Genomic DNA, 72,089 nt, shown 5'->3' with positions numbered 1-72,089 from the left:
ATCCTAAGCCAACCATCTTAAGCTCATATATATAACTGCTCATCTGGAGGGAGTACCTTTCAAAAGGGTCTTGATGGTTAGGGGAACGAATGTTAATGTGCTCCCAATCAAGCAAATGAAGATGTTGTGTAAAAGTAAGGAAAATCTTATTCCTACTGATCTAATAGTTTCTAGTTTCTCTGGAGCCATCACTAGAACTTATGGGATATTGCTTTTAGAAGTTGACTTAGGGTCCAAGCAAATTATGTTGGCATTCTTTGTGGTGGATAACAGCTTTACTTATGGAGCATTGCTAGGTAGAGATTGGATTCACCAAAGTCTGTCTATGTCATCCACTTTACATCAACAAGTTGTTGTCTACCACGAGTCTAGAGCCGAAGAACTAGGATTTTGGGAGATTGTGGAAGCCGAGTTATAGCTATTTCTCCCCACTGCCAATGTTGTAAAATCAAACTTCTACAATCCCAGTATTGGAATCTTGCAGTGTTTAGGAGTTGATGAGAACGGTTGCCCAACTAAGGTGACGACCTAAAAGCTTCTAGAACAAGGACTGTCTTTCACTAGGGAGGAATGTGACAGGCCTCACATTGTCCTAACCCACTAACACCAATGATGTCAGAACAAATAAGGAAGGACCAAGTAATTGTAGTCAAGTCCTTAATTAAGAAACTGTTGGTGTATGGAAGAGAGAGAAAAGAAGTGAGAGACAGCTCAGTCAAGGATGAAGCATAGTTGGAGGAAGAAATTTCAAGTACCAATAGCTGAAAAGAAGAAGAGTTTTTGGGAGAAGAGTAGAGGCAACCATTCATATGGCTGAGTGTATATATAACTTGGACTAGCCAGATGATGTGCCTGATAGTCCAAAGTCGATTGAATTTTTGTGTATAGAGCCTGACAAGCTAACACCAAAAGTACAAGACCTCTTGGAAACCATTAATTTGGGGACTAAGAAGGATCTAAGGCCAATACAACTCAGTGACTTGTTAAAAACTAGCGATCGAGCAGAGATAGTAGACCTTCTGCATGAATTTAAAGACTGCTTTGCACAAAGATTCGGGATTAGACCCTAGTTTAGTAGAGCCCAAATTGCCTATCATGGAGGCATACAAACCTATGAAGCAAGCTCCAAGGAAAATGTCGAACAAGATAAAAGAAAAGGTCAAAGAAGAGATCGAAAGGCTGGTAAAGGTAGGATTTATTAAGCTTGCCAAATATATCGAGTGGTTGGCCAACATTGTGCCTGTATTAAAACCTGTAACTAATGTTATCAGATGTTGAGTTGACTATTGAAATATTAATGAAGCCACATCTAAAGATGAGTACCCCTGCCAATGGCTGATCTATTCATAGATGCAGTTGCAAACCATAAAGTTCTATCTTTTATGGATGGTAATGTTGGATATAACCAAATAAAAATGGCTAAAGAAGATATTCATAAGACAATCTTTAGGCGCCCAGGACATATTAGAGCATATGAATACATTGTCATGCCATATAGGCTCAAGAATGCTGTTGCAACCTATCAAAGGGCAATGAATGCCATTTTTCACGATTTAATTGGGTGTAGCATGGAGGTGTACATTGATGAAATTATGGTTAACTCTAAAACTAAAGAGCAACATTTAGAAGACCTCAGACAAGCCTTAACCAGAATGAGGACCCATAAGTTGAAAATGAATCCAAAGAAATATGCTTTTGGAGTTAGATCGAGTAACTTTTTAGGATTCCTTGTTTATTAAAGAGGAGTGGAGGTAGACAAAAACAAGGCTCGAGTTATAATGGAGTCACTTTCTTTCGCCAACAAAGTACAGTTGCAAATGCTACTGGAAAGATCAACTTCTTGAGGAGATTTATTGCTAACTTGGAGGGCAAGATCCAGCCGTTGGCTCCTCTGTTAAGACTGAAGAATCAAGAAGAGTTTGAATGGGGCCGACTGCACCAAGAGGCTTTTGACAACGTAAAGGCTTACCTAACCTCTCCATCGCCACCTTAGAAAGGGAAACCTTTAAAGCTCTATATCTTTGCCTCTGAAAAGGTCAATAGAAAGCTTGCTAGCTCAGAACAATGAAGGGGGAAAAGCAAGCAATATATTACCTCAGTAGAATCCTTACTGAGGTAGACAAGATATTCCCTAGTTGAGAAGCTATGTTTGGCTTTGTACTTCACTGCCTGCAAGCTAAAGCATTGCATGTTGCCTTGCCATATCTATATCATTGCCAAGACCGATGTGATCAAGTATATCTTGTCAAAACCAATGCTAACTGGAAGGATTGGGAAATAGATCCTAGCACTTTCAGAGTTTAGTCTTCAATATGTGCCTCAGAGAGCTATAAAGGGGTAGGCAATTGCAGACTTCTTGGTCGAGCACCAAGAATCACAGGATGAAATTGTTAATATCCCATGAGCTTTGGAGGTAGCCAATCTTTGGATTCCACCAAGTAGAGATCACTCGGGCAAAGAGGAATGAATTCAGCAAAAGATGAAGAGAATAGCCAGCCTATGGATCACTCATTGGAGGTTGTATTTTATGGATCCTGCACTCAACATGCTGTTGGAGCTGGGATTATCATCATTAATCCCAAAAGAATTCACCATTACTATTCATTTCTCCTAGATTATCAAGATACTACTAACAATCGAGCAGAGTATGAGGCACTAATCATTGGCCTGGAAATCTTGATGGAGTTGGGAGCAACTAAAATGGAGGTATTTGGTGATTCAGAGTTGATGATTAATCAGTTAAATGGGTTTACAAGTGCAAACACATTACTATGGCTGGTTATTACTTAACAGCTACTCAACTGTTGAGTTATTGGGGTACTGAGATTTCAGTCAATCATATTCCTAGAGAAGCAAATTTAATTGCTAATGAGATGACACAGTTAGCTTCTGGAGTACATATCCAAGAAAAAAAGTTCGAGGTGGATGTGGAAGTACAAAGGAGAAATCTCCTTTCTATCTTTGAAAGAGGGTTCAGCTTAGAGGTAATGACCAAGGAACCTGAGATAGAAGATTGGAGAACACCTATCATCCAGTACTTAAATGACCCTTCTTTCCTCATAAGTAAGAAGATTAGGCAGCAAGCAACTAAGATTGTCATATGGGACAAAACTCTACTAAGAAAGACTCCAAATGGACTTCTATTGAAATGCTTGGGCCTGGAAGAATCAATGAGAGTGATGGTTGAAGTACATAGAGCATATGTGGAGCACATCAAGCTGAAACTAAGATTAGGTGGTTGTTGAAGAGGTAAAGCTACTTTTGGCCCAACATCGAAAAAGATTGTAAGGTCTATGCCAGAGGTTGTGAAGAATGCCAAAGACATGGACCTCTCCAACATGTGTCTTCAGTACCCTTAAATTCTATGGTGAAGCTTTGGCCTTTTAGAGTATGGGCAATGGATTTCATCAGGCAAATTTATCCAGCTTCCAACAAGGGCAATACCTTCATAATTGTGGTTATAAACTATTTCACCAAATGGGTGGAAGCTTCAGCTGTGAAGACTATCATTTCAACTGCTATGAAGAAGTTCATTGAAACCAAGATCTTACACAGATATGGAGTGCCTGAGACAATTGTCACAGATAGATGGCCATATTTTATCTTGAGAAAAGTAGAGGAGTTTGCAGACAAGTTCTAAATAAAGATGATCCAGTCTAGCCCCTACTATCCCTAATCAAATGGCTAAACAGAAGCTAGCAATAAGATCTTGGTGAATATCATTAAGAGAATGGTGGCAGATTGTCCAGAGAAGTGGCATGAGAAGTTGGGAAATACTCTGTGGGTTTACAGAACCTTAAAGAGGGCAGGAACTGGGACTACCCCTTATGCTTTAACCTTCGAACAAAATGCTATACTCCCTATGAAAATCAATGTAACATCTGTGAGGCTTCAAAACCAATTTTGTCTACATAGTGAGGAATATATTCAAGCCATGCGTTAAGGAGTTGAAGATTTAGATGTAGCTCGAATTGAAGCCTTAGGGAAAAAGGCTGTTGTCCGAGCTTATAACAAGAAAGTGAAGTTGAAAACCTTCAAGGAATGAGAGTTAGTGTGGAGGGCAATTCTACCCTTGGGAGCTTAATTTAGAGGCTTTGGGAAGTGAAGTCCTACTTGGGAGGGTCATTTCATTATCAACCAAGTGTTAGAGATGAGGTTATTACTTAGCCGATTTAGAAGGAAACTTGCAAAGACATCCCGTCAATGCTAAGTTTTTTGAAGGAATATCACCCAACTCCGTGGGATATTATAGATTGTTATATTGATGAAGCTTAAACATAAAGTAAAGTATTGAAGTCTGCTTATTTTTTAAGCAGTTAAATGAGTGTACGACAAGCTGCAAATCAAAAGTAAGTGGCTTTTTATTTCATAAAGAGAGGAAGTTACAAAGTATTTAGCTCAACAGTTTTACATCTTTTGCCAAGGCAGTTATTCTAAAGCGATAAGTTTGCATAATTGTAAAAATCATGCCAGGCTTTTCTAAGTACATGTTGTTGTTGGCTAGTTGGGCTTCGGAATCTTCCACTTCTTGGTTAACCTTCTTCACTTCTTCAATCTTATGGTAGAGCTTGCTCGAGAGGCACATCTGCTCGGCCTTCAGTGCAGATAACTACTCCTCCAACTTCTGAATCTTATAAGTCACCTCCACGATCATGGCTTCCATGGCCGAGCCTTCCTTCACCAATCAAAGCAAAGAGAATGAAGCTTTGGAATCTTCTATTTGTAACAGTTCACTCGGTTCGATTGCTTATCTACCCGAAGATGTAGGTCCCTTAGTGCCCTCAGGTTCTCAAAAAATGAGATAAAGGACTCGAACTGGACCTTTGACATTTGTTGCGCTTGGTACAGCTCAGTAAGTGCTTTCTCTGCATCTTGGAGAGCCTTAAGGCTAAAGAAGGCAGTGAAATCCATCTGCATTTACTCCTTAAAGATCTAACACTAATTTTAGAGATGTTAAGGCTCAGAAGGGCGCCTTGGCGACCTCACCTTGGTTCTGATTTGCCTGAACTCTCTTACAAGTTCGGGCAAGGACGTCGTGCCTAGAAGGGATGCAAGGGGTGGGGGCATTACTCCAGCACCCCCGGAGGCAGCAACAGAATAAGGAAATTCAGGTGGGAGTGAGGGAGAAAGCCCAGAAAGTGGCAGAAGTAAAGGCTGAACTCTGCAAGACTTGGGAAGTTGATGCCCTAACCTTTGCCTAGAAAATGATGAGAGATGTTGGTTATCCCTTAAATTGGAGTCATCACAAACTTAACCAACATTAAGAAATGAATATACCTATGAGGGCTTGGCCTGACGAGGGGAAAGTTGCGCTACTCGGGCTGGAGGAGATGAAGGCTCGGGCTGGGTGGTCTATTCACCTTTAATATCCTATTTCAAGAAAACTAGTCAAGAATTAGCACGAATATTAAGGAAAGTGCACTCCAAGAATAATTTAGTGCTTGAATTCTACCTTCAACTCCTTGATGATTGTGTCAAGGATTGCCTTATCCTCTAGCTAGACTTTTCCGCTTAACTGCCCTTTTTTGGTAGTGAGGACAGGTTTATTGGTTGTTGAGGCCCTGGTCATAAGAAAAGAAAATGGTTATTAGTTCATGCCTCAAGAAGAATGAAAATTGAAACTGAGAAAAAAAGACTAAGGTTAGAAGTACTTACTGAAGGATTTTTGCTTCTTTCTACCCACGTTAGCTGGATGGGCAGATGAGGACTTTAAAGATTGAGATGTCTGGGACCTAGTCCTTTTCCTTGTAGAAGTTGCCCTCAGACCAGGTAGAGCAAGGTGAGGCTGAGGTCATTCTTTGTGCTCGGACTCGAAGAACTCTACCACTGTCACTATTACCCGCTGAGATGCTCGAGTCTTCACTTCAGGCCCAGCCTCGTCCTCTGAGTCCCCCAAATAGCTCGAAGATGTCCCCATTATCTCCGACAACTTGGCTGGACCCTGCCTCTTGCCTCACAGCCTCAATTGTGACCTATTGAAGAACCAATGCATCTGCAACCTTTTCTTTTAGCCCAACATCTACCTCTTCAATGTTGCCTTGGGCTGCAAAACTAAAATAAGAATTAGTAAATGACAAGTTATGAAGGCAACCCAAAGAGAAATAAAACAGAAAAGATAAGACAATGAAATGTACCTATAAGAAAAAGCTGGTTCTTTTGGTGGATCGTCTTATTCCAGTTTTCAAGTTCATCCTTCTTGGGATAAGGCTTGAAGAAAAGTTGCCCGAATAAGTGGTTATGGGCCTCTTTAATGTCCTCTTCATACTTCCTCGACCACTTGGCCTCCCACCAAATGGTGAAGGAAGGAGTGCACTTAAAGTTAAGAGCCACGGGCTTATATGCGATGCGGCTCATCACTTTTAGGCTGCGCCAAGCTACCCGAAAAGTCACGTCGACGGGGGAGCGAAGATGGAAGGAAGTTCCACCGTGCATAAAGTTGAAAAATAGCACTGGGATGGCTGGCCTAAAACCTAGCTCCCTAACATAGAAATTTGGGTGGTAGACCTCTAGCTCGCGCTTGTAGCTTGTGCGGTCACTTTGCACTCCCCACGCCAGATCCCGCTGTTGGATGCAGTTCACGAACTTCCCCTTGCAGAGGCTGTTGACGTCTTCCCTAAAGGCTTCTTGGAAGATATGGTCTGAGAACCATAGGTACCTCCTGAGCACAGAGGCACCCCACTCTAAGCTTACCCAAGTTCTACAGACTCTGAAGAAGTATAGGCAAGCAAGGGTTTAGTTGTTGGTAAGAGACACTACGGCCATGATGCGGGCTGGAGCCACTCCTTTAGGGAATTCCATGTTGGGTGCCAGGAACTCGGGGAAATACCATTATAGCCACAATTGGACCATCCAGGTTGGCCCGTTGAGGTTAGTCTCAAAGGGCTTACCTCTGGTCATCTCGAACAACAAATGGTAGAGGTGTGCAAGGAGGAAAAGCCTTGTGGCCACATCATCAAATGAATGAAGGGCCTCCACCAAAGGAATCCACTCCAATTTCACTCCCTTGGATTTGTTGAGGAAAACGTGCTTGTTCAGTCAGTACAAAAGGAAATACATGTGCTTCTAATCCTTATTTGCAGTGGCTGAAGGTAGGCTGAATATCTTCTTCATGAATAGGATGAAGCCCGCGAAGGACGTCTTATACTCTTAAAGGTTGTGAGGGTGTACTCCAGCCGAGTAATAGGATCAGAAGCGCCCAAGCTCTCAGCAATTGGCCAAGAAGGCAAAGACCAGTTTTGGGTGATATCCACACACCTGCCCGAGGGCCTTAGCCCGAAGACTTGAGCCATGTCAAGGACAGTAGGAGACTTTGGACCCATTCTAAAATCGAGAGTGTTGGTCCCATTGTTCTAGAAGAGGAGAGCCGTGGTTAAGAGCTCATGCTTGGTAATGACGGTGACCTTAGAGAGCACAGTGAGCTTGTAAATGCCATTGTCCATCCACTTCTTGTTCCAAATAGGCTTGAGCTCATTCACCCACCACGTCCAAGCTTCATCTTTCATCAATGGGAAGCCCATTCGATGATTTGACCATTTGGAGGTCGAGATGCCAGCCTTGGCGGAGTAGGGGTTTGAGGTGAACCAATTGGTCGTAGGCATGTTGGTCTCCACCGCAATTAGGACTCGGGTAGTCCAGGCTGGCCCCAAGGAATGCACTTCTATTTCCTCAAAGAAAATTGAAGAGTTTAGGATGGGTTTTAAGTGTCATAGTTAATTCTGGAAAATGAAGTAAAGAGAATTGAAGGCAGAAAACAAGAAAAAATTGCGAAGGCAAGAGAATTCTAGAAAATCTAGGAAGTTTGGAAGCTCAGAAAATAGGATTACTTGAAGCGTTTGGTCAAGAGATTTAAATGGAGGTTATATAGTGGGTAGTTAGTTACGTTGGAAATTGTGGGTTAGTGCAAAAGTTTATTCAAAAAACGACTGTTTAAATGGTGCAAGTCCCAAGTAAAAGCATGCGGCTGGTATTTAATTATTATTAAGGTCTCAGTTTGCAGACTTAACATTGATTAAAAGGGGGCACTGTTTGGGTTAATATTTAACAATGGGGTTTATGAAATGAGGCCCAAGGGTGTCACAGCGAAATAGGGACTTGCCTGGAGCCCAGCAATGAAGCCTGATGAAAAAAAGGCCTTTTCAGCCAAGGCATAGGCCATGTGCCTAGGGATGAAGTGACAGATGACAAAGACCAACTCACCACCAGCCAAAAGCACTTTCTAGTGGCATTATAAGTAAATAGATGATGACTCATTACCATCCTAGAGCTCTTGACCAAGAGTAATGTTAAAGCAGTCAGGCCAAATTATCTTTAAAAGGGGAAAGAGACATCTGAGACAAGGACACTTAAACAACCAATCAATCAACACACAAACTTTGTTCTTAAGCCAGTTCGTACCCAGAAAAGTTGAAACTTGCCCACATTCAGTCCTTTTAGCTATAGTTCCCTTAGAAAAACTATCTTTTGTCTAGTGTAAAAGCTCTACTAATATCCATTAGTATTGTAGTATTGATTCCTTCATGTAAAACTTGTTTACCATCTATCCATTTTAGCTTACAACCTAAGTAAAATCAAAGAGAAGTGGCTACAAAGAGTTCAACCTTTCCTGACAAGGTGAAATCTTGCCCGAGTCACTTTGTTTGTACTTTCATTTAGTAGATATGTCACTTAATGTACTTTTCAACATGTATTCAAGTTATTTCCAATTATTTCTTATCTAAAAGTCCCATTTGCATTCGAATGTGGTTAACTTAATGAACCTATTTTTTCTAAGTCCAAACTGTGGTTCGAGGAAATGGTTAAAAGGACCCTGAACTCCCTTCATTTTGAACTTACAAGATTATGAACTAAAAGTCCTTGTTTACAAGGCAAGAAAAAGAATTTAATGCAGACTTAACCCATTTGTGACAATCTTTTGATAACAAGAAGCTTAAGTAACTTGGGGTGCAAGTAATCAACTTAAACCACACTTGTTCAAACATCTGTTATACTGAGATAACATTGGCACACCTAACACTTTGTTAGTTTTGATTGTGAGCCTCAAGGCATATACCTAAGGCCCCACAAAGGCACCTTTCAAATTAACTACAAAACTCTCATTGTAGCACATCAAGCAGTGAGAGCACGCCCCACAACACGCCAAGTGCCAAACCCCCAGGGAGTTGTGCTAGGGAAATCTTGCCCCAAACAACTACTACTGCCTCCTCCTCCAAGCGAAGCAAAACGCACACCTGAGCACTGCTTATCTCAAAATTCTTGTGAATGTTTTCCACATATATGTATGTGTCTACAAGAAAATTGCAACCCCGATGACAACTCCAAGTATCAGAAGAATACTTGTAAAAGCATTGCTGTAGAAGTCGTAGGAAGAAGAATCCACACTAGTCGAATTCAAAGATGGAGCCATGATGTCCCATGTTGCCATTCTTGCCAAGAGTGCACCATGCACAATTGGGACTCAGGTAGTCTAGGCTAGCCCCAAAGAATGCACTTCTATTTCCTCGAAGAAAATTGAAGAGTTCGGGATGGGTTTTAGGTGCCATAGTTAATTCTTGAAAGGAAGTAAAGATAATTGAAGGCAGAAAACAAGAAAGAACTGTGAAGGCAAGAGAATTCTGGAAATTCTAGGAAGTTTGGAAGCTCAGAAAATAGGATTACTTGAAGTGTTTGACCGAGAGATTTAAATGGAGGTTATATAGTGGGTAGTTAGTTACGTTGGAAATCGTGGGTTAGTGCAAAGATTTATTCGAAAACGGCTGTTTAAATGGTGCAAGTCCTTAGTAAAAGCATGCGACTGGTATTTAATTATTATTAAGGTCTAGGTTTTGCAGAGTTAACAATGATTAAAAGGAGGACCTGTTTTGGTTAATATTTAACAATGGGCTTTATGAAATGAGGCCCAAGGGTGTCACAGCGAAATAGGGACTTGCCCGGAGCCCACCAATGAAGCCTAATGCAAAAGAAGGCCTTTTCAGCCAAGGCATAGGCCATGTGCCTAGGGATGAAGTGACAGATGACAGAGACCAACTCACCACCAGGCAAAAAGCACTTTCTAGTGGCATTATAAGTAAATAGATGATGACTCGCTATCATCCGAGAGATCTCGACCAAGAGTAAAGCTAAACCAGTCAGGCCAAATTATCTATAAAAGGAGAAAGAGACACTAGAGACAAGGACACTCAAACAACCAATCAATCAACATACAAACTCTGCTCTCAAGCCAGTTCGTACCCAGAAAAGTTGAAACTTACCCACATTTAGTCCTTTTAGCTATGGTTCCCTCAGAAAAGCTATCTTTTGTTTAGTGTAAAAGTTTTGCTACTATCCATTAGTGTTGTAGCATTGATTCCCTCATGTAAAACTTGTTTACCATCCATCCCTTTTAGCTTACAACCTCAGTAAAATCAAAGAGAAGTGGCTGCAAAGAGTTCAATCGTGCCTGACAAGGTGAAATCGTGCCCCAATCTCTTTGTTTGTACTTTCATTTAGTAGATATGTCACTTAATGTACTTTTCAACATGTATTCAAGTTATTTCCAATTATTTCTTATCTCAAAGTCCCATTTGCATTCGAATATGGTTAACTTAATGAACCTATTTTTGCTAAGTCCAAACTGTGGTTCGAGGAAATGGTTAAAAGGACCCTAAACTCCCTTCGTTTTGAACTTACAAGATTATGAACTAAAAGTCCTTGTTTACAAGGCAAGAAAAAGAACTTAATGCAAACTTAACCCATTTGTGACAATCCTTTGATAACAAGAAGTTTAAGTAACTTGGGGTGCAAGTAATCAACTTAAATCACACTTGTTCAAACATTTGTTATATTGAGATAACAGTGGCATGCCTAACACTTTGTTAGTTTTGATTGTGAGCCTCAAGGCCTATACCTAAGGCCCCACAATGGCACCTTTCAAACTAACTACAAAACTCTCATTGTTGCACATCAAGCAGTGAGAGCAAGCCCCACAACACGCCAAGTGCCAAACCCCCGGGGAGCTGTGCCAAGGAAATCTTGCCCCAAACAACTACTACTACCTCCTCCTCCAAGCGAAGCAAAACGTACACCTGAGCACTGTTTATCTCAAAATTCTTCTGAATGTTTTGCACATATATGTATCTGTCTACAAGAAAACTGCAACCCCGATGACAACTCCAAGTATCAGAAGAAGGCTTGTAAAAGCGTTGCTATAGAAGTCGTAGGAAGAAGAATCCACTCTAGTCGAATTCAAAGATGGAGCCATGATGCCCCATGCACCATGCACAAAAGAGTAACAATGTTGCATCTATACAGTTGAGGTATTACTTGGATCTGTTGTAGTGATTGTAGCCACTCCATTGAAGTCGCATGATGCCAAAGTCATCCCCATCTGATGATAGTAACAGTCAAATTGCATGTGCAGTCACGTCGTCAGGCTCGTAGCATGGTTCTCCCTGTAATAAAGCTGAGCAACCCACCTTGCCAATTAGGTGCAGACTGCAGTGGCATTAGATTGGCCAATTCCAAGGATCTGCTCATCCGGGACAGTTATTATAACTTTAATTTCTGTAGTTGCAAGTGCAACAAGCATGGCACAGTCAGTGTCATATAACCGGACATGTCGAATTCGCCGAGCTTTTAGGAGGGCTACAGCTTGCGTTGGGCATGGCATGTCTGAGAGGTGTGTCCCTATATTCGCACCAATAAACACATCTGCACAAATGAATTCGGTCATTGTAATTATTTACGCATATGATACATAAAACTATATTGCAAGTTTCAAACAATAACACATAAATGGAAGGAAATGAAAGCAACCATCTAGCAGAACACTTAATTTTTTTTCACTTTTAAACATTAATTGAATTTCAATACAGAAACCTGTTATTTCATGCGCTTAGTGTTAGTACTACTGAGAACTATATATGCAAAAATATTTAATTAGATCGTTGGTTCGTGGGTTGGTTTGTGACGATAATCTTCGAAAACTAGACAACTGAGGAGCTTGACTAAGCTGGAAAGAAAATTAGCCAACTTCAGGTTCCATCACGTGAAGATTAATCAAGACAATATATACTGCATCCGAATAAAAGCATAATACCGAAGTGGAGAAATGAAATTCGAAAGAATAAGTGAATCATTGTGGCCAATTGTTTCTCATGCTCTATGTCAAATGGAACCGTTTCTTGCAGTCCACCGGATCGCTTCTCATGCTCAATTCAATACTGTTCTAATTGAATGATTATATATTGACTGCTTCGATGAAGTATATGCAATTTGTTCAGTAGTAAAACATCATGCTCACCAAAGTGGACTAATTGAGGCATTTTGTTTGATCTGTTTCTAAAAGTTCAAGAATCCTATCCCTCTACACGATCATTGGGTGCTTCATTGAATAGAATCAAATAGAACATCATAACATGAACACTCATATGGACCAAGAAAACCTTGACATGGATCATGATGATAGGTCACCTATTATGATGATAGCACCATTGAATCAAATACAACACTTTGTTTCCGCTTGATGGTAATTGTCAACAGAGTAAAAGACAATTCACATTTAAAATTTAAGTTCAGTGTAGAAATAAATTTGAACTTTTCTTTTTTTGAATATTCTAATATAACCTTGTCTGCGTGCTTTTGTTTTTGAACATGATTGCCTACTTAAGGATAAAGATGAACTTTTACTCAAAACTCTTCATGTTCAAATTACAGAAGTTTATTTATGATTAGAACCGTTCATATTATAAATCGCTATTATAAATCGCTCAGTAAAGATCATCTCAGTAAAATATGAATTAAAACTAAAGTTGTTTAGTTAATCTATTGTAGCAAATACATAAACGGTTCGTAATAATTTTACCAATTCCATCCATCTGTTTTTATACAATTCGATGATTAAACGACTTGAGTTCTAATTGATTTTTATTTTTTTATTTTTTTGCAAAGGTAGCCTTTATAGAATGATTTATAATATGAACGATTATGATTATAAATACAAAATTATATAGATCGGCAATAAACAATTTTAAGTAGGATTCTTATACATCCTTTGAATAACTAAGTACTATTCTTTGTTTTTATTTTTTTATTTTTTTGGCAAAACGAAAACGAAGATGCTTTTCCTAACACAAACTGTGGTGGCGGGATAAGGCTGACGTCATATTGAATGTCCACTGGATATGAACTGTCTTTTTGTTGTTGTTGAAAATACTGGATATGCATCGTTGAATTGAGTCATTCCGTTTCGTTTCTCTGCAATTGCTTTGCGGTGGCTTTCGTTAACCGACCGGCGCAACCACCTCAAAGTCTCTGAATTCTCTCTCTTTCTCTTTTCTTCTATTTCTCTCGCCCTTTCTCTCTCTCTCTCTCTCTCTCTCTCACGGAACACAGCTGGGCTGAAAGCCTGAAAGCAGCAGCTCCACCTCCAGGCTTCCAATGGCTTCCATCAACCCCTATTGCTCCTCAAAGGCTCTTTCCCCTTATCCGTAAGCCTCTCTCTCTCTCTCTCTCTCTTCGTAATTTGATTTGAATAATTACAGTGATCTGAAATGTGAATCCTGAAATTGATGAAGATTATGGAGGTTTTTCGTGTTTCAGAATCGGGGCATTGTATGTAATGTCTGTTTAATGTTCAAATCTTCATATGGGAGAGATGAATTGACATTACACTGATTCAGGTAGTTAATCGAAATTGGAAATTCATTGTTTAGTTCAGAAATTCTTAGTTTTGTAACCCTAAATTGGGATTAAGAATTTAGGGAATTATTAAAACCCCACTATTATGAACATTTTTTTCTCCATGCACCCCCTAAAATTTTCCATTTATCTTTCGGTCCCAGATTTGAAATCTGGGCACTCAATTGTTGATTAGCGGCCTAATAAAATGCATATGTACGTAGAGAAGGTCGCGTGAAATAACTTTTGTAATTGGGCCAACTGGTTAACTTGAGTCGAAACGCTGAAAAACTCGTTGTCAGTGAAGATTTCTAGAGTGTAAATAGAATGGAAAGTATGATAATGAAGGTAAACTATAAAAAAGACAAGTGTCTGAGTAGGGGGTGGATAAGAAAGATCTATTTTCTAGAGGGTAGAAGAATAGAAATATATGAAAGTGAGGGCAAACTATACCTGACCCCTCAACAATTTTGCTTAAGAACTATGGGTTTTATGACCTAATTAATAAATTTATATGTGATTTAAGGTTAGCAGGTAAACACGGTTTATCAAAAATGCTGTTTGCACAATTGAGAAACTCTTCTCCTATGCTAGTTTCGTTCTGAAATTGTAGTCCCTTCCCCCTATGTTTATGTATACATGTCTAATTAGTTTTATATTCAGAGGGTACACTATTCTATATCCTGGGACTTCACTTGCAGCAAATGGGCAATTATCCGGTTTTTTCACACCGAGTGTATCATGGAAATTGTGCTTTCATTCCAAGGGATCAATTAAGGCAAGAGCTTTGCTGGGAGAAGATGGTCTCCTGTCTTACCCAAATGGCAACCCAACTGGGAGTGAAATACAACCTGATGCATTAGGTTTTGGAACACTTTCAGCAGAAACAACCCCAACGTTTAGTGGGTTCTCTTCTGAAAATGATGAAGGTGATCTAGATCACCCTATACACGGATTTTCTTCCATTCCAGAGGCCATTGAAGATATACGTCAAGGCAAGGTTGGTCATTTTCTCAATTATTTCTGTTGGAAAATTAAGGAATATATATATATATATATATATATATATTTTTTTTTTTTTCTTTTCTTGTGCTTAATTTTTCTGGAGGTGGATAATATAGCAGATCATTAATTCAAGAAAATATTGCAGATGGTTATCGTTGTAGATGATGAAGATAGAGAAAATGAGGGAGATCTTATAATGGCAGCTTCCTTGGCAACACCAGAAGCTATGGCATTTATTGTCAAGCACGGAACTGGGATTGTTTGTGTGAGCATGAAAGGAGAAGACTTGGAGAGGTTGCAACTTCCACTTATGGTGACACAGAATGAAGAAAAACTTTGTACAGCATTCACTGTCTCAGTGGTATGTATTTAAACTTTCCATTAAATTAAACCCAATTATACATATTGAGATGTGCGATTAGGAGAGGAACAATGACCTTATCAGGATCACAGGTTTCTTGTTCCATGTATTTTACAATTCTGGTCAGTAACTGCATCCGAGTTTGTTGGATCTCTCAATGGCTAGGGAAAGAGTGAAAAGGATATTGTATATACGTAGCTGGATTTTGACTCAATATTTTCTAGGGACAGTGGAGCTGACTAGAATTGGTATTGCCAACCTTGTCCTTGTCTTAGGGATGGGTAGTAATAGTGTAATCTATTACTTTATTGATTATATACCTGTTTTGTGAATTATAATAACTCTTATGTGGATGACCTCAATTGTATTGGACTCCATAGGATGCAAAACGTGGTACAACAACTGGTGTTTCTGCTCGTGATAGAGCTGCAACAGTCTTGGCTCTTGCATCAAGAGATTCAACACCTGAAGATTTCAACCGCCCAGGACATATCTTTCCCCTAAAGTACAGAGAGGGAGGAGTTCTAAAAAGAGCCGGTCACACCGAAGCTTCAGTTGATCTTGCTATGTTGGCTGGGCTGGATCCAGTAGCAGTTTTATGTGAAATTGTGGATGATGACGGTTCTATGGCTAGGTTACCAAAGCTTCTCGAATTTGCAAGGGCAGAAAACTTGAAAATTGTTTCCATCGCTGATTTGATAAGGTACTCTGAATGATTGTGTCTGGACATTATGTGTTCAAAGTGTACTAGCTGTAGTTACCAAATAAATCCTTAATGCTTGACTAGTTCACAGATGACTACACAACTGTTTCATTAACTGAATAAAGGTTATTACATATTTTTTTGGGTCATTCTGCAATCCTCGAGTTAGCATCTACGAGTGAGTGAAGAATGTTTATTTGACAGCTTATATATACTTTAAATAATTATAACCTCTATTTCTTTCATTCAGCTAAGAATGGTTTAAGGGCTGTCCAAAAACCTTGCCCTCTTTTCTTTCCTTTTCTTCAAGAGACTAACGTTTTTGTGAAGTAATGAATTAATGTTATTGTTACTTCTTGGTATACTTCTGTTAGGACAAGTAAATTTAAATGTTGATTTTTGTCATGTTCTTCAGATTTAGTGGAAGAAATTCAAATTACGATGTCTGTGAATTGTAACTTTCAGATATAGAAGGAAAAGAGATAAGTTGGTGGAGAGGGCCGGAGTTGCACAAATACCCACAATGTGGGGGCCATTTGAAGCCTACTGTTATAAATCATTGCTCGATGGGATTGAGCACATTGCTATGGTTAAAGTAAGTAAATCATTGACATAGAGTATTCTCCCCTTAAAACTATCTAACCTTCATTATCCGACACCCATCATAAATAGCCGTTGGTTGGAATTCTTCCCTTAGTACTCAATTGTCAATTCGTGAATTGTTTTGCTATCTTTGTGCTGTAGAATTCTCTTGGTGTTAGCATTCTACAATGTCAGTGTTTGGTTGCTTAGTTACCAGCGATTGTTTTTGTAGATATTATTTTTGCTCACTTCTTAGAGTTAATTTTTTGAGTACATATACCAGATGTTGTGTGCCTGATTTCTTAGGATGAATTTATGGAATCACTTATTTGGGAATCCTCAGATGTGAGTCTATCGAGACTACTTCAGAAAAATGACAAGAGATGACATGAAAGGCCCTTGAGATGATATATCGATTTTCGACAAGTGACTCTAGGATAATACCCCTAAACGTGAAAGGTTTATATCAATTAATCACAAGGCTTGCACCTCATGCTTTTAAGTCTTTGCTTCATATTATTGGCAGCGTCTTGTCATGAACAGTCATCCGTTGTGAGCAAATGAACTTGAGATATTACGACTGTTCAATGGTCAAATTTTTTGATGCTACAAGGAGTCATTTGGTGTCATGTAATTATCTTTATTGAACTAGCTCATAGACACCTGTTATAGTTTTCTTTATTGGCAGCTCCTAGAAACCTTCAGGGATATTATCTTTATCCAATGAAGGATCTGCCAGAAGGGTTGAAACTTGAAAGCTAAGTAAGAGGAAGGTAATCTTAGGTTATATTTTTCTATGGGAGATTGCCCTTACGTCTTCCTTCTCAAGACTCCACAGTTTTCTAGCTGGATGTGCAATTGTCTATCCTCCACCATCTACCAGCTAATTATGTTTAGCTTGTTTCTGTATCCTAAGTTTCTTATCGGACTCTATTTGATGATGGATTTAAGAATATAGTTTTTATTTATTGAGGGATAAGGAAGAGCTTTGAAATTATGTTTATATTTTAAGGAAAACTAACAAAAAGTCCAAAAAAACTTCTCTTTTAATGAAAAGCCCTTTTTAAAGGTATAGTGAATAGTACCAGAGAAAGGTATGAATGTGGTTTTTCGTTAAAAGTGAACAGTACTGGGAGTGTTTTGTTAGACCTCCCTTTATTTTATTGAATGTTTATTTCGTGGAATTAGAATTGTGGGTAGCTGTTATCTACCTGTTTTTCTAATAGTTTAGGGTTTTATTTATCATGTTGTCTCAATACTTTATGAGGACGTCTAAGGTACTTTGTTTTCATGGGATTGCCTTCACTGAAAGGCCTCATTGTAATAGGTTTTCAGACTTTGGCAGATTGGTGTGATAATAAAGAAACAGGTTGTCATACCCCCTAATTGCCTCTCATTATCCTTCTGTTCAACATCTTTCCCATCTTCTTTTCTCTCCTTTCTACTGCATCAATTTCTCTCCCTGCCTACATAAATTCATATCACAACAATTTTTGTCCTACTATCTTTCCATAGCATGGTTGTATTCTGTATCATACTTTCATATAACTAGTTGGGAGATACACTAAATTGTGAGGGTTGGATGAAAAGTAAAACAATATTCTGTGGTTGATCAATGTTTATTCATGTAAGTAACTATTTGCAGGATTTTAAAATGTACAGGGTGAAATTGCTGACGGGCAAGAAATACTTGTGAGGGTACACTCTGAGTGCCTCACTGGTGACATATTTGGGTCAGCCAGATGTGACTGTGGAAACCAGCTTGCACTTGCAATGAAGCAAATTGAAGCAGCTGGTAGGGGTGTTTTGGTGTATCTCCGTGGACATGAAGGTAGAGGAATTGGTTTGGGTCACAAGCTCCGAGCTTATACACTGCAGGATGCTGGGCGTGACACTGTTGAAGCCAATGAGGAGCTGGGATTACCTGTTGATTCTCGCGAGTATGGCATAGGTGCACAGGTACTGGTTTCTTAGCAGTAAATCATATCATCTGTGTCATCATTTTCAGCATTGCGTATCTTTTCTCGTAGATATTGTTAAAATTGTTGCTTACATGAGCCTTTCATTCACTAGAAAATTGTACCTTTCTTGGCTGACTGGACTGCAGAATTGATTCGATCCCATTTTAATAAATTCCGCTAGTTGTTGGGGATTACAAAGGATCGGGATTCATTATGGACAATGGATTTAATGGCCTTATACAGTATCTAGAACATTAAATCTATAATTACTTTGATTTAGATGTGAATCCATAAAATACCGTGTAGTTTTTTCATCACATTCTAGTTCCTTTCTCATCACCATGGTGGAAATGTTTTGGCGTTGGGGCTGGGAATCTTCTGCTTCAGGTCTTTTGAGTTGGTTACTGTTATCAAATTGTTATTTGAATTACTTTCTTGTGACTATATGTTGATATTTATAATTGTTACACTAATGCTTTTAAGGCAGATTTGCATATAGATTTTCCTAGGCTTGTTTCTTGAAACAATCTCCCATATCGTAAGGTGGATTGTCTTGATATCTAAATTCATGACTAAATTCTTTCGCAGATACTACGAGATCTAGGTGTTCGAACAATGAAGCTGATGACGAACAATCCTGCAAAATATATTGGTCTCAAGGGTTATGGTTTGGCCATTGCTGGCAGAGTCCCATTGTTGGCACCGATAACTATGGAGAACCAGAAATACTTGGAGACTAAACGGGCAAAAATGGGGCACATCTACGGTTCAAAATCTAATGGTCATGTAAACGGCACAATCGATGAAAGTAGTTCGAAAATTGACAACCAATCTAATGGTGTGTCCGAGACATGAAAAAATGTCGGTATCAGCTCCTCAACCGGAGATTCAGGTGGGTAGCTGATTCTCTGATGCTGAGATTATATTCATGGCTATCACATTCTTTCCTTCATTGTTATTTCTCTCGTCAAGATCACGGGAGAAACTTACATGCATTCTGTTGTATGCGGCATCTCTCGCATTTGTAACATCAACGTGAGTGGATTTTTTATTGTTGACATGTTGCAACTTTCGTCGTTGCCACACCTTATTAATGTGTCTTTATTTCCAAATACAAATAGAAACATTAAGTTGAATGTTTGTTATTAAAGTTTTGTGGGACTTGATCGTATATTAAATGTTTGTTATTCACCCCTTGAATGGTCACACACACAGTTTTTAATAATTTCCTAGTAACTGCTAATGGCGGGTAGTGCTTTCTTCTTTAATTCATTGTGTCCCGAGTTCAAACTCTCTGTTCTCCATATAGTTTAGATGAATTTACGTTTGCCAAAATTGATCATCATCTCTTAATCTTATCGCTTTGCTACATCTAGCATAGCATGATTCTCAATTGACGTAACATCCCAAATCAAAGTTTCGGTGCAATAATCGTACTACAAATTCAGCCGAAGGAATCGGTTTGACTGAAGAGCCTCATTTCACTACGAACCATTTTCAAAGTGGTTCGTTCTAGTTTCTTTTCATTTCAACCTTCTAGTTTAATCTTGTAATTTATGCTTTTTTCGCAATAAACCGACTAAAATAAGCTTTTGTGCGATTTTTTTCTTATTTATTTAGCATAAAAATGAATTACGACGTCGTCGAATGACGCAATCTTTTGATTATATATTAGATTAGCAATAAGAAATAACGTTGGATCAAACCAGGCTTTCATTGTACGGAATTTCTGTCCGGTCTTATCCCAAGCAGGCACGGAGAGACTTTTTTGTTTTATTCTAAGGGAATCAATTTTACACCTTTGTGAGGATTCTTGAGATCCTCAAATTATGTATGTTCATAGTATATCAATTAGTTTTTATCAGGTATTATTCATATTTAATTTTAAATAAAGTATTTAAAATAACTTATAACTACATAATGTACGATGAACAGACATAATTTAAAGATTCAGATGAACCTCATTCGTTTTCTTGCGCATCAAAAAGTGCATGCGCAAGCTTTTGAATGAGATAAAGACTGTGGTCTGCAACTTACGTGGCATTTGGCGTCTAGGAGGAGTAGGCCTGCTGAAAAAGATGAAACTGTCAACAAAATTGGGGACAGATCAAGGGCTAGTTTGGTAAACAAAAATGCTAAAAAGTACTTTTAGAAAGGAAAAAAAACATATATATGGAACACAGTGTTTAGTAAACTTTCATATAAAATCTCTGCAACTATAAAATTTGAAACCTGTTATTGCTTTTAAGAATTTGATAAAGAAAAATTTTATTTGACCCTATATTTTGTATCTTTATATCCAACTTACTTTTTAAACTCACCTTCTAAACTACCTGCATTTATAAAATTAGAACTCTCTTGAATCCTATAGGTTACTCCCAATTCAATACTACTCTATCTAGATATGGAAATTGTGTGGATCCAATTAAGATAGAAGTAGTATTGAACTGGGAGTAACATATAGGATTCAGGGGATTATATATACATATTTAAATGACAAAGGGTTGACAACTGATGTATACATAAGCAAGATTTTGTTGAACTCTTCTTGAACATTATATTGATGCTTATGGTCACATGGATTAAGTGATTATTTTGGAGATAAATTTCTTTTTGTGCATCGATATACAGTGATGAATTTAAGAGTTTTTATTATTTTTGTACACCCTGTAATGTTTTTGGAGTTAGTTTTATAAGAGAAGTTTGTTTTTCGTTTTATTTTTATTTTTACCCGTGCGTGGGGTTATTTTTTTGGCCAACCTCAGGTTCGGGGCGTGACAAAATGGTATCAAAGCATAGGTATAAAACAACCTTGGACAAAGTTGTGGTGTCATTTGGATAAGTTGGTACAAAGGAACTAGAACTGGGGTACTTAGGCCATCTCCAACCAAAGGGGCTATGTTTAGCCCGTGTCCAGAATATAACCCTGCAATAAATTATTTTTTAATGAATAGTATCAGACCATATTTATATACCATTTCCAACCGAATGGGCTCTTTTTTAGCCCCTCAATAATTTATTTTTTATGTTTTTTCTTTAATTTAATTGGTTAATTGAATTAAACTACCATATTAAAATAAGGTTTCTGAACATATTTTAAGTGCCTCATGTCACTAAATGAATAAGCCTCCGGATTTCTTATCTTTATATAATCTCAATAATTTTTCATATATGATTTCGAGTGACTAGGGTGGAGATTGTGTTGTTATTTGTTAAGTGTTGTTTTAAGTTTCATGTTGTTTAAGTTTAATGTTATTGAATGCTTTAATTTTAATACAACTTCATTGAAATACAACACCTTAAATATTAAAGTACAACAACTTAATGATGTGAGAAATGGTGTAGGAATGATGGAAGAGGTAAGATAGTATGGAAGGGTGAAAATGATATGAGAAATGGTGTAGAAAATACTTCGGTATTTATAAAAATAAAAAAAGTAAATAGAATTTTTTTTTAAAAAAAAATTCTTCCTTAAAAAAATTAATAAAATTTCAAAATCCAACGGTTACATGACGTTAGCTAACGTCATGTGACAGTTGGTTGCAGCAAACTAGGCCCTTAAAACAGGCTGGCTGGATTTGTCCAGCCCGATGGCCATCAGGCTTCTCTTTGGCCCAGTGGGTCCCTTTCTCCGTTAGCCCAACCCTCCATTAGAGATGGGTTTTTTTTCTTCTCATTTCAGGCTATAGCATTCACTATAACCCTATGACCTAATCCATTGGAGATGGCCTTAGAACTTTGTACTTTAGTGGTTGTTGATACTTAACTTGTATCAGTTTGAGTTCATTAGAGTGAGAGTATTTGGTTAATGTGTAGTAATATGGGTAGCTAGAAAGTACTGTATTTCATTTCAATCGTTTACGTTAAAAATGAATAAGCATGTTGGTAAAACGGTTTTATGTACATGTTATTTTATACAAATTACACAATATGTTTACGATATACAAAACTATTTTGTATAGTATTATAGTTCAACTCAATTGATATTTGATTTGAGTGATGGTATATTAGTAACCCAAGTACTTTGATTAGTTAGAGTCCATGTCTTGCATATAGTGATTTGCTTATACTTGTGAATAGGATTTTATCAAGGTGGTGAACTCTTGTAATAAAGAGTTGGAGCAATGCTTTGGAGTTCAAGTAGGAGCAATATGGCAGACTTTTACGGAGATTGATTATATTAAATTTCATAGAATTCTATTTTATTTTTTTATCTTATTGATTGATTACTCTTGTTGAGTGTTACTTGGATATGCGTACATCATTGTTTTGTTGGATGTCTATTTGTTATTGACTATGGAATTACTCTTGGTTGAGAATATATTTTGGAACACATGAATGATAAAATGAAAGTATTTGTGAATCATTCATGATGTGTCTTGTGGTTGGAGATTCGAATTTGTGAAAGGAATTGTGGTAAGAGGGTAATGGAAATGATCTTTTGTGTAGTTGAGCCCAGTGTTCCAAAAGTCGGCCTAGGTGGCTGCTTAGGCGCTAAACAGTGAAGGCCAATCCGATTTAGGCCAAATTGTTGATGAAAATCGAGGAGGGTTCAGGTGGCTGCCTAGGTATTTTCTAGGCATTCTAGGTGGTTTAGGCGGTTTAGGTGGTGGTAGGCGGCCAGTCTAGGCGGTCCATGATTTTGAAATGTCGCTGTTGATTCTGCACTTTCGCCGTGAATTGTAGGCTTTCTTCATCCCTTCGTATTCATATCTCTCGCAATCACTACATCTCCTAGACTTGCATCCTATCGCATTTGCACTACATTTCTGCACCGTTTCGCGTGGCATCTCTCACGATCTCACCGCACCTGGTTTGCAGCTTCAAAGGGAGAACAAGAAGGCAATGGGTTCACGTACGTTTCTGTTTTTATCAAATAGGTGTTCACTTCGAGGAGTCATGAGACGCCTGACCCTGATATTCTCCAAACACCAGGGTAAGCACGTGCTGACCGACACCCGAAGGTGACAAAGCCATATTAGGATGCATGAGAACTAGAAACAATTAACCTACATAAATAAAACTTGTAAACTTAATTATAATGAATATGCAATTGTGGAATATGTTTAGAGCATACAGCTAATCCGAGACAATAAAAAATGAATAATTTAAAATTGAACAAACAAAAGGATGGGTCATACACCAAGAGGACTCGAAGGTGCCAATGCGAGAGTGCCTTGACACCGGGATTGTACGCCTTGATTCTAAGTCCTAAGGGGGCACAAAACAAAACATGAGTGGACCAAGTTGATATATAAGTAGTACTAAAACAGTTAATCTTTAATGTACTAACCCCCAAGTTTAGAAAACTTGTATAACATAATAAGTAATAGGTTTTCCAAAAACCTGGCATGTCATAAAACCTTTCATAAAACATATATCATATATAGTGTGCTAATTAATGGTATCATACTCGCTTGAAGGCAAGACATTCGCCTGTAGGCAGGACATATGCATGTAGGCAGAACAGTGACCACTAGATAATCACAAAAACATTGTATATAATATTTCCAACATAAGTACATATATCTCAATGGAGCTCAGTAGCTCAAACATCATATCTCAAAACCTCTTCATAGTATATAGTCATCCATCATATATATTACAAAGAACATGAAATCAATAAAGCATGGTATTCCAAAATATTCTTAGTAAAGCATGATATCTCATAAAAAGTAAAATCTAATTTACTCATTAAACGTTTCATAAAATGTAATGATTAAATCATGCTTTTCATGTATGCATTTCTAATAGCAAAATTATGCATTTTGAAAGGGGTCAACTCATAGATACTTCGTCCATCGAAGAGCCGTGTGAAATATGAGGGATAGAAACACCGCTAATGATTGTACCTAAGCACATAAAGGGTCCCATTAATAAAACTCTACCCTAACGATTGAATTTCAGAAACCGAACGTCATAAACGGATTCAAGACGTCAAAAAAACGTAAAAGGGGACCTCGGGTACCCTTATGTGCAGGCCCACGCGCCATTCACGTGCTGGCCAATGCTCTGGGATCCAAGTCAGGTTTGGTTCCATTTGAGTTAAGCTTGGGTTCTCTGAGTTGGGCCTCATGGTTGCGTCTGGGCAACTGGGCCTTGGCTTAGGTTTGGGTTTGAGTTCAGATAGGGCTGGAGCCCTTGGTTTTGGGCTATTAAACTTGGGTTGGTTTTAGTAGGCCGAAATCCATGGCCTAAAAACTTGAGCCGGTTTAGTTGGGTCTGGGTTTAACCCGTTTTCGGGTCGGGTTGGCTAAACTTGATAAAGAAGGAAGCCGGAGCTTCTCGAGCTCCGTTCAACTCTGATTCTCCACCCTAGCATGCGATTTGCCCACCAAAATGAAGACCACCAAGAGTAGATTAGGATTTTACCTTTTGTTTCCCATGGTGGCCGGAGTTGTTCAGGAAGTCGTTTGAAACCCATGGTTCACGCTGGGAACCTGGGTTTGGTTTCCTTCCCACGTCGGGAAGTCGAGAGGTTCGTTGGGGAGGGGTGGTGGTTTGTGGTGTCGTCGTTGGTGTGTGGTGCTCGGGGGAAAGGGATGCAGCGAGGGAGAGATATGAAGAGAGTGAGCTGAGAGAAAGAAAGAGAGCTTGGGGGAATCAGAGAAAAGAGAAAAAGTGAAGGAGAGAATGAGAGAGAAAGAGCTGAGTTGCTTTGGGCCCGGGGAACAAAAACCAAAGGTGGGCCCCTTGGGCACACCAAACAAGACTCAAAAGCAAACCTATTTCAGTTTATGTTCCTGATAAAATTGTTTCTTTACCATTCATTTAACCCATACAACCTTTTTAAAAATAAAATACTAATTGTATTCTTTCTAGTTTATGGATATTTCTATTTTGAATTTCATCTCTTCCAAATTTTCAATATAAGTATAATTTTTTAAGTGTAAACAGACACTTATTTTTATGATATATAATAAATTTACTCAAATCCAACTAGTTTGCCTAGGCACCCGCCTAGGAGCTAAGCCCCCTTCTGCCACCCGACTAGCACCTAACGTTTTTTAGAACCTTGGTTGAGCCAAACTCTTAGTAGTTACCAAGTCTCAGGCAAGCTCATAGTGCACAATTTCTTTTAGGGTAATTCGGGATTGGCGACGAAGGGTTTTGGCAAGATGACTAAGGGGAAATTAGGATGATTAAGTTACAGGGGGTTAATTTGTGTAATAGAACATTTGAACCACCACTGCAGAGGTAAAATGCACGGTATGGGATTTGCATGTCTACATGCTTTATTATAGAGATTAACGGGTTGGGTAAAGGATGTTAAATCGCATTGCATTCACGCATTGACATTTTAATTTATATGACTGGTTACATGTTATAATTGAATTTTGTGTTGCCATGACACTTAATTTGGTTTAATCAATTTACTGTTGTAAGATTATGTCTTTACTGCGCTGTCAAAGCTCACCCCTTTATTGTTACGCAAGTTTACAAACTAGATTGTCAAGTAGGCGGGATGAGGCCGGACTATATGTGAGGCTAGAGTTTGTATTTATTTATTTTTTAGCCTTGCAAAGAGTTCTTAACTTCTATTTATAAGGGGAATTAATTTTCCATACTGTTTTAGTAAGTTTTTATTTACTTATTTAATTTTTAGCTCGTGTTCCGGATTTGGTTTTTTCTACCAACTCGGGTCCGGGGCGTGACAGGAATCCTTCCAAAATATTATATTATGAATTCCAAGTACTTGCCAATAGTCGTTTTTATACAAGATAGTAACAATATCATCTCTCAAGCTATTCGTAGTATTACTAGAAAAATAGAGTCAATTTATTGAAATCAATCTTTTGGCCAAAAACAGAAGAAAAATTATTGAGGGTGTCCATGATGCTCCTTGCTATACTATCATTCAATCCGTATACTTGTGAACACTAAAATTTGAACCTTAAAGAGGTAAGTTTAGGTTACCTAATTTTCACAACAACCATCACCGGTCCATTTACGACTCGGGTTTTTAAAAGAATCCCCAAACCCACCCGTTACCCATTTATTCTGCTCCATAACCTTTCCATTAAGGTCGGGTACCCGTAGGGAACCAAACCCATGGGACTTTTTGCCACCCCTACTTATTATGTAAATATTGTTTATTGTAAGTAAGGATAACAAAAGAAAAACGGGGATATGGTAGGTATTTTTAAAAGAGCAAGCCATCTTATGTTAATAATACTATAGGTGATATGTATACCATAGAACTCAAGCTCTAAGTAGTTGCTAAATTAATACAATGTCGACCACTCGTTTAGACCTATTATTGATGATTTGAAACCAATTTTTTATGTTTGAATGTCATCATTGAAATATAATCCTTACAAAAATTCATTCAACTTGAGAAGTGTTTAGTTATCTAACAAGATCACTTATGAAAAGTTAATGTTGGTAGTGTCATAAAAATTCATTCTATAGTCTGATAACACTAGAAATCTGAGAGAATGTCCTTGTTTATTGAATGAAAATTGTGGCAGTTAAATAGCCTTACAATGCAATGAAATAGGAAATAACAACCCACGATTTACATGGCCCAAGATCGTGGTGCATGACTAAGTCAGAAACAGAAAGATAAGCTTGTCCCTCAAGAATAGGAGAGATTATTTGCATGGTTAGAAACTGATCCCTAGAAATAAGGAACCCTAACCCTAACGGCTAGGAGACTTCTAATACTTTAACATCCTCCCTTAAACTGAATATCATTGATAATCAGTTTATCTTTGGGTATTTGCAGACACACATTGCTTCTCGCATCTTTGCAAACACTTCTAACTTCAATGGTTTAGTCATAACATTTGCAATCTGCTCCTGGGTTGAACACTGTTTGAGCTCCACTACTCCATCATTGACCAAATTTCGAAGAAAAAGAAACCGAACGTCAATGTGCTTGCTACGTCCATGCATTACTGGATTTTTCGAGAGTTTGATTGTTGAGATGTTATCACAGTACAAGACAGTAGGTTTAGATTGCTCACAATTTAGACTTTTCATAATCCTCTTTAGCCAAACAACTTGACAATCACTTGAAGCTGTTTCGAGAGTTTGATGGTTGAGATGTTATCACAGTACAAGACAGTAGGTTCAGACTGCTCACAATTTAGACTTTTCATAATCCTCTTTAGCTAAACAACTTGACAATCACTTGAAGCTGCAACGATAAACTCAGCTTCGGTAGTGGAAAGAGTAACCACTGGTTGCTTCTTTGAGGACCAAGATACTGCACTTGAATTCACCATGAAGACATATCCTGATGTACTTTTCCTGTCATCCTGATCTCCTGCATAGTCACTGTCCGTGTAGCCAAAAAGCTTTTCATCTCCTCCCTTCCTATAAAACACCCCAAAACTGGATGTTCCCTTCACATACCTTAGAATCCTATTTGCTGCCTTCAAGTGAGTCTTCGTGGGGCGTTCCATATACCTACTGATTAAGCTTACAACAAACATCAGGTTAGGGCATGTGGCTGTAAGGTACATAAGACTTCCCACCAGTTGCTTGTAAAAAGTACTATTGACTCCTACTCCTTCTTCATCCCTTGTGAGTTTGAAACTAGAAATCACTGGATTTTGAACCGAGTTGCACTAATCCATGTTGAATCTTTCAAGGACCTCGTAAGCATATTTTCGTTGGCTTATAAAAACCCGATCTTCCTTCTGCAACACTTCAATCCCTAGAAAATATCTCATTTTTTCGAGATCAGTCATGTCAAATTCAACCATCATAGACTTCTTAAATTGTTCAATCATATTTCCATTGTTCCCAGTGTATATAAGATCATCAACATACAAATAAATAATCAATATTTTACCTCTATTTGTTGTTTTAGTGAACAATGTGTGCTCATGAGGACATTTGTTGAAGGCTTCTTTGACAAAATATGATTCTATGCGACTGTACCAAGCTAGGGGAGCTTGTTTGAGTCCATATAGTGTTTTTTTGAGTCGATAGACTTTTGATTCTTCTCCATTCTGTACGTAACCTGGTGGTTGATCAACAAACACTTCTTCACTGATTTCGCCATGCAGGAATGCTGATTTGACGTCAAGTTGGTATATCAGCCAACCTTTCTGCGCAGCAAGTGAAAGCACTATGCGAATTGTGTCCAAGCGAGCCACCGATGCAAATACTTCTGCATAATCCACTCCATACTGTTGACTGTACCCTTTCGCCACTAGCCGTGCCTTGTACTTGTCTACTTCCCCATGCTCATTGAGTTTGGTATTGAAAATCCAATTCACTCCAACAGATCTTCCTCTTGGTGGCAGATTAGTTAATTCCCACATCTCATTTTTCTCTATTGCCTTGATTTTTTGATCCATTGCTTGCCTCCATTTCTCACTTTTCACTTCTTCTTCATACGTCATCGAATCACCATTAGTGAATAAGGCTAGATGAGTTATATTCACATTTTCTTCATCAAAGAGACCTTCACCAGTCTCATAATCTCTCATCCATGTAGGAGGTCTTCATGTTCGTCCTTCTGGGAGTGAGGTGACATTTGAAGTGTCTTCTTCGAAAGAACCACTGCTGTTGGACCAATGTTCTTCTAGTTCTTCGGCTGTCTCAGAACAATTTTCATCGTTTTCCTCTTCTGTACTTGTTTCTTCATCAACTTCCCATTCTAAATCAGCCAATATGGTTTGCTTGTGGGCCTCATCCCAACTCCATTCTTGGTCTTCTTCAAAGACCACATTTCTGCTAACAGTTATCTTGGAAGATATAGGATCAAACAATCTATAAGGTTTAGATTCGTGACTTACCCCCAAAAATATGCATTTGAGACTTTTGGCTTCAAGTTTCACTATTTTGTTGTCAGGTATGTGAACATGTGAAATACAACCGAAGACTCTGAAGTGCTCCACTGATGGTTTGAGACCCTGCCACGCCTCTTCAGGTGTTTTGCTTTTCACGGCAATGGTTGGACTTCTGTTTAGCACATGTACTGTCCAATTCATAGCTTCAAGCCAAAAAGTTTTAGGAATTTTCTTCTCTATCAGCATGCTTCATACCATATTCATTATGGTACGATTTTTCCTCTCAGCATCACCGTGTTTCTGTGGAGTGTATGCAGCAGTTAATTGTTTATGTATCCCATTCTTATTGCAAAAGTTTGTGAACTCTTGTGATGTGAATTCACCCCCTCGATATGTTCTCAGACTTCGAATGAATGCTCTAGTTTCCTTCTCCACTCTAGCTTGATAGGTTTTGAAGGTAGCAAAGGCTTCTGATTTCTTTATCAAAAAATAAACCCAGGTTTTTCTACTATAATCATCAATAAAGATGATTAAATACCTTTTGTTGCTGTTCGAGGTTGGGTTGATCGGACCACAAATGTCAGCATGCACCACCTGAAGAACTTTGGAAGCCCTCCATATGCTTTCTTTTGGGAATAGATGTCGATGCTGTCGTCCTACCAAACAGCCTTCACATACTTGCTGAATGGCTTTGAACTAGGGTAACCCTTCCACCATCTTCTTTTGTTGAAGTACTTTGAGTCTATTCCAACTCAGGTGCCCATATCGATGGTGCCAAATAGTGGCCTGATCTGTGGTTAGAGAGGAGAAACACTTTGTCTCACTTGGTGGTGGGCAGTGAGCAACCACGATAAACATTCTGTTAAGAGTCATTTTAGTTTCAATGATGAGCCCCATCTCAGGGTGAAATATCTTACATTTGTCTCGTTGAATGAGCACAGTGAGTCCCTTTTCTTACAACTGCCCAATACTTAACAAATTGTTCTTCAGTTCGGGTACAAAGAAAACTTCCGTGATCACATGAACTATCCCTTTTACCTCCACTCGAATCGTGCCTTTACCTTGAACAATAAGACTCGAGTCATTTCCCATCTTTACTGATTCCTTGAAACTGTTATCAAGATCAACAAAAATGTCTCTCTTGCCACTCATATGGTTGCTACACCATGGCGACTATTTGATTCCTCTTTTGTTTCTGCATAGTTTGATTCCTCAAACATGGCGACTATTTGATTCCTCAAACAGCATCCAGATCATTTGATTCCTCTTTTATTTCTGCATAGTTTGCCTTTGGATCCCATGCTTTCTTTGGGCATTCCCACTGAAAGTGTCCCAACTCATGACAGTTATAACATTCTAGGGTTGATTTATCAAACCCAGATTTGCCCCTTCCTCTTCCTCTTCCACAATAGTTACTGCGACCTCCACCTCGTCCTCCTTGTTGAGTCTTAGAAGTGACTTGCAGCACTTGTTCCTCCACTACAACATGGCGACTAATCCGTTGTTCATGCACTAACAAACTGCTTTGAAGCTCATCGATGGACAAAGCATCCAGATCATTTGATTCCTCAATAAAACATACAACGTAGTCATATTTTGGGACCATAGACCTTAAGATCTTCTCTATGATCACCACATCCTCCATGTGCTCTCCGTGAATCCTCATCTTGTTGGCAATGACGAGAGTTCGTCCAAAATATTCATTGACAAATTCTCCAGCCTTCATGTGCAGCACTTCAAACTCCTTTCGAAGAGCCTGCAGTTAAGCACATTTGACACATGCTGTTCCTTGATATTTCTGCTTCAAGGAATCCCAGATGTCATTCGCAATGTCCTTCTTCATATGGTCTCTAAGATCGAACAATCGATGGCTTGAAACAAATAGTTTTTGCACTTCAAGTCTTTCAGCTTCTGATCATCAATCATCTTCTTCTGTGCTTCGCTTGAGTCAGCTCCCTCTGATGCTGCAGTGACTCCCATTTCCACTAGGTTCCAATACTCTTTGGAACGTAAAAAGTTTTCCATTAGCATACTCCAGTGATCGTAGTGTCCATCAAACCGTGGAATTGCAGGTTGCACAAAGCTGCCTTCGGACATCATATCTTTGTTCCTCCATACTAGTTCCTGTGTAGCAGGTTTTGATCAGGCCCCGTGGTGGGGCTCTAATACCAGATCTCTAATACCAGATGTTGGAAGTAAGAGAAAATGGCAGAAAGCTTTTGTACTTGTATAGTCAGATAACACTAGAAACCTGAGAGAATGTCCTTGTTTATTGAATGAAACTTGTGGCCGTTAAATAGCCTTACAATGCAATGAAATAGGAAATAACAACCCACGATTTACATTGCCTAAGATCGTGGTGCATGACTAAGTCAGAAACAGAAAGATAAGCTTGTCCCTCAAGAATAGGAGAGATTATTTGCATGGTTAGAAACTGATCCCTAGAAATAAGGAACCCTAACCCTAACGGCTAGGAGACTTCAAATACTTTAACAGTATCGTGGTGGAAGATAAATGTGGACTCCTCCTGTTTGCCCTTCAATAAAGATAAATGTGGATGCGAGTTGGAAGCATGGTGTATGTTCAATGTGGGTTAGAGTGGTTATGGTGGTTCGTGACTCGGGGTCCAGATGTATCGTGGTCAAAAGGGTTGAGGTTTCAGCATCTAGCGCGTCCTTGGCTGAATCCTTGGCGGTCTTGGATGGGTACAATCTGGCGAAGAGTTTGAATATCCCTCGGCACTAGCGGAGCCAAGGTGGGTGCATTGGGATTCCTTGACCCCAATAAGTTTAGACTGCTCTTTTCCTTTTCGGTGCAAATAAGAGAAAAAATGGGAAAAGACATTGTTTTGGCAGCATCCAAAATATATTAAGGCATTTATTATGCCTTTTGGTTCTGCAGTTGAGAGAATAGAAGTTGTATGTCGACAATTCTAGTTACGTGGCGCACATTGATTGGTCAATGGCTAAAAAAAAAAAAAAAACAAATTGGGGCAATTTTGAAAGGGCACGTGGGTGGGATAGGAGAAAGAGAAAGAGTATCTCTTCTTCCTCCCTCATCTTCTTCGTTAGACTTAGAACTAGAACTCCATTTCCAAAAGTTGCAAAATGCAGATCTTCATTTCTCATTTCATTGGCCAAGCCTAATATTTTTCTTTAAGAAAAAAAAAATGAGAACCTGTACGCAGCTTGCTCTGTGCTAGAGCAGGGAAACCCTAAAGGCCAGAAAACTAGAAATTTCCTTGCCCTCACGTAGCTTCGTCTATTAGTATGATAAAATTTTTAAAGCTATTTTTGACCCCATTGTTGTAAATTCCTGGCTCTGCCACTGTCCCTCGAGTAGTGGTCAAATTGGATTCGAAACAGGTTATATCATGCTTGAACAACTGTTCTTTGAGATGTGCTTGGGAAATCTTTCCTATCTGTAATCGTATTAGTGTGGTTGGGAAGACTTTGCAAGCTTTCTCCTGGTCTTGAATTTCAAGACCAACAAATATTGCGGCGAACTTCATTGCGAAGAGTTATACTCCAGAGATGTGCAACTTTGTTTGGGTCGACAGGTCCCCATCTTCCTTTGTTAGAATTTTGAACAAGGATGGCATGCCTTGTCCTTCAAGTATTAAGTATAGGCTGTTGTTTTTTTGGGACGACGTGTTCGCCATATGTGGTAGCGTCTATATGTAATCCTGAGTCTCATGTTGTTTGATGGTTTTTCCATGTTTGTTAGCCTTTTCTGGCTTTCTTTGTTCTTGGTTGGCCTTTTGGCTTGGTAATGAATCCTTGTTTCAAAAAAAAAAAAAAAAAAAAAAAATTGGAATAAGGTACTGAATAGCCGCTCATGTGTACAACACCTATTGGTGCATGTAAAATCCACTTAGAAATTGACTGGACCAGTAACTGATTAAAAATGACAAGGGATTGTTAGAAGAAATCAAAAAAGGTAATTTAATAGCCGTTCATGTGTACATCATGCACAAACGCATGAACGGCTACCTAGTGGTGTAGAATCCTCTCATAAATTGATGAGTACTAGTAGCATATTGAAAACGATGTACACATGTCAATCATGCTAGTTACCTCCTCACCCACCAATTTATAATGATTCTTAGTCCAAAAATTAAAAATAGAAAAGAACAAAACGAAATCTCTAGAGACACACCAAACTTAACCCCCAAGTCACAAAGACCTTTCACTTCTCCTATTGATATACAAAACCAATGACACCCCCCACACACCCCCAAAAGAAACCCTAGATTTCCATAATCTTGACAAGCACGAAACAAAGCAATTAAAGAAAAAAAGCACTTACTGAAAATGCAAGCGAATTTGGTTGGTTAGAGAGAGAGAGAGAGAGAGAGAGAGAGAGATAAAGAGAGGAGAGAGAGAGAGCCAATTGTAATTGACTACATTATAGACCACGGTCAAGTGAGTCGACACCTTCTTACCCCTAATATTAAGGCATTGCCCGCCACGGATTCACACTTGCAATTTCCCCTGAAAATTGTATTTCTTCTGTCCTTCTCTCTTCCTTCAAATCCGCACTCACTATCTCACTCTCTCTCTGCTTTCTTGCTCTCTCTAGGGGTTTTCCGGTTCTTTCGATGCCATGAGGTCGTCGTACCCTCGCTCTACTTTCCGGCAACCTCAGCCCTCGGAAATTCCCCGCCGTTTGCTTCCCCGGCGACCCAATTACCCGCCCAACAACTTCTACCACCAACGCCTTCGTCCCTGCCGCGCAAGCTTCATCGTCGAGCTTCTCTCCGACCACCGGAGCCTCCGGAAGCATGAAATCGACGCTGTGATCGCTAACTGCAAGTCCAGGCCCGAAGGCGTTGAGGTTTCTCCCGCCAATCGCATCGTCGCCTCCTTGTTCTACACGCAATGGGTCGACGTTCTCGAAGCCCTCGTTTATTTTTGGGAGTCCCGGCTGGACCAGGTTCATGATCTCACTCCCAAGTTGAACCGGATCGTCTCGGTTCCCTCCGATCTCGACGAGCTCCGGGAGAGGCTGAAAGCCCTGTTCGCCGGCCGGATTAAGAAATTGATGGACGGAGGGGCGGTGAAGAAGTGGGAAGCGAAGAGGGTCTGGTTGTGCAACGACAACGAGCGAGTTTCGAAGTTGCTTCGTGGGCATAACAATCTGCGGAGTTTCAGCGAGTTGAATGAGACGATGAAGAGGAACAGGAGTGAAATTCAATTGGTTGAGAGCCGGATTAGGGAGTTCAAGTCCGCCATGAATTGCTTGCTTGATTATCTTGAGGAGAAGGGGGCGGAGGAAACTGGTGAAGAAGGCGTGAAAGTGTTCAAATTTTCGAGTCAAGATTATGATTGGAGTCAAATTCAGAGCTTAATTGTTCGGGAATGCAGCAGGCTCGAAGAAGGGTTGCCCATTTATGCTTATCGGCAGAAAATTCTTCAGCAAATTCTTAGCCAGCAGGTACAATGTGGTTAAATTTGGCTGTGTAGTTGTTTTCCGTCTTCGGTTTTATGTTTGATTTTGGTTTTGATTAGTAATCTCTGTTAGTGTTACTCAATTTTCAACATTCTTGATTGTCAACGGTACATGTTTGCCTAAAGGCTCAATTGCATTTGTTGGGAGTGAACTTTATGATTGTGAAAACTAATGCTCAAGCATGTACTAAATATTCCTGAATAGTTTAAAAATATGCCTTTTTTTTTAATACAAAAAATTGATGCTTTTCTGCATTGTAGGTTATTTGTTTATTTGTTTGTTTTAAGCAATAATTAATTATTTAAGCTCAAATTTAGGTGCTTTAGACATCTTACATAGGTTTCTATTTAGAATTTAGATTTTCCCCTTTGTCTATCTTTCTAACTTCAATCTGCACAGGTCATGGTGTTGATTGGAGAGACTGGCTCAGGGAAGAGTACGCAGATGGTGCAGTATCTTGCTGATTCTGGAATTGCTGCTGAGCAATCCATTGTATGCACTCAGCCTCGTAAGATTGCTGCCATGTCGTTATCGCAAAGAGTTAGAGAAGAAAGTAGTGGGTGTTACGGAGGAAACTCAGTATCATGCAATTCAACATTTTTGTCAGGGCAGGGGTTGGTTTCTAAGGTTACATTTATGACAGATCACTGTTTACTGCAGCACTACATGAATGATACGAATATGTCAGGTATTTCTTGTATCATAGTTGATGAGGCTCATGAAAGGAGCTTGAATACTGATCTCCTGTTGGCATGTTTAAAAGATTTACTTGGTCGAAGGTCTAGTTTACGACTTATTATAATGTCAGCAACAGTTGATGCCAATGTGGTGTCCGACTATTTTTATGGTTGTGGAATATTTTCTGTAACGGGGAGGAGCTTTCCTGTTGATGTTAGATATGTACCGTGTTTCAGCGAAGGAACTTCTAGTGATGCTTCCTATGTTTCTGATGTGCTGAGGGTAGCAGCAGATGTACACAGGAAAGAGAAAGAGGGGACAATTCTCGCCTTTTTGACTTCCCAGTTGGAAGTAGAATGGTGCTGTGAGAAGTTTATAGCACCTGGTGCAATTGCATTGCCATTGCATGGAAAACTTTCTTTTGAAGACCAATTTAATGTTTTCAAAAACTACCCTGGAAAAAGGAAAATTATTTTCGCCACTAATCTGGCTGAGACATCACTGACAATTCCTGGGGTAAAGTATGTGATTGATTCTGGTATGGCTAAAGAAAGCAAATTTGAACCGGGAAGTGGCATGAATGTTCTCAGAGTTTGTATGATCAGCCAGAGTTCTGCTAATCAAAGAAGTGGCCGTGCTGGAAGAACTGAACCAGGAGTATGTTATAGACTTTACTCAGAATATGACTTTGAGGCTATGCCTCCTTGTCAGGAACCTGAGATCCGCAGAGTTCATCTTGGTGTTGCAGTTCTGAGGATTCTGGCTTTAGGCGTCAAGAATTTACAAGACTTTAAATTTATCGATGCACCTTCTTCTGAAGCTATTGACTTGGCTATCAGGAACCTTGTTCAGTTGGGAGCTGTTATGCACAAGGATGATGTTTTTGAGTTAACTCAGGAAGGTCGGTGCTTGGTTAAGTTGGGTGTTGAACCTCGGCTTGGTAAATTAATTCTTGGTTGTTGTGACCTTAACTTGCGTATCGAGGGTCTTGTTCTTGCAGCCGTGATGGCAAATTCCAGTAGCATATTTTGTAGAGTTGGTAATGACGAAGAAAAGATTAGATCAGACTGCATTAAGGTGAAATTTTGTCATCGTGATGGTGACCTCTTTACCCTTCTCTCTGTGTACAAGGAATGGGATTCCTTGTCTCGAGACAAGAGAAACACATGGTGCTGGGAAAACAGCATCAATGCAAAAACTATGAGGAGATGCCAAGACACGGTGATGGAATTGGAATCTTGCCTTAAACATGAACTCAACATGATAATTTCTGGTACCTGGCGTTGGGATCCACATGAATCAACTGGTTGTGATAAACATTTGAAAAAGGTTATACTATCTTCCCTTGCAGATAATGTTGCAATGTTCTCAGGTTATGATCAACTTGGTTATGAAGTGGCATTAAATGGGCAGCATGTTAGACTGCATCCTTCGTGTTCATTGCTAGTATTCGGGGAGAAACCTAGTTGGGTAGTTTTTGGTGAAATTCTGTCAGTTTCTAATCAGTATTTGGTGTGCGTCACCTCCTTTGATTTCAACTCTCTGTCTACGCTTTATCCTCCTCCTTTGTTTGATGTATCTAAGATGGAAAGTCGAAAGCTTGAGCTGAAAATGTTGACTGGTTTTGGCATTACTGTCCTTAAAAGATTTTGTGGGAAGGGCAACAGTTATCTGCTTCATCTCGTGTCACGTATTAGGACAATTTGCGGGGATGAACTTATCAACATCAAAGTCGATTACTGTCAGAATGAGATTATGTTGTTTGCCACTTCACATAACATGGATAGGGTTGAAAGCTTTGTAAATGATGCCTTGGAGCGTGAACAAAAATGGATGCGTAATGAATGCTTGGAGAAATGCTTATATCACAGTTCAGGCGTGTTGCCTCCTGTAGCATTGTTTGGAGCTGGTGCTGAGATCAAACATCTGGAGCTTCAAAAAAGGTGTTTGACTTTTGATGTATTTCATTCAAAGCTGGACTCTGAAGATGATAAGGAGTTACTTAGTGAGCTTGAAAAGTCTATCTCTGGCAGTATATGTGCTATTCACAAGTTCACCAACACTGGGCAGGAAAATTTTGACAAAGGAAAGGGGGTGAGGGTAACATTTCAAACTCCTGAAGCGGCTCAAAAAGCAGCTGAGCTAAACGATTCTGAATTTAATGGCTCCATACTGAAGGTTATTCCTTCGCAGGTAGGTGGTGATCATAAAATGTTTTCATTCCCCGCTGTTAGAGCTAAGGTTTATTGGCCTCGCAGGCTAAGCAAGGGGTTTGCAATTGTTAAATGCCACATGAATGACACCCATCCCATGATTGATGACTTTTCTAACCTTGAAGTTGGAGGAAAAGTAATTCGCTGTGAGATTAGCAAAAGGGACACAGATGCTATCATGATATATGGACTAAGCAAAGATCTTTCTGAGGCTGAAATTTTAAATGTGTTGAGGACTGCTACAAGTAGGCGAATCCTTGATTTTTTCCTGCTGAGAGGAGATGCTGTAGGAAATCCGTCATGTAGTTCTTGTGAAGGAGCACTCTTAAAAGAAATATCACCCTTTATGCCTAAGAGGTATTCCCACAATAGCTGCAGTGTTCAGGTTTTCGAGCCTGAACCAAAGAATGTTTTCATGAGAGCTTTGATTACTTTTGACGGAAGATTACACTTGGAAGCGGCGAGAGCTTTAGAAGAATTAGAAGGGAAAGTACTGCCTGGGTTCCTTCCATGGCAAAAGATGAAGTGCCAACAGTTATTTCATAGCTCTCTATCCTGTCCTGCCCCTGTCTATCTTGTGATCAAGAAGCAGCTGGATGGTTTACTCTCAAGTTTTATGCATCTAAATGGTACCGTTTCTTATCCAAGCTTATGTATTCTTTTGATCTTATATTTATCTGTGGTTGCAAGTATATTGGCATTTTCTTCTACTAGTTTAGTGTCACACCCTTTTTTTTTTCATTTTAATTTATCCTTCACGTCTTGTTGGGATTTTTGTAGTTATATTTTTGGCTGTTTTTTGAATATCCTGGAAACAAAATGTAACTGCTGCATTATGATAAAAACCATTCTGGAGAACTTGGTTCTTGCACTGACTGAGTCTTGTCATTCTTCTTAAAGCATATTAATTTTCATAATTATATGGGAATATTTACAATCTAATGCACTCTTCAGCTATATCTTGTCAATTATATTGTTATTTTGGTCACTCGTTTTATACTACCGATGGCTAAAACTAAGCACAATAGGTCTGTTTTCTTAGACATAGGTGGGTGTTTGACCATCTTTTATTTTTGTGTTGTTTACAGGTGTAGAATGCAATTTGGATAGAAATTCTAATGGTTCCTACCGAGTGAAGATATCTGCCAATGCTACAAAAATTGTTGCAGACCTGAGAAGACGTGTGGAGGAGCTTGTGAAAGGGAAGACTATCGACCACGCCAGCCTTACGCCAGCAGTTTTACAGATTCTTTTCTCCAGAGATGGCATCAGTCTAATGCATGCACTCCAGCGAGAGACGGGAACTTATATTCTTTTTGACAGACGTAGCCTCAGTGTACAGGTCTTTGGTTCTTCAGGCCAAGTTGGTGTGGTCGAGAAGAAATTGGTTGACGCCCTTTTAACCCTCCACGACAATAAGCTGCTTGAGGTCCGGCTTCAAGGTAATGCCTTGCCTCCTGAGTTAATGAAAGAGGTTGTTAACAGGTTTGGGCCAGACCTCCGGGGGCTCAAAGAGAAGGTCCCAGGGGCTGATTTTAGTCTAAATGTTCGCCGTCAAGTAATTTCCATCCATGGAAGCAAGGATGTGAAGCAGAAAGTAGAAGAGAGTATCTACGAGATTGTACAGATGTCAGGTAGTTCAACTCAGAGGTTTAAGACTGATGTTGATTGCCCCATATGTATGTGTGAGATTGAAGATGAATACCGGCTTGAGGACTGCAGTCATTTATTTTGCCGCTCGTGTTTAGTGGAGCAGTGTGAGTCAGCAATTAAAAACCAAGATAGTTTCCCAATGTTTTGTGCACACATGGGTTGCAGGTCTCTTATTTTGTTCAGTGATCTGAAATCTCTATTACCAAGTGAGAAGCTGGAGGAGCTATTTAGATCTTCATTGGGGGCATTTGTTGCGTCAAGTGGGGGCATCTACAGGTTTTGCCCGTCTCCCGACTGCTCTTCTGTGTATCAGGTAGCTGCTCCGGGAACAGACGGTGAACCATTTGTTTGTGGTGCATGTTATGCCGAGACATGTACTAGGTGCCATTTAGAACATCATCCATACCTCTCATGTGAGCAGTACCGAGAGTTCAAGGAAGACCCAGATTCATCGTTGAAGAAGTGGTGCAAAGGAAAAGAACATGTGAAGAGCTGCCCGGTTTGCAGGTATACAATTGAGAAGATAGATGGGTGCAACCATATAGAATGTCGGTGTGGGAAGCATATTTGTTGGGTCTGTTTGGAGTATTTTGGAACGAGCGACGAATGCTATACCCATTTGAGGACTATTCACCTGGCCATCATTTGAATATGAAGCGCTCATGATGTTTACTTATCAGTTGGCTTATATTATTGTTGCATGATATGAAATAGGTAACATAGACAGAGTATAGCAAGTAGTAGCGTCTTTTCTATTTATAGCTTCTTCCCAGCACAGCGTTGCCGAGACATGTACAGCTGGTAGGGCTTTTCTCTGTGTAAACTGTAAAGGGCTTTTCTCTGTGTAAACTGTAAAGCGCTTTTTCTCTGTAAGTTCCTTTAACCAGCTGAGTGAATTCTAGCCAAGCTTTTCGGTGTTCTCATCCAGTCTGGATAATTAAGAAATGAGGAGCTCTGATGAGATCATTGATCCAATTTTGTGCTTGATTTTAACCATGACCTGGAAACGGATCGGAAACTCTAATAAGCTCTTTTATTTAGTAATTTTGAACTGTGCTAGGGTAAGTCGCTCAAGCGCGAGTGTACAGCTCTTGACCATTGATCTATGTAGGTCGACATTGCATCAATGGTTAGGTGTTGCTCCATTCGCGTATTCGGCAACTGCCCTTGGGACCATGGAGGAGTGCAAAGTGGGTCCTATACTCAATGGCACCACTAAATCAGAAACATATTATCCCAAAGAATCTCGTTCGAAATAGACCTGTGTTTTCAGTTTACAAGGTGCTTGTTCATATATATATATACACCTATATATTTTCCAGTACGAAAATGAAATTTCAGTACAAGAATCTGCATCCGAATGCGAATCCTACGCCGGTGATGCCGAAACAAAGCGCCAAAGCTACAACCCAAGTGATGCCATCCCCATCATCGTCTCCTTTTGATCTGCCACAACCACAACTCGCCTGAATATTCTCTTCCTCCGCCCAATGTGACTGCAACCTTGAAACTTGAAGCTCAAGCAACCTCACCCATTGCTTGTAAGCAAACAACTCTTTAGCCTTCGCAAGCAAGGCATTAGAGAGATGGTCTTTTTCCTTCTCCAACCTCTCAGACTTGTTCTCCGCCTCTCTTGCCCTCGTCTGCGACAGCCTCAACGCCTTCAGCAGCTCCAGTTTCTCATTCTCGCCGTCAATTTGGTTACCATCCGTGTCACACTGATCATCCGTGTGATCATCATTATGGCGATCCGAGTTCACGCTGCAAACCCTTTTCATGGATGACACAACAGTTTGACCCGAACCCGTAAAGAGTTTCGAGGGTGGAGGAAGATCGCAGTTCTGTATGAGGTGTAAGCCAGCAGTCTTGTGAGAAACAGCAGTTAGACCCAGAAACATTTCGTTCCCGTCAACAGCTTTAGGATTCAACTTTGTGTTATTAGATATCCACCCAGCCATTGATGTGTGTGATTGATCAGAAATTGAAAACTGCTTAATTTGTTGAGGATTGAAAATGTAAACAGAAAGAAAATTGGAAATTTGGTGGGTGTGGTGGTGGGGTGGTTGGGAAACACAAGGAGGGGGAGGGGGAGAGAGAGAGAGAGAGAGGGAGTAGTGTGCCCGCAAGAAATGGGGTGTTAGGAATTAGGATTTGGCAAAACAAAAGCTACGAGGATTGAATACGAACGTAATTGTTGGTCATTGCTTTGCTTGTTTGATTAGCTTTACACACAAACAATACATTATACAATTTGGTGGTGGGGAGAGAGATTCCCCCACCTAGACAATCACTTTGCAACTATAATTTTATCTTAACTACTCAATATAAAAGGGGATTATGAAAAATTCAATGCACCAATATCGCAACGCTTGTAATTAACCTTTTAACTAACATATCGAAGACTTTTAGCCTGCTTTTTACAAGATAAAAATTGTCTCTACAGAATGCCTGGTCTTTTTAAAATGAAATGATAGCAGTTTTACTACTACAAATATTTTGGATATGTTAGGGCCTAAAAACGTCACTTAAAATCCCAATCGTTGTGCAAGTGTCACAAACCGAGCTTAAATCTATGCATAAAGTACGAAATGAAGAGCATGCATATTTACGATCATGCCATGTCAATAAAATAATAGTCTATTAGACGTCCATCTCATACAACTCATGTATATTTTTCGTGCTAAGCTGTATTATAATATTAATACATTAATTCGAGTCACGCAAAGCAGACGACATGTTTAAATGAGCTCAAGCCACTTAAGGGGGCTTGTCGAGTGCTTAGGAAAGACAAATATGCGTTGTGTTGTTGTGATGGAAAGCACCAAGTCAATGACAAACTGGAAAGTCCAGCAACTTAGGGGCTCCCTACCTTAACAGACTTTTGATGCACAAGCTGCCAAAAAGAATTGAAAGATAAGATTTTTCTCTCAAATTTTATTTTACCTATATTTTCTTTCAAAATAACTATGCATAAAGATTACCTACCCTTTTCTATGGGTTTATACTTCAGATGTCTACCCTCAAGCAAAATGAATTCAGCAACTCGGGGGCTCTATGCCGGTAAAGAAAAAAAAATTTCATAATGCCCAGTTCGCTTTTCCACAGCAAGATCCAAGGACATTATCATCCTCGGTTCCCTTATCATTTTTTGTTCACATGATTCAGGTTTCTTTTCGAGACATTGACACCACCATGCCATTGTCCATGCTCAATATTCCCGTGACATCGCTAGAGTCCAGGCCAGCTCTACTAGAGCCTCTGCCTACTACGTTCCACCATCCAATTTGAATGAGCAAGATTACTTGGTACCTACAATTTATAATGCCCGTGCTAGCATAATAACTTTTTATTAGCATGCACCACTAAATCGCCGAACCATATTGAGTATAAAGATGTTTTTTTTTTGGGGGGGGGGGGGGGGGGGGGGGGGCGGGGTGGTTGGGGAACGTCACTGTTGAGCATAATGGTGCATACGTATGCCGGAAAGGAATCCACAAACAACTCATGTACTAGCCTACAAGCAAAATGTCGTGCTCAACTACCATCAATTATCAAAGCCAAGCAAACTCTGCTAATTTGTCATAGTTAAGCACAGAGGCGTCAGAAAGAGAAGGAGGAACAACCACAACGATGGCAAACTCGAACTCAAGCCACCATGCCATTGTCAAAGTTGTCATGCAGGCCACCTCTCATGCAGCCATAACATCCATATCACTGCTACCAACAACTCCCTTGAGCTTAGCTCCGTACGGAAGATAAGCACTCTTTTAACCCATGCTATTTTTTGTATATTGCTTTTCTATTCCTTAAATCAATTAGAAAGTCAAATGCATATTTTATAAACTCCCGGTTTCACACTTATACCATGTCAAGTGATAATTTTGATATTTACATATTACTCATGCATATCGTGACTTAGGAATAGGGATGGACAAAATACTCATGGATTTAGAATCGCGGTTACCCATCTATTTAAAATCCACGGTTACGGTTATAGGTAACCGTTTAGATGAACAAACAGTTATGGGTATAATCATTTATCCATGAAAGTTAAATGGGGTGGTTATGAGTATTACTCACGGTTATAACCGGTATCCATCAGTTATGGGTATTACCTGTGGTTACAACGGGTATCCATTTACCCATTTAATTTAATATAAAGGATATCCATTTACCCATTTATTTTGGAGCTTTGAATTTTCTGCAGTTATAATAGGTATCCATTTACAAAATAATCGATGCTCACATGATTATTGTGTGTTTGGACTAATGAAATGAAATGGTTTTCTTAAATCATGTTTCAGTTGCCATTGATGCTATTAGGAACGGGGAATGAAATGGTTATTGTGTGTTTACGAATCATGTTTCAACTTCTGAAAATGCTTATAAGGGAGTCCTAACTGATCTTCCAAAGCCTGGAGGTGGTAGTTATAATGGGTATTCATCGAAATATTTTGGAGCTTTGAATCATCTAGTATTCGAGATAATGATAACTTTTTGTTTTTAGAAGCTTTACTTTGTAATCATATGGATTATAATTAAAGACTTGCTTGGGTGTAGCAGAAAAATGTTGTTATTTCAATTATTGGAATTGTATGAGGACTTAAATGATTAAAATAGGAAAATGCATGCTAAATGTACCTATAACAGTGTTTAATTGTCAGAAAATGAAAATTATGACAAATTTTTCTTTTGTAATTTTCAAGTTGTTTAAAAAAAACAAAAACATGTAGACGGGTGAAAAAAGGGGTAAATGGGTAAACAAAGGATAAATGGGTTCAAAAACGGGTAAATGGTTATGGTTAAATGGGTAAACGGTTATGGTTAAATGGGTACACATTTATAAGTATGGTTAACCGTTTATAAATAGTTATGAGTATAAGGATAACCATTTATGCAATTACCCAACAGGTAAACGGTTATACGAGTATGAATATAAATGGTTACGGGTAAATAACCGCGGTTATCGGTCCGTCTTAACGGTTGCCCATCCCTACTTAGGAATCTGTGTGTCTCAAGAGTTTCCATCTACCATTGCCATTTATTACATGATGCATATAGAAAATGCATGAACTTTGGATAGCTACATAAATATCCTTCGCACATCTATGCATATATGTAAGAACCAAGCATGTTTATAAACTAAAAAATTTAACGTGATAAATTTCGTTAGAGTTCAAATGACATGTGACATACTTGCCTTTATGATGTGTTCAACAACTATGTTGATGTGCAAAATCGGCGAGGACTTTGGTACAACAGAAAATATCAAGCTTGTGACCTTCGCTAGGTTGCTCTGGTCATTAGTGTGGATAAGTATGTAAATGAATAGAGACAGGGAAGCAAACAACACAAGATGTACGTGGTTCACCCAGATTGGCTACGGCCACGGAGTAGAGGAGTTCTCATTAGTTGTGAAGGGTTTACACAAATACATAGGTTCAAGCTCTCTTTTCGTGAGTTCTAGTGAATAGTTTAGTACAAATGACATTAGGGATTATTTTGGGAGAATGATCCCCTTTTATAGAAGAGAGTTTCTAGCTTTGTTCTGACATTGACACATGTCGTGTTGTGATTAGCCTCTGATATCGACACGTGTCGCGCTGTGATTGGCTTCTGATACCGACATGTGTCGTGTTGTGATTGGCCTCCTGGTTGGAGGAAAAGTCTTGTGGGTCCTTGACGGTATGCTGTTGACCGGTGCTTAGTAGTTTCGGGATTGGTCAAGTATGGTACAAACAGTGCTCCCCTAAGTTCCCGAGTGAGGGAAGCTCCTCGGTTGGGGACTTGCAAGATCCAAGCCATTGAGTAATCACGAAACTTCCAAGTACCGAAGTGTGGTGTCGCCTTCACTTGCCTTCTTTATCCTGTAAGTAGATGTGGCATCTTCTCTTGGAAGTACTTTTCCTTCATCCAGGAGTGGTATCTTTAGTTGGCGTTGATGCACAAGGTAATGTATCATTTTCATTTGAAGCTTACTTGTAGTTTCAGGTTTGGTCAAGTGCGATACAAACCATATAGTAGGAGTCCCCCAAGTCTCTAAGCGAGGAGATCTGCCGAAGGAAGTGACAGGCAAGGAAAGCAATCAGGGTTCCAATCAATCAATCTCAGATCGGTAGGTTGATCTTGGGTTCTGGTTGATTGTATTCATTCTCCCTATCTCTCATTCAGCAACAAGGATAAAGAGAAGAAACAGGGAGAAGAGATGATATAAGGTATTCTTGTTTTTGGAGAAGACGGACGAATCGGCACGTGCTTTGTTGTACTTGATTTTCCACAGGTGTATTCTTGAACTGGGCTGGAGGGTTTTCTAGTTTCCTCCAAAGGAGCGAGCCGACTCTAGAATTTGAGGGTCAAAACAAGTCCGTCAAACCTGGGGTATGTTCGATCCTGATGATATGGGATACTTTTGCTGTTTGACAAAGTAGTAGATGTGGTATGGCGAGGCTTTGTTCTTCGACAACGGTGTTGGCAAATGGCTGTTAAGGCTTCTCGATCTCTTCAATTAGAGCAATGATACCGAGCCTGGATTTTTTATTTTGTTGAAGTTTGCATGTTGAAACTTTGTGGGTGGACCCTGTAGGTTGAAGTAATGCTCCCTTAATTTCTTGAGTGAGGAAAACTTCTCGGTTGGGGACTTGAAAAATCTAAGGCACTGAGTAGTCGCGAAATTTCTGAGTACCAAGGTGTAGTGGTATATGGTAGGAGTCCCCCAAGTCTCCGGTCGAGAGAGTTGACGAGGGAGGTGTCTTGCTAGTAGGCAATTTTCCAAACAAAACTTCACCATTTTCCGTTCTAAGTGGTTGCCCAAAATTCCTCCTTCATATATATATTTGGTATGAAAGTTGTTAGGCCCAAAGAAGGGAGGCCTAGGCTCATTTCTTTCTTTCTTTCCTTTTTTTTTTTTTTTTTTTTTTTTTAATGGGTGAAGCTTTTGTGTTGAAACTTTTGTATTGAAGCTTTGCGGGTGAAGCTTTGGTGGTGAAGCTTTTGTGTTGAAGCTTGTAGGTGAAGCTTTTGTGTTGAGGCTTTGTAGTTGAAGCTTTTGTGTTGAAGCTTTGTAGGTGAAGCTTTTGTGTTGAGGCTTTGTAGGTGAAGCTTTTGTGTTGAAGCTTTGTAGGTGAAGCTTTTGTATTGAAGCTTTGTAAGTGAAGCTCTTGTGTTGAAACTTTGTAGGTGAAGCTTTTGTGTTGAAGCTTTGTTGGGCACCATAAATTGATTTTGCTTCACACTATCTTGATCAAGAGTGTGTGAAGCTTTTGAAAATTGTAGTTGCTCTCCATTGATGAAGCTTTGTTGTTAAAACTTTGTTTGATGTTGAAACTTTGTAGGTGAAGCTTTTGTGTTGAAGCTTTGTTCGGCACCATAAATTGATTTTGCTTCACACTATCTTGATCAAGAGTGTGTGAAGCTTTTGAGAATTGTAGTTACCCTCTATTTGTTGAAGTTGTTGAATTTCCCAATTTCCTCTGGTTTTTTTTTTTTTTTTTTTTTGGGGGGGTGGGGGGGAATTAGAAATTTGAAAATGTGGGAAACACAACATATACAAATTTTTTGGAAGAGAGACATCATATACAAATTTTGCTTCCACATTGTTGAGCAAGAGATTGTGATGCAAGCCATACCTTGTAATAGTCGAAGGTTTGGATGAACCATATAAATTGAATTTGCTTCGAACAGTCTTGATCAAGAGTGTGTGAAGCTTTCTACGAGTTGTAGTGTTTGCATTGTTACAGATGAGAAATGTGTAAAGCAGATGTAAGAGGGCTGAAGAGCTTGATCTTCGTATACCATGCACTGAAGCCGTTGTTGGCTTGCAATAAGACTTTGTTGGTGACTATAACTCTTGTTAGGCATAAGTGCTCCCCTAGTTGAGTTGTAAAGCTTGAGGGTTTTTGATTATTTATGAATGCTAGGCGTTCATATGTACAAGTTGTACCACTCGTCTTCTGGTTGGTAGAATGAATGGTGAGTTGTTTTCATCACTTGGTTAGTGGTACGAATGTGAGTTCCTTTATCACCTTTCATCACATTTCACCACCTGGTTGGTGGCACGAAGATGAGTTCCTTCTTCACTTGGTTGGTGGCATGAGTAGCAAGTTGCCAAATGATGTTAGAGTACGGGTTGTACATTTCATCACCTGGTTGGTGGCACGAAGATGAGTTCCTTCTTCACTTGGTCGGTGGCATGAGTGGCAAGTTGCCAAATGATATTAGAGTATGGGTTGTGCATTTCATCACCTGGTTGGTGGCATGAAGGAGAGTACGAGTTGTACATTTCATCACCTGTTTGGTGGCATGAAAATAAGTTCCTTCTTCACCTGGTTGGTGGCATGAGTGGCAAGTTGCCAAAGGATATTAGAGTACAGGTTGTACATTTTATCACCTGGTTGGTGGCATGAAGGAGAGTATAGGTTGTACATTTCATCACTTGGTTGGTGAGAATAAGGGCGAGGTGTCGAGGCACATTATAGCAAGTGTCGAATGACACAAAGTATGTTGAACCCTTTCGAAGCACAATTGGCTTATGTATGGATGTGTTGGAATGTATGATGTTTATGTATGAATGTGTTGGAATGTATGATGTTCATGTTTATTGACATGAGTGATGCTTATGAATGTTTTGTTATGCATGAAGGGATCCATGCTTTCGATATGTGAACCATGTTGGTTGTAACACTTAGTATCACATACTTTGTGTCAAAGTACGCATGTTGAAGCTCTGAGTTGGAGTATAGGGGTAGGTCAGCGTAGACCAAGTGTTCTAGTGCTAGGAATGCAAAAGACTCAGAGAATAAGTTGTCTGAATTCCCTCTTCTTTAAATATTTGCCGAATTCGGCCTGTGTGACAAAAGATCTCAAGTGGTTGAGAGTCAAAACATTTGTAATGTGTATGCCTTCTTATAATAGCATTTCCTTTAGTACCCAGTCCTCTTCTTTGAAAAAATGAGGCTTGGCCCCATAGTCATAATAGTCAACGGTACGTTCACCTATGGTTGTCTTGATACGAACTTTTATCCCTCTTGTTGTAATAAGCTTGCTGAGAGTAAAAATTCTTCCTCTTACCAAGAGACAAATACGTTTGGTGACTTAGCGAGTAGCTAAATGAGGTAAGAGATGATGCAATGTGTGTCTGAATGGCCAAGATCTCCTCACTTGGTAGAACTTGACTTCCACTTCCCACTTGTTGATAGGGGTTAACCATATAGGGGCTCCCTTGGTATGTCCTTGCTTTGGTGGAGGCGTGGTTGTAAGCATGTGCCATCACCCCAGAGTAAGTCTTCCAAGTGTTGGCATTGATTATGTACTTGAAGAAACAATCACGTAGACCTGCCATGAAGGCTTTAAGGGCGGTCTTGTCATCTGCCTCAGTGCAGCGAGAAGACTTATGGCTGAAGTGGTCGGCATACTTTTGCAGTGGCTCGTCCGGCTTCTGGCGAATAGTGTACAAGTCATCTGCGGAATGCAAGCGATCTGTCTGGAAGATGTGTTGAAAGATAAACAGTTTCCTCAATTCCTCAAATGAGTCTACTGTCTCAGGTGGAAGACGACAATACCAATTCAGAGCTCCGCTAGAGAAGGTAGAGGGGAAGAGAAGACATCGTTCTTCGTCGGTGTGCATCCGATATGCCATGGTGGACTCAAAGAGGTTAAGGTGTTCAATCGGGTCCTCCCTTCCAGTGTAGAGCTGTAAGCCAAGCTTCTGCTTTGTCTTTGCTTTGAGGGGGGTGTCGAGGATCCTCCTTGTAAGAGGGCCAGGCCTAGGTTGGTTCCAGTCAGGTATTTCGGCTTGACGTTCGGCCGTCAACTTGTTTACTTCCTCAAGGAGTTGTAGGACAAGGAGGTCCTGAGTGGAGTCAGGTACTGCTGGATCTTTCTTCCGTAAGTCTCCATCTCCTCTTGGAAGTAGGAAAGCTTGGTCAAGGGCATGGGATTTTTCTTTGGACTCACCGTACTGACTTCCAGGGCGAGCCTGTCGAAACGCCCTCGAGTCCCTCGTACCTTCATATTCCTCTAGGATATGTCGCTCATTCCTTAGATTGGCAATTGGCTTAGGGCATGGAAGAGGACCGAACCTTTCAAAAACCCTTGGATCATTGACCTTCGAGCTTATGTGGATGGGGTTCTCTCGACGTTGCCTCAGGAAGTCCCGACAGTCGGGATAAACGGCTTTTGATCCTTCTACTCCTTCTGCAAGAAGGTGCCTTCCTTCATTTCTCCTGCTTCGGGTTGAAGCAGCTGGGTCGAGAGAGGTCTCATGTTGATCAACACCTTGATGAGTAACTCACTCCCCATTATGGATATCCATGTTGAAGGCAGGTGATCCCCCGTGTTGGGGGGCACCCAAGTGGTGGTTGACTTCCCCGGGGACGATGAGTTCGTGTGTTTAAGTATGCCTAGCTTCATGGAGCATTCCGAAGAGCTTCTCATATTGCTCCTGGAGGATCTCATTCTTTATCGTTATCTTGTTGTTCTGAGCCTTTAGCTCATCGACTTTAGCCTGAAGAGCAAACCTCTTTCGTTCTTTCTTTCGTTGCTTTGCACAAAGTGTGAGGGGGGTGTCGTTCTGCATGCTGTGGCTCCCTTCACTCCCCATGTTGGAGAGGGGTGCCTGGTTGAAGGAAAGTGTGCGAATGGTGGAACCAGCTTGACAAAGCTGGAGAGAGTAGGAATAAGCGTGATTCCCACAGACGGCGCCAAATGTTGATGCACAAAATCGGCGAGGACTTTGGTACAACAGAAAGTGTCAAGTTTGTGACCTTCGCTAGGTTACTCTGGTCATTAGTGTGGATAATTATGTAAATGAATAGAGACAGGGAAGCAAACAACACAAGATGTACGTGGTTCACCCAAATTGGCTACGTCCACGGAGTAGAGGAGTTCTCATTAGTTGTGAAGGGTTTACACAAATATATAGGTTCAAGCTCTCTTTTTGTGAGTTCTAGTGAATAGTTTAGTACAAATGACATTAGGGATTATTGTGGGAGAATGACCCCCTTTTATAGAAGAGAGCTTCTAGCTTTGTTCTGACATTGACACGTGTCGTGTTGTGATTGGCCTCTGATATCGACACGTGTCGCGCTGTGATTGGCTTCTGATACCGACATGTGTCGTGTTGTGATTGGCCTCTTGGTTGGAGGAAAAGTCTTGTGGGTCCTTGACGGTATACTGTTGACCAATGCTTAGTAGTTTCGGGATTGGTCAAGTATGGTACAAACAAACTATATGTTTCTTACTCCACTTTTTTAATACAAGCGTACATGCCAAGAATGAAAGTTTTTTGGCAAGCCACTCACTATTTGGCACTAGCCAACACGCATCATTTTATTTTTCACACTATGCTATACACGTGCATATCGATTATATAGGTCAAATATAGGCTTATGCGCCAAGAAATAGGCATCATGGTTTTACATGATATATTTATATCTACAAACTATTTATCATATAATCTATTTTGAAGCATATGACTTATGCTTAATATCTTAAATTTGGTTGTCTCACCATTTTAATATGTGACCTATGCACGAACATAAATTATACTAACTTGTCGACATTGGTTCAACAAATCATGATCATATCTTTTATTTGTCATTCATTATTTACTAGTACCTAATCACATGAAAGTTTATATTAAAGTTTCACGACTCCACGCTGCCAGGTACTCAATTGGTGATACGTATCTATATGCAAATTATATGTAATTGTCCGAACTCTAGCTTTCGTTTTGTATAAGATCATGTCCATGCATATTACTCCATGATAAATTGCGTTCCATGCCAGTTACACTCGAAAATCGAGCCCTGGGACTCTATATGTATAACTGACGCCAGAAATTGTGTGGCTACTAGGTCTGTCAGCACTAACAACCAGGTTCAAACAAGGCCGCTGCCGGAAGGAAAGAAAAAATGACATGCTGGAAGTTGCTTACACGAACTACTCGATATGATCAATCGAACTTGTGCTCTATGGACAAACTTGTTGAAAAAATGACATGCCAAGCAAATAAAGAAAATGGACAAACTTGTGCTCTATGGATCAATCGAACTCATGCCAAGCAATGCAAATAAAAACGAAAACAACTAATTTACATGCTAGCTACGCTATGCCAAAAGCTTTCCCGAACAATTAAAACTTCATTCAGCAGCGCTGGAAGCTTCCCCCAACAACTAAAACTTCATTCTGCAGTGCCAGAATCTTCCCCCAACAGCTAAAACTTTATTCAGCAATGCTGGAAGCTTTCCCCAACAATTAAAACTTCACTCATCAGTGCCAGAAGCTTTCCCTAGCAGCAATTAAAACTTCATTCAGTAGTACCAGAAGCTTTCCCTAGCAATTGAAACTTCATTCACCAGCGCCGGAAGCTTCCCCCGGCAACTAAAACTTCATTCAGCAGGGCCTGAAGCTTCTTCTTGTAGCTACATGTCTCTTCCATCAAAGCCAAATTTTGATTCCTTTCACATGCTCATGCATGCAATGCTGTAAAAGACAATGAAATTTCAAGTTCAAGTACAACAAGAAAATTGTCATGCAAAATCAAGCTTGGAAGCTAGCAACGGTTTGACCTATTCCTTATAACATGAAATTGGGGGCTGGTTATCTAATGTTTGTGGGACCATGATTTTCCAGGGGAGGAAGGCGGATCAAAATACAGATACCTTGAAAGTCCGGTCATGGACTCAACAGTTCTAAGTGGGGCTAAATGAACGGATCAGTAGTGCCACCATCATCTTGTTTTGTAGCAAAGGGTGAAGTCCAAACGACTTCACTAATATTGACCACGTTTGTTCCGTAAGACACGGGAATATGATCCAGCATGGAATCAGCCAGGTTCCCTGTATTGTTGTAGTTCCAACAATCTAGGAATTACGTGTGCCGCAAGTAATCATATTTCGAAGAGGATGCAATATTTCCTCTTAGATATCCTCTAGGATTCTCCCGGCTTAATATAGAATTCAATCCTTAAAAGGTCTCTCTCCCGAATAGTGCAACCGGCTTGCCCATGTCTCCATCATTCCTAGGGCAAGCAACAAACCTCTGGAGACGACAGCTACCCCATGAAACAATGAGGTCCCAGTGAACCGGCCTCATCCATCCATGGATCAGATTTGGGAGGCCTTGACAAACATCAACGATTATGTTGACAAGCTACAGAAAACTCTCGTGGCCTTTCGGGCAAAGAGCCATTCTAACTTTGTGGACATCGAAAAACGGATGAAGAATTTAAAGAACTCCAGTGGGACTACGCCCCAAACTCAGATTCCTGCTTCTAAATATGGTAACATAAGTATCATAACTCCTGAGGGAGAGGTCATCATGTCGACCACTACTTCGACCCCAACAGACATCGGTGATCCGAGTAAAGGCTCGTCGCGCGATGAGCAAATCACTTACGTCACCTCCGCAAGAAAGCTCCGAATCCCACAAGATTCCCATCCTCTGAACACTAAAGGGGCACAAGTTCATTGGCCTGAAACCCATGATGGTTTACAGAAATTCCATTTAAGAGAATTCTCTTTTTCAACCAAAGAGAGTTGATTCACTCTTCTGCCATTTTCAAGTTTAATAAGTTGAATAAAAAGTTGAATTTGCAAAGGGATTATAACTCAATTGGTTAAGAGCATTTTTTCTTGTATCTAGGTTCGTATTTGAATCCTCCAACCCGTGCTTTACATGAATTTAGTGTAAATTAATATATTGTTGTAGAAACAAGAAAAATGATAAACACATACGCTTTTCTCCTTTCACACACTCTTGTTTAATCATGTTCGTTGTTTCTATGTAATTTATCCACTTCGATGACTAGAAATATAGAGAAACGTAAAGAGATTAAAAATACTAATCAGCTCAAACAAATAAATAAACTGCAGGATCATTGAATAATATCACTCCCTATGCAGTCTTTTTATTTTCCCTCACTTAAATTTTCTTTCTTTAGCAACTCCTGTTAACTTTCAATATATTGCATGTCACACCACTTTAGAGAAACAGAGTTGACAGTTGAGGTTACACTACACAAGGTAAAGCTTGATGCTACCTTGTGCTCAAAAGAAAACAACGGTGACAAATAACAAACTCTTAACGACTCAACAACCACTAATCGATCGAACCAAAATAGGATAAGCTTTGATTATTTTTGTACTCAGAAGTTCAATCTTTTCTGCATTAAGGATAACATTTGATTTATTTCCAAAAAAAAAAAGCAGAAAAAAAAATTCTTAAATTAAACTAGATTGGAGCTTGAGGCCTTGAGGGGACCAAGGATTATTCTATCCAAGAGTTAGTTCTTACTTCTTACTAATTGTTCTGAGGGGGAAGAAAACTTGTAATTGATGACTAAACCTGAAGCTACTTGTCATTTCTGCCGGCCTTGTGTGGATAAGAGAGAGAGAGAGAGAGAGAGAGAGAGAGAGAGAGATTTGTGATCTACAGAATAGACATGGAATGAGAAAATACTTGTTTATAAATTTATGGCAAAATAGGTTTATGCTGCAATGGGTCAATGAGAAAATCTCAATAAATTGGTAGTGTAGTGTAGTCAAGGACTCTTTTGGCCCTCCTCTCCCTTCCCAGGATCAATAGTATCTGACCCAGTTGTTAGTGCCTTCTCAACGTCTTTCTCCATTTCCTCTACCTGCAATTAAAATATATGAGACATCATATCACCATTCATCAATAATGCACCTACAATGTGGAAAAATGCTTTTGAAAATCCAGAGCAAATTACAATTTTGTAACGGAATAGTAATTAATTATGCGAGCTGATTTTATATTTTTTAGCCTCTCACAATATTTTTATTGATGATTGAATAAATCAAATAAAAAAAAATATAATTAAACTGGATGTGTAAGAAGAAAAAAATAGTGTCTTTATCATTTCCCTTAATTATTCACCTTATGAATGACATCCTTGGCTAGCTCAGCTTTCTTACTGCCTCGTCAGCAAGATGTTCAATGGACGATCCATAGCTTCTCTAAGCTTGGCATCCTCAGGAAGCTTGTCTGTCACTTGCTCAGCAACCTTCTCTACCTCCTCAACTAACTCTTCCACCACCTGTGTCACAGATTTCACTGTTTCTATTACCATGTCCACCTTGCCTAAAACCCCAAAATTTAAATATACTAATTAGAAGCTTAATAATCGAGATAATAATAATAGAAAAGTTAATACGATGGAAAATTAATGATAATTAGGTTTGAAAAAGTACCTTTAAGGGCTAGCAAGGGTCCCCATTTGTGTCTCAAAGAAGGTATTATGATTGTCAACATTAATCCCACAATCTAGTTTTTCCTGCAACGAAGGCCAAAAGCACCCGAGTTAATATGTGTGCCAAGTCAAGTTAATCAAAAGCATCCGCAGTTTAGATTAGTTATAAAGTAAAATATCATTTGTATTTGTATCAAAAAAATAACAACTACGATTCAAATAATGTCACCAAGAAGATAATGGGGAGTTATGAGCAGGAAGTTAAGCATCTGGTGCGGATTTATTTGATGCATGAGTGACCCCTTAACCACAGCCAGATTTTGTGACAATTTAGAAAAACAATAAGTGGAAGATTTATGCAGAAAAATATATAATACTAGTGAACTGAAGCTTACAAGGTGACTAGTCTCTGATGATGATTTCTTCTGATCAATTGATGACGATCACATGGGATTTTGGTGAATGATGATCTTTGATATGCAAACGTGGTATGGAGGAGTTGGGACTTGTACATGTTAGGGTATCGGAAGCCATTGATGGTTGCCATAGATCAATTCCGAAAGGAGATGTTTCTAATAGAACAAGGAAGAGCAAAGAAAAGGAGAACAGACTAGTTTACACGTACATCACCTTTTAGTAGACAAGAAAATCTTCTGTGACGGATATAGATATTCTCAAAGGCACTTTGTATCCCATTCATGAAGGGAAAAAACATTTGATTTTTTTATTGTTGGGGATAACGACTTTTGATTTATTTTATTAAATGTAAGGGCGCTCTCGCCATTTTTGACCTCCAACTACATTTTATGATAATTGAGATGGATATTTTCGAAACTGAATCTGGTCTACCCTAACTCATCATCACTGCGCTAACACAATGGCTTTCAAAAATCTTGCTTCAATAAATCAAGCAAATTAATCACTATTCTGTGACTTGGAAAAAAAAATTAGACAAAATATAAAAGTGATTGGTAGCTATTTATTTATTTATTTATTCAAAATAAGGACAGTTGGTGGCAAGTTACGAGTATCCATCATTTATGGGCCCATAGTGGCTATTGGGAATTCCATCATGTCTGTGGCCACAGTTAAACAGGCTCACTAACTTGGAACATCGAACAATATAATCTAATAATATTTCATAGAAGTTGAATCTTTCATGTACCAGAGATGGCATTTTCACATTGCCGCCATACAAACAACGTCGCAGAGAAAATTTATTGATATAGACGGACAACACAACATTTAGTAAATATGCCCCCTTCGTCCATTAGAATTAGGTACGAACAGGGTATATATTCATATCATTTTAATTCGAAAAAAAACGAAGGATAAGCCAGCCATGTGGGAGAATGATAAGGTGGTTCTCATATTTAATACCCATAACCTTTTTTATTATTATTATTTTTTTATACTAAATATAATATATTTGCACTAAGGAGTGTGTGATTCATGCAAAGTCACCGTTAGAATAATTTGATATCAAAATCGCTATTCATAGAAATCAAACCTACAACTTTTTACTTACAAATGAGAGAATATTACTAAGCCACAATGTTAAAACCCTACATATCTAAGGATAGCTTAGTTTGATTCATGTTCAATCAACTGGTTGGCAAAAAAAGGGAAGTTGACCCTGTTGATGGAGGGTTGATTTTTTGTCAACATGTTTTGTATCAACCTTAATTACTGAGATTAGTATTATTAAAGACTTGATAGAGCTTAGTGAGCCTACTTTGGTCAGCGGGCCATCATGTACCCCATGGTTTGTGTCTAAGTGGCACCTTACCGAGATTTAAGTGTGTACTAGACCTCTAGTGGAGAGTAAGAATAATGTGTGATTGCTAGTACGAAAAGATGAGCCAATGACCATATTAGAAGTATTTTGTAGAACTTGTATGTCTATATGACTAGATATTTGGTCATCAAGTGGAATCGATAGTGTATGTGCTCACAATACAAATCATGGGTGTTGATATAGGATGTATGACGTATGTTGTCTGATGTGTGATGATGCAACTGCACCATGTAGTAGTTTGGTACATGGATAGTCCTGCTTGGTCAATCTGCAATGAGGGATCATACACATTCCAGGGATGATCTTGCTTGGTATATTCGAGATGGGTGATCAGTACCTAGTATTATATGAACTAGTCATGCCTAGTTAATCCACAGTAGGAGCCACACTATTAGGTTATGCCTATGGTTCTGCTGGTTAATCTGACTTAAGGGGTGTGATCATGCTTAGTATAGCACGATAGTTGACCACTACCTAGTACTACATGATACAGTCCTTCTTGGTTAATCAGCATTGGGAGGCCTCATTATTAGATGCATGTCTATGTTCATGCTTGGTTAATCTGCATTGGGGGACCATAAGCATTCTACGGGTGTTCATGATGGTATATCCATGGTGGATGATAACTACCTAAGGAGTGGTTGTACTTGATAAATCTACGTTGGGCGGCCTCTTCCTATTTGAATTCCGTTAAGTTGTCTAGAATCCCTTTTCCTATTCAGTTTTGTTGAGTAGTCTGGAATCCTATCTTCGTTGGATTCCCTTGAGTGGTTCGGAATCCTTTTTGTTATTCCGTTCCGTTGATATTTGGATTTCAAGTAGGGAAATACGACAAACCTTACGGAGGTTGGCTTTATTAAACTTAGTGAAGCGATATATGATCTTAATGGTTAATCAATGTAGTTAAATGTTAACATTTAGCATCCTTGATTCATTGAATCGATTATTTTTTATTGTGATTGTGGAATTGTTGTAAAAAGAAATATAATGTATATATGGAAGATGGATGCATCACTCTTATTGGGAGAGGTTTGGAACTTTATGTTTATGGCCAGTTAATGGCATGAGAAATTTCGGAGCTAAACAAATGGTGAACTACGAATGGCTTGATCCCAACTTAGGGTATGTAGGCAGCCTAATCTAATTGTTAGATGTAGGCAGCCTAATCTAATTGTTAGATGTAGCCAGAAAGTAAAGTAAGGTTACTATGTTGTAGAATCATTAGTTTGTTGTTGGTCATGTCTCGGAAGCGAGACATGGTTGTTGAGCATGTACGATTAAACGTCACTTATCGATCGTAGACGTATCTTAGGATTTGACCGTGAGGAAAATCTTTGGGTAGTGTTATGGGTAACTAAGACGAGACTATACATAAGCGGTTGACTTTGTTGGTTTGAAGTCTTATGTTATTCTTACCTACATTGTTATGGTTTGAACTAAGGTACTGAAAATTTATAGGACAAAGTTTTTTATATTGAGGAAGGATGTGAATCCTGTCCCAAATTTCACTATTCACTTGTTCGTATTTTGTATTTTTGAGAATTTTTTTTTAAATTAATCTTTGGATTTTTTGTTAGTTAGTTAAAGTTCGATATATCATGGTTAGTCATTGAAAATTCATAGACTTCACAAGGTCGCTTTTAGTATTTTTGATAGAGCTCGATTCTATAAACGCGAAGGTAAAAGCTGCTCGTGAAATAGGATTATAACGAAGGAAAAATAAAATCAAAGGCAGGGGTATGTTTGTAAATTGGACCTTTTATAAAAGGTAGGGGTGTGTTTGCAAAATGCGATAATCTGTTTATTAGTAAACATTAGGTGGAAAACATGTTAATTTGAGCATAATAGAGGTTGGTTATATTTGGTCGAATTTATTCTTTGGAGAATCGTGAAAAAAAGTTAGGATTCCATCATAAAATCAATTGGTAATATGGGAAGTAGCTCAACAAGGTGATGGGGAGTAGCTCAACGAGGCGATGTGGAACGCTTGTAGCCGTTTGGCTTTACATGTGGGACAACCTGCAAAAATCAATTTATGTGAATGCGAGGTTTGTTCAAGTACTTTTGGTCATGCGAGGTTTGTTTGTTCGGTTCTAGTATATATAGGCTATTTGGGTTCAATGGGAAAATGAGTTGAGGAAAGTACATAGAAATAATCCAAGAGGGGCTCCATGATTATTTACTCATCCATAATCTATTAATGGATTTGGTATATGTATGCACGCCAACACATTTGACAATAGGAAAGTACGAAACAGATCGATGACTTGTTCTTGCTAGCCTACCATGATCAACCACAAGTTTTCTTGAATAATAGCATCTCCAAGATGTAAAGGTTTTGTGTGCAGATTGCGATAGACCTTGTATGATTTCAAGCAGCCTCCTAGAGTGTGGTTTATGTTTGGGTTTATAGTTAACATTGGGCTTTGTGATAATGGAGGCCCAGAGATGCAAAAGCAAATGAAGACTTGCTCGAGCCTAATCGATAGGCTCGAGAGGGGTGGGAAGCCATTTCAGCAAAAGTATAGGCCTCATGCCTATGATTGAAGTGATGAGGAGTAGAGAATGCCTCACCACCAGCCAAAAAGCACTTTTTAAGGGTATGGATGGGTAATTAAGTGATGACTCATTGCCCTCTGTAAGATATCAGCTAAAGGCCCTCTAAAAGATATCAGCTAAAAGCCCTCTAAAAGATATTAGCTAAAGGCAAAGAGGGGACAATTAGGCCATATTGTCTATAAAAGCAGAGAGGGACACCAGAGACAATGACACTCAACCACCCAATCAAAAGACATCCAAACTCTACTCTCAAGCTAGTTCGTACAGAGAAAGCTGAATTTTGTCCAGATCCAGTCCTTTTTAGCTATAGTTCCCTTAGGCAAAACCATCTTTTGTCAAGTTTAGAAGCTCTTCTACCTTCCCTTAGTGTTGATTCCCTCTAGTAAAACCTATTTACTTTTCATCCCTCTCAATATACAAACCTCTGTAAACCAAAAGAAAAGTCATTGCAAGAAGTTCAACCTTGCCCGACAAGGTTAAATCTTGCCCAAATCTCTTTTGCTTGTACTTATATATTGTAGATCTATCATTTAATGCATTTTCCCTTATGTATTTAAGTCATTTTCAACTGTTTTACACTTAAAAGTTTCATTTGCGATCGAATCTGGGTAACTTAATGAACCTGTTTTTATTAAAGCAAACTTTAATTGAGGAAATGGTTGAGAGGGCCTTGAACTCCTTTCATCTTGGATATACAATGTTATGAATTAAAAGCCCTTTTTTACAAGGCAAGAAAAAGAACTTAATGTAGAATTAACCCATTTGCGACAATCCTTTGATAAACAGGAAGTTTAAATAACTTGCGGTGCAAGTAATCGACCTAAATCACATCTATTCAACAATCTATTATACAAAGATAACAGTGGCACGCTCAGATCTTTGTTAGTTTTGATTGTGAGCCTTAAGGCCTACACCAAAGGTCCCATAAAGCCACATTTCAAACTAACTAGGGGTGGTTCGGTATGGGATACTATACCGAAACTAGTATCCCGAATCCCAAATCAAAATTTTTCGGGACGGGAATTTGAAGACCAATCCCAAACCAAATTTTCGGGAATCCCAAATTTCGGGTATCCCGAAATATTTTCGGGATTTTGGGACAAATCGGGAATCCCAAATTGAAATATGAAATTATGAATTGTTCTTCAAATATATAATTCAAGAACACATTCATGAACTAGGAATTTCATTTCATTCACACTACTATTTAATTGAACACTGGCATGCCTGACTGTTTTTATCATAGTCAAAATTCAAATTAATTAAACCCTTTTTGCAATATGTTGAGAGACAAACTAATCAAGCCTTCTAAAATCATCAGCCATGGCAGCAGCAATAATAAAATCCACATGAATATCAAACAAAACATGAAAAATATGCAAGGTGTAGGGCATTCCAGGTTGCAGAGCATGAATTAAAAACTACTAGCATCAATTATAAAAGAATAATATATATATATATAATAATAATTAATATTATATATTTTCGGTTTGGTATGGAATTCCTGAAATATCGAGAAGCCAATCCCGAATCCCATACCGAAATTTTGGGATCGGTTCGGGATAGCATCCCAAAAATTTCGGGAATTTCGGTTTGGGAAATTTTTGGTTTGGGATCGGGATTTTTTCGGTTCGGTTCGGGATTTTTGGGAATTTTTTCTACCCCTAAAACTAACCATAAACTTGTCTTGCAGCACACCAAGCAGCAAGATCTTACCCGACAGGCAAGAAATAACCATTTTCTCAAGGAGCTGTGCATGGGACCAGATCCAAAAATCTTGCCCGAACATAGTTTTGTCACGCTTGGTAGGACCATTGATAATCTTGTATGCCAAGAAGAAGCAATAAGCAAAAGTTCAGGTGGAAAACAGAGTTTGGGCAACCCCCTTGTCCGACAAAAGTGAACATGACAAATCACCCGGAAGATTTTCCCTCATTACAAGGTCCTGACATTCTAGAGAGCCCGTCTTCTTCTGAAAACTCAGGTGGAAAAGTTACTAATGAAGACTTGTAAGCTACTATGGTGCAAGTATTAGGATGTATGGAGAAGATTACTCTAGAGACCAGAGGAGAAGTTAGCAGACTTTTTTCCTTAACAGGAACTCTGCAGAAAAAGCTGGAGTTAGAGTACTCTACACTAAGGGATGGCTATGCCAGGGATCCAACCAGAAAAGCAAGTCCAGAGAAAGGACCAGTGATTCTTTTGTTCCCCTTACTCAAGGAAAAGAAAGACAAGGGGAAGAAGAATAGGGATGCTGGAACTAATCGGCCAGAGGAAGAAGAGATTCAAGAAACAAGTTTGCCAGACCCTCTACTATTCCCACTAGATGCAGAGGGCAGATCGGGCTAAAAGGAAGGAAGTTTGAGACGACCCATCAAGTGGGAGAGACAAGCGAGAAAGGTTTACCCATAGCTGTGGGCAAACCCCTACCTTATAGGCCACCATCGTTGGTTAATAAGGGAGGATAAGCAAGGTGGAGGCAGCCAGAACCATAGAGGGAGGCTTTCTTAGGCAATGAGCATAACCCAAAGTGGGGGACTTCTTACACCCCACACAACAACGTGGCTAACCAGCAACTCAGAAATGGGTTAGCACAACTAAGAAGGATGATGGTCTACAATGCTCAACCACAGGCTTGCCCACAATTCAGGATACCATACTAGAAGCCTTATTTGGAGTACATTGGTAAGAAAAATCTTTTCCCTCTTAACTTCAAGATGCCCACATTCCCAACCTTCAATGGGGAAGACAGTAATGTGTCTTCCAGACACCATAATTTTAAGTTTTCAAACTATTGTGTGACATTTGAAGACAACCCTAATTACAAGTCGAGATTGTTTGGAAATTCATTAGTAGGATTAGCCTCTCAATGGTATTCCCTGTTACCCCCTAATTCCATTGCCAACTGAGGAGCAAATAAAGATGGCCTTCCATGAGCAGTTCTGTAGGATAGAGCCAGAAATGACCATCAACGATCTGGTGGAGGTAAAGCAGTATGAACATGAGTTTACAAAGGATTTTATGATGAGGTTCAGGAGAACCAAGATGAGGTGCCACTTCCCAATCAATCACGCTGAGCTCATAGCCATTGCCCAAAAGGCTCTAAGGCTACCTTTGAGAAAGAAGTTCTATGATGTACAGTTTAATGAGCTTCAAGAGTTGGTGATTGTAGCTACTAAGCATGAGAAGTTGCTGACAAAGGAACAATAAGTGGAGCATTTATCTAAAGTGCCTCATTTCTATAAGAACAAAGCCCCAATACATTAGTTGGAGTTTGAAGGCCTAGAGCTAGGAGAAAATGATAGTAATGTGGAAAAAAGGATTGAGTTATGTGCTGCAAAGATAAGCACTCCTTTCAAACCTTTAATGGTGAAAGGATTAGTCCAGCCTGTCAAGGACCAGAAGATCGTGATGAATGATGGAGGTTTTGTGCCTATGAAACCCCCAAAGTACCAGGCTTATTGTTTTGATCTAACCAAGGCAGCAAACATTTATGAGGCATTAGCGAGGGCTAGGATGATCTTGCCCGACATCACCAAGAAGATGCCCAAACCAGAAGAACTTAGAGGGAAAAAGTACTGCAAGCTTCATTACACCTTCAATCACTCCATAGCTAATTGTGTGCAGTTCAGGGATTGGATCCAGGATATAATTAAAGGAAAGTTGTTATTGGAAAAACCCCAACCCAATATGATGATTGACACAAATCCATTCCTAGAAGCCTCAATCAACATGATTAACCTTAACTGGGTTGAAAAAGGAAAAGCAAAAGCTACTTAGGATATGATGGGAGAGAGAAGGCAAGCTGTTAGGCCTACAGAAGGTATTAGAAGGTTGCCCGACAGACCCCAAGCAACTGTGGTCAGATGAGTGATTTTATGCAGCAGGTTTCAGTGTGAGTGTGCACTCGAGGTGCCAGCATCAAGCGCCATTATTGATCAAGAGTTAGTCAAAAGAAGAAAGATGGAGGAACAAGAAGCCCACATAAGTGTTATTTGGGCTTCATAAAAACAAATCTCCAAGAATGTGTTCCAGAGATTGGGAGGAGATTTAGAACCTAAGGGCTTATTTTAGGTATTCAAAAACTATGAAGCCTCTGAAGAGGTGGAGAAAAAATAAGCAAAGTTGCCAAGATGGGTGGATGTGAAACCTCCCCAGCCAAGTTACCAAAGTAGTGTAAGATAAGGATGGCAAAAGAGAACAATGAACCCAATTTCCCTAGTTACTAAAAAAGATTCAGCCCAACTCGGCCGAAGGTGGCACATAGTTGGGAAAAATAAAAGACCTATTAGAAAGATGAGGGCATCCATGATAAGGAGGGTTCAAAGGCAACATAAGGCTCATATGAATTCGTTGAAAATCCCTACCATTTCAGAATCTTCTGAGAATGTCAAGTTCGAAAAGGTCACCTAAGGGGGAAGAAGACAACTCCAATGGAGAAGTAAGAAAGAAATAGACAGAGCTAATAGTAAAGCTGAAGGTGAAGGAGATCATGTACCTCAAAACCCTCATCTAAGGAAGTATAGAATCTTGAGAAGAGCTCAAGAGAGTGTGGTGATGATGCCTACACCAAGCTGAAATCCTGAGCCTATCTGTTTTGGGACCATCTCCCCTGAGAGAGGGATACCTCTACCTCTACTGGTAGATACTCTCCGTGAAATCCTTAGGAAGTTGCATGACTTTGGTATAACAAAAGAAAAGGAAGTGCTCGAGTTAATGTTAACCAAGGATGCACAGGCATGGATGGATCAATTTGTGTATCAAATTTGAGGAAAGAAAGAAGAAGAAGTGCCAGGACCCAACAACCTCTATGTAAACATGACTTATGTCTTATCAGCCATGTTCTATGCAGAACCGGATCAACCAGCAGCAATGAATGGTGATTATTTGGCACCATAACCATGATGGCACTTGTGAACATTGAAGAAGCTGGGAAAGAAGGATCAAGCTTGGCCAACTTGCCCTACTTTACACTAAAAGAGCTCGAGAAGGTTTATTATGACAAAATGGTGTTCAACAAGCCAAGTCTAGCCTTGGTAAACCATCTAAAGCCCATACATATGATAGCTCATCTGGAGGGAGTACCCTTTAAGAAGGTATTAATAGATGGTGGGGTAGCAGTCAATGTGCTTCCACTCAAATAGATGAGGAGACTCTGCATAAGTGAGGAAGATTTTATTCCTACTGATCTCACAATGTCCAATTTCTTTGGGGCTATCACTAGAACTTATAGGATATTGCCTTTAGAGGAAGACTTGGGATCCAAGAAAATCATGTTGGCGTTCTTTGTGGTGGACAACAGATTTACCTATAGGTCATTGCTGGGGTGAGATTGGATCTACCAGAGTTTATATGTGCCAACAACCTTACACCAACAAGTTGTTGTCTACCATAAAGCCATAACTGAGGAACCAGGATTCGAGGAGATAGTGGAGGCCGAATTACGCCATTTCTCCTCATAGCCAATGTTGCAGAGGAAATTTTTTACAATCCTAGTGTTGGTATCTTACAATGCTTAAGTGTTGATAAGAACAACCGCCCTACCAAGGTGACGGCCCAAAAGCTCCTAAAGCAAGGATTTTCTCTCACTAAGGGGGGAATGGGACATGCCTTATATTGTCCTAGCAAGTTTACATCAAAAAGGTGTTCATTTCATTTCATCAAAGAGGAGGTTACAAAAGATCATAACCTAGCAAGTTTACATCCCTAACTAAAGCAGCTATCCTAGAATGATAGGCCTGCATAATGGTGAATATACGACCAGGCTCTTCTAAAACGATGTTGTGGTTAGCTAATTGGGCTTTAGAATCCTCCACTTCTTGGTTGACCCTCTTCACCTCTTCAATCTTCTGATATAACTTGCTTGAGAGGGTCATCTGCTCAGCCTTCAATGTAGAAAGTTGCTTCTCCAACTTCTGGATATCAACAGCAACCATCATGATGTGATCCTTCATGGCCGAACCCTCCTCCACTAGTTATTGCAAGGAGCTGAATGTTATGAAATGCTTCTCCTTATAACACTTCACTCGGTTGGCTTGCCTCTCAGCCTAAAGATGTTGATCCCTTAGAGCCCTCAAGTTCTCAAAGAAGGAGATGAATGACTCATATTGGACTTTTTGACATTTGTTGAGCCTTGTACAACTTAGTGAGTGTTTTCTTAACTTCTTGAAGTGCCTTAAGGCTAAAGGAGGCAGTGAAGTCCCTCTGCATCCATTCGTTGAACCCTTTATGCAGATCTTAAAGATGTTGAGGCTCGGAAGGGCGACTTGGAGATCTCAGCTTTGTTCTAATTTTCCGAACTCCCTGACTAGTTTGGGCAAGGAAGTCGTGGCTGGAATAGATGCTAAGGGAGGAGGCATCACTCTAGCACCTCTAAAGGTAGCAACAACAGAGGCAGCTTCAACGAAAATAAAAAGGGAAGATTTTGGGGCAGCAGCATCATCTTTTCTAAGCTGAGGGATAGGGATCCCTATGACTCCAGAAGCCTTCGGAGGCTGAAGAAGGGCATCTTTGCTTACTGCTAGCGGGGAAGACTTTCCCTAACCCTCGACAGAAACATGTAAAACCTAGAAAGAAATGAATTATAAAGATGGTCTACACCTAAATTGGAGAAAGAACAGAAATGAAAAGACTTGTATACCTATGCTGAACCTTGAGCTTTGGGATATGGATTTGTTAATGTTGTTACCTTAGAAGAAGCAAACGGGTTAGCCCGAAAGGAAGTTTGGGGAGCCTTAGGGCTAGTCACCTCTGAGACAACTGGTATCTTAGGGACTATGGGCTCCCTAAAAGCCAGTGTTGGTTGGTGTGTGGTCTCGTGCACTAGAGAATACTACAGAAAATAACATAGATTATAAGTTAACAAAGAAACTTGATGAGAAAATTTAAGGAAAAGCTTAAAGAAAAGAACTTACAAAGATGCTATCATCCTCCACATAATGAAGCATCTCCCCAATTGTTGGATTGAACTGGGAAATGGGAGTCACCACCATGGCTGGAGGAAGAGTGGAAGAAGTATGGGCTGAGGTTTGCTTGACTTGAAGAACTAAAGTACCTCCCTTTGCCTAGACAACAATAGAAATGAATGATTAGCCTTTGAAATTTAGAAAACACCACTTAGGCAGTGTTGAGAGAAAAAAAATTGTACTTCTGAGGGATTAGCCCAAGGAGAGGGAAGCTCTAATCGGACTTGGAGGTCCCTTCTGCTCTAGTATCCTATTTCGAAAAAACAACAAAGGCTTAGCAAGGGGATGAAGGAAGGTGAACTTCAAAATCAACTTAATACTCAGAGCTTGAAAAATTATACCTTCAACTTTTCAAGGATCTTGGCGAGGACCTCCTTATCTTCTTGTTGCATTCATGTGCTCGACTATGTTTCTTTGGGAGTGAGGGCATGTTTCTTAGTAGCTGGAGGCCCTAATTACAAAAGAGAGAAGCAATTAATTCAAAACTCATCAAAATCAGAATTGAAAAAATAAAGAACTAGGACTAAGTTACTTACTAGCAGCTTTCTGTTTCTTCCTGCCCGCTTCAATTGGGTGGGCAGAGGAAAGGTTGGAGGCCTAGGATGTTTAAACCCTAGTTTTTTTCTTTATGGGAGTAACTCTTGGGCCAGCCAAGGCAAGTTGAGCTTGAGGCCTTTCCTCAGGCTCAGACTTCGATGACTCCACTATAGAAACCCTTGCCCGACGAGAAGCCCTTGTCTCCACTTGAGGCCCAGCCTCAGCCTTTGGTTCACTAAAGAGCTCTGAGATGTCCCCCAGCATCCCCAAAAGCATGGCTGGACCCTACTTCTTGCCTTGCTGTCTTCGCAGTAGCCTCTTGAAGGACCAAGGCATCTATAACTTCATTCTCTGGCCCGACACCCACTTTCTTAGTGTTGCCTTAGGTTGCAAATCAGAAAAAGGGGTTAGCTAACCACAGGCTATAAAAGTATCATCTAGAAAAGAAAGACAGAAGCAACATGATGTACCTATAAGTAGAAGCTGTTCTTTTGGTTGATAGCCTTCTTCTAGCTTTCAAACTCATTATTCTTGGGGAGAGATTTGAAGAAGACTTGCCTGAAGAGTCTATTGTGGGCCTCCTTGATGTCTCTATCGTATTTCTTTGACCACTTGGTCTCCCATCAAATGGCAAATTGGGGAGTGCACTCGAACTTTAGAGCCATGGGCTTGTGGGCAATCCTACTCATCACCTTCAAGTTACACCGAGTTGCTTGAAATGGAACCTCAAAGGGAAATGCAAAGAGTCGAAGAATGGCATTGAGATGGCATGCCTGAATCCCAGTTGTCTACCACAAAAGTTGGGATGGTAGACCTCTAGCCTGCGCTCGTACCCCATTTTATCACTTTGTATTGCTAGGTCAGGTCCATCTGTTGGATGCAGCTGATGAATTTCTCCTTGCATGAGCTGTTAACATCCTTCCTAAAAGAATCCTGAAAGATTTGGTCTGAGAACCAAGGGTACCTCCTAAGCACAAAGGCACCCCCACTCCAAATCTGCCCGAGTCCGACAAATTCTGAAGAAGTAGAGGCAGGCAAGAGTAGAATGGTTAGTGATAGAAACTTCTGCCAAGATTCGAGCTAGAGCCACGCCTTCAGGGAACTCGAGGTTGGCAGCCCAAAACTCGGGGAAGTACCACTGGAGCCAAAACTGTACCATCCAAGTAGCTCCATTGACGTTAGTCTCGAATGGTTCAACCTTAGTCATCTCATGGAGAAGGTGATAGAGATGTGCTAGGATGAATGGCCCCATAGTGACATCGTCAAAAGAATGCAGAGCCTCCACTAGTAGAATCCACTCCAGCTTTACACCCTTCAATTTGTTAGGGAACACATGTTTGTTCAACTAGTAGAGGAGAAAGTACATGTGTTCATGGGCCCTATCTACAGTAAGAGTGGGTGGGCTGAACATCTTATTCGCGAAGGAAATGAAGCCCGAGAACAATGTTCCGTGGCTTTTGAAGCTTAAGGAGTTGTACTCCAAGTGGGTGATTGACTTAGTGGCTTCCAATCTTTCAGCAGTTGGACGAGAAGGCAAGGACCAGTCGTGTGTGATATCCACACCTGCCCGAAGGACTCAAGCCGAAGACCTAAGCCATATCCAAGACAGTAAGAGTTATAGGACCCATTATGAAGTCGAATATATTGGTCTTATTATTCCAGAAGGGGAGTACAGTAGCCAGAAGCTCTGGCTTAGCTGAGACAGTGACCTTAGACATCATGATGAGCTTGTAGATGCCATTTTCCATCTATTTCTGCTTCTAGATGGGCTCGAGCTCATCCACCCACTATCATGGGAAACCCCTTCTAAAATTTCACACTTGAAGGCGGAAATCCTTGCCTCAATGGAATAGGGATTGAAGGTGAACTAATTAGCAGTGGGCATGTTATTCTCCACTGTAATTAGGACTCGGGCAGTCCAGGCAGGCCCTAGAAAGTGTACCTCTTCCTCTTCGAAGAAAATAGACAGGTTCAAGCTAACCTGAAGGCGATGAAGGTCGTTAAGCTGATGACACAGATTGACGATTCTTTCTCCAGACTCATATATAGGACGAAGTTTGGGGGCCATAATTGATTTCGAGGAAGAAAATAGAGTGGTTGAAAGCAAAGGGCAAGAAAAGGTTGAGAATGCAAGAGGTTCAAAAGTTCTGGGAATTCAGAAATATGAGTTTGCTAAAGGTGATGGCCGTGGAAATTTAAATAGGGGTTATTTAATAGGCAGTTAGTTAACGTTGGAGATCATGGGTTAGTGCAAAGGTTTATTAAAAAACGGTTGAGTAAATGGCATAAGTCCCCAGTTAAAGCATGTAATTAAATTTAATCATTATCAAAGTCTTGGTTAATAGACTTGACAATGATTAAAATGGGCACTTTTTGGGTTTATATTTAACATTGGGCTTTGTGATAATGTTGGCCTAGATATGCAAAAGCAAATGAAGACTTGTCGGAGCCCAGTTGATAGGCCCGAGAAGAGTGGGAAGCCATTTCAGCAAAAGCATAGGCCGCATGCCTATGATTGAAGTGATGGGAAGCAGAGAACACCTCACGACTAGCCAAAAAGCACATTTTAAGGGTATGGACGGGTAATTAAGTGATGACTCATTGCTCTCCGAAAGATATCAGCTAAAGGCAAAGAGGGGACAGTCGGGCCAAATTGTCTATAAAAGCAGAGAAGGACACCAGAGATAAAGACACTCAACCAACCAATTAAAAGACATCCAAACTCTACTTTCAAGCCAGTTCGTACCTAGTAAGCTGAATTTAGTCCAAATCCAGTCCCTTTTAGCTATAGTTCACTTAGGAAAAACCATCTTTTGTCAAGTTTAGAAGCTCTACTACCTTCCCTAAGTGTTGTAATATCGATTCCCTCTGGTAAAACCTATTTACTTTTCATCATTCTCAGTATACAAACCTCTTTAAACCAAAAGAGAAATGGTTGCAAGAAGTTCAACCTTGCCCGACAAAGTTAAATCTTGCCCGAATCTCTTTTATTTGTACTTATATATAGTAGATCTGTCATTTAATGCATTTTCCCTTCTGTATTTGAGTCATTTTCCACCGTTTTACACTTAAAAGTTTCATTTGCGATCGAATTTGGGTAACTTAATGAATCTATTTTTATTAAAGCAAACTTTAATCGAGGAAATGGTTGAGAGGGCCTTGAACTTCCTTCATCTTGGACATACAATGTTATGAATTAAAAGTCCTTGTTTACAAGGCAAGAAAAAGAACTTAATGTAGGCTTAACCCATATGCGACATTCCTTTGATAAACAAGAAGTTTAAATAACTTGTGGCATAAGTAATTGACCTAAATCATATCTATTCAATAGTCTAATATACAAAGATAACAATGGCATGCTTAGATCTTTGTTAGTTTTGATTGTGAGCCTCAACGCCTACACCAAAGGCCCCACAAAAGCATCTTCAAACTAACCATAAACTCATCTTGCATCACACCAAGCAGCAAGATCTTACCCGACTGGCAAGAAAAAGCCATTTCCTCAGGGAGCTGTGCGAGGGACCAGATCCGAAAATTCTGCCCGAACAATTTGGGAGGTTTACAAGTTCAATGAAGAGGTTTGGATTAGGTAAATGCATTGATTATTTGTGTTGATGACATGATAATGACTAATGCTAACCATGAATAGGTACAACGACTTCAGACGTACTTAGCTACTGGGTTTGAGATGTAGGAAATAGGTGAACTGAATATTTTCTTAGAAGTGAGGTTGGTCCAAGCATGATATTTTTCTGCCTCAACAGAAATATATTCTTGTTTTGTTTGTTAAAACAGGTATGTTACATTGCAAATGTATTGATACTCCGATTGAGCGGATTCATCGTTTGGGCTTATTTCAGGATCAAGTTCTTACTCATAAGGAGCAATGTTAGAGGCTTGTGGGGGGATTAATTTCTTGTCTCACACTCACCTTGACATTGCTTATGCAATTAGTGTGGTAAGGAAGTTTATGCACTCACATTGTGAGGTACTTGAAGATGGCTCCTGGTAGAGGTTTAATTTTCGCTAAGAATGGTCATTTAGATGTTGAAGAGTATATAGATGCAGATTGGGCGAGTTCTATTACTGACCGACGAAGGTTGCTAAGTATGAATTTTCATTGCGATAACAAGGTTGCTATTGAAATTGCTCATAATCCGGTGCAACACGATCATACAAAAGATGTGGAGATTAATTAGCACTTCATTAAGGAAAAATTGGATAATGGAATTATTGCTTTTTCATTTGTGGGATCTGAAAATCAACTCACTGACATGCTTACTAAGGTTATGTCTAGTAGTGTGTTTTCTAACTCGCTTCACAAGTTGGACATGCATGACATTTTTGCTCCAACTTGAGGGCTAGTATTGCGAGATGTATGTATATATTAGTTAAGTTGTAAATAGCCTTATTGTCTCACAAAATATGCATGTATCAATACTTGTAATTCCTATATATACTCCGCATTGGAGATCAATGAATATACGAGAAATTCCCAAAAAATATAATTCAACTAAAACTTCTCTAAACTCTCAAAAAGCCAATTGACACTTTTTGTTTTCTTCCTTCTGGCGAGTGTTGCTATTTATACTACGTGTACTATTTTTATTATTGATCTTCTAATGGAGGCAAGTTTTATACAATGGTGAGAGCCACCTCTATCAAGGAGGGAGTTAGTGGGTATTGGTTGTCTCAAAAAGTTCATAGGCATTGTAGGCCTATTTTACTGAACAATTATAAAGGACAGATAGGGAGGGGGTTGGTGGTACAGAGAAAAAAGAGAGAGATTTAATTGTGAGGTGTGTGTTATTTTACCCCATTGTGCCTTCTTTTCTTTTTTTATAATAGTGGGGAAGGTAAATTCCTTACCCCCAATTGATTACAACTCTTATGATAATATCTAACCTAAGAGATATGATATAATCTGCTAAAGATATCTCAAATACATTATGATTTACACAATTACATTCCTATATTAAATATGACTGCAAAAATAAGATCATTTCAGTGCTTCAAATTTTATGAAGTACAAGTAAATGAATAAATTCTTAAATATATAGACTCATAATCCAATAACTTGCAAATATTATACGATTAGCATTGATGCTTCCCTAGAATTAGATGCTTCTTTAAGAGCACTTCCACCGAGGGTGGGATAGGCCGACACACAGCTAAAAAAATGGCCCAGTACCTAGGGAAGTCTCTCGAGCCCAGCAAATTGCCTAGCACCCAGCCCAAGCTGGTCTCCAAGCCAGCCCAAAATTGACAGACCTTGGGACCAGCCCATCTGACACCAGCGTGGCGTCGAAGGGCAATTCAATTTTTTTTTTTTTTTTTGCACTAGGAGTGTGAAATACAGGCGCACGTGGGCACAAGTGGCCGACAAGTTTGCAGATGGGGGCTCGCATACACAACGTACTCAAACCTCATCTTCCACCTTACACCACATTTCAATATTTTCTACACTTTCTACATTTCAATATTTTCTACACTTTGAGAGAAAAATATGACTTTGTGGAAGCTCATTGAAGATGTTACATTGTGTGAATGTTGGGTTCACATAACTCATGACCCGATTACGGGTAATGAGATGAATAAGCGAGAAATGTGAAGTAAAATTATGAAAGTGTTTTGTGATGTGCACGGAAAAGATGCCAGAAGTAGTCAAGGTCTTCAAGGTCATTGGAAAAAAACTCAACGCATCCTTTACTTATTGGAAAAACGCCATTTGCTTCTTGTAATCTGCGTAGTGGGACAAGTTTAGCGGATCAGGTGATAATATTTTTATTTATTTATATGTATTCCACCCGCATCAATATTTTAATTTATTTACTTATGTTACACCCACATTTTATAATATTGTCTATCCCACATTTATAGACACTACAAGCACAAGCTTTCTACAATGCGAAGAACCACAACAAATCATTCAACAAATGGGAATGTTGGGAAATTGTCAAAGATTGCCCCAGATACAAAAATTGTGGCAACCGGTCCAGAAGTTGTCATGCACG

At 39.5% G+C, this 72,089-nt stretch overlaps 4 protein-coding genes across 6 annotated transcripts; 2 read left to right on the top strand and 2 right to left on the bottom strand.

Moving 5' to 3' along the window:
* Positions 1-13,044: 13,044 nt before the first annotated feature.
* Positions 13,045-19,456, top strand: LOC137720478 (bifunctional riboflavin biosynthesis protein RIBA 1, chloroplastic). 3 transcript variants are annotated; one of them, XM_068459551.2, is made up of 7 exons: positions 13,045-13,463; positions 14,317-14,653; positions 14,804-15,019; positions 15,400-15,722; positions 16,188-16,317; positions 17,967-18,263; positions 18,854-19,456. In XM_068459551.2, the coding sequence occupies exons 1-7, from the start codon at positions 13,414-13,416 to the stop codon at positions 19,118-19,120; spliced, it is 1,620 nt and encodes a 539-aa protein (XP_068315652.1). In that variant the 5' UTR covers positions 13,045-13,413; the 3' UTR covers positions 19,121-19,456. The 3 variants fall into 3 exon arrangements, with proteins under 3 accessions (XP_068315652.1, XP_088554934.1, XP_088554937.1); XM_088698808.1 differs by having other exon boundaries at positions 13,199-13,463; positions 14,180-14,653; XM_088698811.1 differs by having other exon boundaries at positions 13,199-13,971; positions 14,031-14,653.
* Positions 19,457-33,330: 13,874 nt separating this feature from the next.
* Positions 33,331-39,983, top strand: LOC137720515 (ATP-dependent RNA helicase DEAH11, chloroplastic). The gene is made up of 3 exons (XM_068459594.2): positions 33,331-34,449; positions 34,864-37,984; positions 38,444-39,983. Exons 1-3 carry the CDS (start codon positions 33,619-33,621, stop codon positions 39,655-39,657), a joined length of 5,166 nt encoding a protein of 1,721 aa, XP_068315695.1. The 5' UTR covers positions 33,331-33,618; the 3' UTR covers positions 39,658-39,983.
* A 256-nt stretch (positions 39,984-40,239) lies between these two features.
* On the bottom strand, positions 40,240-41,119 carry LOC137719538 (uncharacterized). Its single transcript, XM_068458577.2, has one exon. It carries the CDS (start codon positions 40,964-40,966, stop codon positions 40,346-40,348), a length of 621 nt encoding a protein of 206 aa, XP_068314678.1. The 5' UTR covers positions 40,967-41,119; the 3' UTR covers positions 40,240-40,345.
* A 12,335-nt stretch (positions 41,120-53,454) lies between these two features.
* On the bottom strand, positions 53,455-55,393 carry LOC148699228 (uncharacterized). Its single transcript, XM_088693299.1, is given in 6 exon segments — positions 53,455-53,643; positions 53,904-53,941; positions 53,944-53,968; positions 53,971-54,107; positions 54,218-54,290; positions 55,382-55,393. Coding segments are annotated over 6 exon segments (381 nt in total). The 3' UTR covers positions 53,455-53,547.
* Between the last annotated feature and the right edge of the window lie 16,696 nt (positions 55,394-72,089).

Source organism: Pyrus communis, chromosome 1 (assembly GCF_041283825.1).
Source record: "Pyrus communis isolate YQ-2024b chromosome 1, ASM4128382v1, whole genome shotgun sequence".
Lineage (NCBI taxonomy): Eukaryota > Viridiplantae > Streptophyta > Magnoliopsida > Rosales > Rosaceae > Pyrus > Pyrus communis.
This window is presented reverse-complemented; position numbering and strand designations above follow the sequence as displayed.

Bases quoted from the DNA above. Each gene is read 5' to 3' on its own strand.
- LOC137720478 (XM_068459551.2), top strand. From the start codon at position 13,414: ATGGCTTCCATCAACCCCTATTGCTCCTCAAAGGCTCTTTCCCCTTAT. The intron at 14,654-14,803 runs GTTGGTCATTTT...AAAATATTGCAG, and splicing joins AAGATATACGTCAAGGCAAG to ATGGTTATCGTTGTAGATGA. The intron at 15,020-15,399 runs GTATGTATTTAA...TGGACTCCATAG, and splicing joins CAGCATTCACTGTCTCAGTG to GATGCAAAACGTGGTACAAC.
- LOC137720515 (XM_068459594.2), top strand. From the start codon at position 33,619: ATGAGGTCGTCGTACCCTCGCTCTACTTTCCGGCAACCTCAGCCCTCG. The intron at 34,450-34,863 runs GTACAATGTGGT...CAATCTGCACAG, and splicing joins AGCAAATTCTTAGCCAGCAG to GTCATGGTGTTGATTGGAGA. The intron at 37,985-38,443 runs GTACCGTTTCTT...TGTTGTTTACAG, and splicing joins AAGTTTTATGCATCTAAATG to GTGTAGAATGCAATTTGGAT.
- LOC137719538 (XM_068458577.2), bottom strand. From the start codon at position 40,966: ATGGCTGGGTGGATATCTAATAACACAAAGTTGAATCCTAAAGCTGTT.